The sequence below is a fragment of the Miscanthus floridulus genome, chromosome 13, assembly GCF_019320115.1.
Source record: "Miscanthus floridulus cultivar M001 chromosome 13, ASM1932011v1, whole genome shotgun sequence".
NCBI classification, from domain to species: Eukaryota; Viridiplantae; Streptophyta; class Magnoliopsida; order Poales; family Poaceae; genus Miscanthus; species Miscanthus floridulus.
Genome location: NC_089592.1, coordinates 87,011,615 through 87,083,703, shown reverse-complemented (window position 1 = coordinate 87,083,703; position 72,089 = coordinate 87,011,615). Strand labels below are relative to the sequence as shown.

At 45.5% G+C, this 72,089-nt stretch overlaps 1 protein-coding gene and 2 pseudogenes across 1 annotated transcript; all 3 read right to left on the bottom strand.

Annotated features, from left to right (window-relative positions):
- Positions 1–28,139: 28,139 nt before the first annotated feature.
- On the bottom strand, positions 28,140–29,696 carry LOC136500244 (wall-associated receptor kinase 5-like; annotated as a pseudogene).
- A 23,990-nt stretch (positions 29,697–53,686) lies between these two features.
- Positions 53,687–54,396, bottom strand: LOC136500242 (wall-associated receptor kinase-like 10). Its single transcript, XM_066495606.1, has 2 exons — positions 54,218–54,396; positions 53,687–54,167 (listed from the first exon to the last, which is right to left on the bottom strand). The coding sequence occupies exons 1-2, from the start codon at positions 54,394–54,396 to the stop codon at positions 53,687–53,689; spliced, it is 660 nt and encodes a 219-aa protein (XP_066351703.1).
- Positions 54,397–59,144: 4,748 nt separating this feature from the next.
- Positions 59,145–63,151, bottom strand: LOC136500241 (wall-associated receptor kinase 5-like; annotated as a pseudogene).
- Positions 63,152–72,089: the final 8,938 nt, after the last annotated feature.

Below are 72,089 nucleotides of genomic sequence, written 5' to 3'. Positions count from 1 at the left end.
TGATGCCATCCACCAGATGAGGCACATTCGCGTCTTCTTCATCGAGCGGGGTCGATCTACAGCTGTTGTGACCCCTCAACTGTGTGCTAAAGGCAGTAGGAGTAGGGTTTTGTGGTACTCCTGACCCGTTGGATAGCAAAATATGCTGGACTCGTGCTTCAATAGTCACCTCAATCCGTGCATCTATTCTGTCTTCCATCTCTTTTAGTCACCTCAAACACTTTGCCTCCTGTTCCGCTCTACCCCTCGAGCAGCTCTGGTAAGTGTGAGATTCTTCGGGGAATGCTAGTTTCCAAGGAACAACACCGGTTCCTCTAGTGTGACCAGGGTGCTCCTTGGTTCCAAGTGCTTGGGTGAGCACGTCTTTCTTCCTATTAGAAGTGCGAGTCCCTTGCCTCACCTCCTTAGTTACCTAGGAGATCCTCTAGATGAGTTCACTCATGGGTGGATTTGTGGAGCTAAAGCTCCTGTCCCCAGCATGGCATACGTTCCTCCCCATATAGTATATTACCGATCTTAGCTCCCAATGGGCGGTCTCAACCTGAACGCCTTCCTCAGCAAGGCAATCCATCTATTCAAGTTCTGATTTAAATTCTGGCATCTTTTTGGTGTAGCCACGAGAGCCGAGATGATGAGGATTTGTCGCTTTCTGTGAGTTCTCCTTATTCTTCCTGCTCAGTTCTAAGTACTCCTCGGATAACCTGTATTCCTTGAAATCCCACCAGAAGTCCTTCTGCTTGCTAAACTATCCACCATCAAAATATGGCTCTTTATTTTGGAGGACAAAATGCTTGTCCAATGTCCCCTTAAAATTCTTGAAGCATGTCCCAATGATTTCTTTTGCTTTTTTCTTGACTACCTCCTTGTCATACTCCATTGGAAAAGTAAAATACTCTGGGATCTTGATATCCTATAAGTAATCCTTCTCACTTTCGGGAACCCTGCATGGGTCATTATCTTTCCCAATCCACTTCCTGTACCTAATCGGGATGAAGTCCCTTACAAGTAACCCGAGGATAGTCTTGTATTTGGTCAAAGCTATAGACGGTGAGAGTGGATCCCTGAATTCATGAAACTCAGTGATGTGCCAGTGTGCATTCCTACCAATAGGAAGCTTTGATATGCCTCGCTTGAATCTGGCCTTCCTGCTACCCAAACCCTCTAGCTCCTTGGCTGGCGGAGGCTCCTACTAGAGACACCAAGTAAGCTTTGACCCTCTCATTTGATTAGCGTGTGTGGCTACATAGTCACATGATACCAAAGTTACCTAGCCATCTTGGTCATTTTGACCTAGCTCAAGCAGGCCGGACGGGGTCCATGGCTATTCGTTCTCACCGTCCTGATTGACACCGTCACCGTTTGTCGGATCATGCGGCTCTCTCATCCTAGCGATATCAGCCGCTTCTTGTTGCCGATATGTTCTTCGGCGATGTGGTAACAGGCGACGATGAGTTATGGCTGTGACACGATCGTGGTTAGTTTTGGCTGCGGACAACTACTAATAACATATGTTCATATTATATATATATATATATATATATATATATATATATATATATATATATATATATATATATATAATATGTTTAATGCAAAGTCTAATAATAAATCCACATACAACAAAGTCTAATAATATTCGATATGTTCACCTAGAACAAATTCATTGTTTGATTGACCACATACAACAAAGTTCACCTACTGTTCTATGAAACTAAGCCTATATCAACTTCCAAATAAGAAAAGCAATAACCATAGCCATAAATAAAAACATGACATCTTTCCAAGACCAAGGAGCAATTCTCCTAATCTTCACATCTCCGGCGGGTGGCTTCTCTTCAATCTCTAGTGCCGGCGGATGGCCATGGTTTGCATTCATTGGACCATAGTAGGCCAGATGACTATAGTAGGCCCTCAAAGCTTTAGCTTCTGTGTTGTATTTTTTGTGCAAATTACCAGGGTAGCGATTGACTTGAGCATAGCTATCTTCCCAGGTTTGATAAATCCTAGGCACGTGACCAACATGCACTACATACCATGCCATGGTTGCCTATACATTTAAGTAAATTAGGTTGTCATTCAAACATGATGTATCAGAATATTAAGTTCACATACAACTAATGAACAAATATTATCTAGATAAAGAGGCATGGAGCAAGCTACATTGTGAGAGGAGGTACTTGCAGCATCTAACAAATTAAATTGTTCTTCATGATTTTAGCATGAAAAAGTAGCAAGTATCAGTTATAGCCCATAGTATGGGTAAAGGTTATCACACATAGCACCATATAGCAACAATACTTGCAAAAATAAAGAGAACAGAAACTTAGCATCAAACACAACACACCAAAATGATGCAGCAATTCCAAAAATGAGATGGAACCTAGTTGGGGAAGCTACATAGAAAACTAACTCATTGCAAGTGGTCACCCAAGTCACAAAAAAGGTACAAAACCAGTTCCCATCCAGTCTTCTGATGACACCAACTAGGATACAACATCAACAAAACCATCACGAGATAACACACGCTGCTGTAAATTAATACATGTACTGCAATTTTACACCTTCTATATTATACCAAGCGGCTTTGATTTAACTGCCATACCCGAATTCCGGTGCATGTTAACTGGGCAACAAATTTTAACAAACTATTACTTCCAATTCACACCACGATATGAAAACACGCACAATTCATTCCACCACAATCTACTCTCGTATGCAATTGAAGCTCGTATGCAATTGAAGCTCGTATGCAAGAAGGAAGGGGGGGACAGAGCCCAGGTTGGCCCCAGCTAACCTAACAAGCATTTCATCAAACACATAGCGGGTAGTGAGCCACGCACTCACCGTGGGGGGTGGGGAAGCAGCTATTCGCGCACTCCTGAAGGCCTCGGTGGTGGGAGTGCAGGCATGGAGGAGGAGGGGCACGGGCGGCGTCGTGGACGAGGAACGAGGGCACGGACGGTGCAGTGCTCCGACGTGGGGCGGTGGACGGCATCGTGGGCGCTGGCGCAGGTTTAATGGGGATGCATCGAGGGGACACACGGGCGTCAGCGTCGAAGAAGAGGAGCATGGGGCTAGGAACGGTGGCGCCGAGGGCGATGGATGGGTGCGTGGGGGGCGGTGGTGCCTGTCGGCGTGGGGTGGTGCCCCGACGGCGTGGGGGGGGGGGGGGGGGGGTTGGCGCGGGGTTGAAATGACTTTGAAAAATTTCACCCCGTGCCTTGCTTTTATCCCAATGGCTCATCACTGCTGGTTGCAAGGTCTAAACCGACAGTGATGAGGCAACATCACTGCTAGGCCATGCCAGGACCCGATAGTGATGGGGGTGCAATGGTTATGGGTTAAGTAGCATATTCTTTCTCTTTCTTTCGAAATCCTCTGACTGGCGCAACGGCTAAGACCGCGCAATATAGCCCCCGAGACCCGTGTTCGAGTCCCAAACGGCCCAATTTTTTTGGTTTAATTTTATAAATTATTAAGTGCTCTAAAAGGGCAAAAAGAAAAAATAAAATAAGCCTTGACACACCTCCTATACTAGCGCAGCGGTTAAGACTCAGAACTCTGGTCTCCGAGACCCGAGCTCGAACCTTGGGGCTGGCACAATTTTTTTAATTTTTTTATAAATCACTGCCGGTTTTCAAAATGAACCGGCAGTGATAACCAACATCACTGTCTGTTTCGTCTCATCACTGTCGGTTTTTTGAAAAAAATTCCTTTTATATATTGAATAAATAGAAGCATGTGTATTCCTATGTCAAAATGGCTTAAATTTTTTTTGCAAGCATGTATACCCAAATTAAGACCCCACATAGGATCTTAGGTTTTTCTAATCAGTTTTTTTATTTATTATATTTTTCTGTGTGCTGAATGAGACAAAAGAGGGTGAATTTCATCTTGGACCCAATAGATTTTTTCATCGACCTCCACAAAATCCTTATCCCTAGGGCACTTGAGAGCCTGTGTAAAAGTTTGGCACCATTCTAGATCTTTTCGTGGGTAGACTCCGTTCAACCTATAATTAATCGGGGACGTCGCGTGGAAATTCAATTAAACCTCATAAAGTAGCAAACCATCTCCAGAAAATCCCAAACTTGGTGTTTCCTTCACCCATGGCATGTGCAAGCCTAAGAAAAAGTTTGAGACTAATACGACATCAGAATGCATATGAACCACAAAAACCTTAACAACCTATGTGTATAGTCATGGTTCGATGAAAGTGCTCATATACGTCTGTGAAGCATGTATACTCCGCCTATGTCGAAATGGCTTGAAATTTTTTTGGCAAGCATGTATACACAAATTAAGGCCCCACACAAGATCTTAGGTTTTTCTGATCATTTTTATTAATATATTTTTCTCTGTGCTGAATGAGACAAAAGAGGGTGAATTACATCTTGGACCCAATAGAATTTTTCATCGACCTCCATAAAATTCTTGTCCCTAGGGCACATGAGAGCCTGTGTAAAAGTTTGGCACCATTCCAGATCTTTTCGGGGGTAGACTTAGTTCAACCTATAATTACTCAGTGATGTCACGCATAAATTCAATTAAACCGCAAAAAGTAGCAAACCATCTACAGAAAACCCCAAACTTGGTGTTTCCTTCACCCGTGGCACGGGCAAGCCTAAGAAAAAAGTTTGAGACCAATGCGACACTGGAATGTAGATTTCTAGTTGCCCAACAAATGTTATACGAATTACATGCATGACAATAATTAAACACACAAGTCGTACAAATTAAAATTAGAACCCAATTAAACTACAACCTTGTAAACCTAGCTAAATAAACATTAATTACTATCGGAATCACTGTCGGAATCGATCGGGCCATGCACACTAACATGACTCTGTAGCCATATATGGTAATTGATATCACAGATTATGTATCTTCTTGTATCGATGAAGGTCAATGCCCGTATGAGTGCACTCTCTCGTGCCTCACAATACCGAAAGAATGGTCGGCCATAGATGGAACCTATTGAACGACCACTGCCCCTATTAGTAATCCTTATGCAGTACTGACGTCCTTCTATAGTGAGCTGGCCGAGGTTTCCATTACAGAAGTCCCTATCGTACCAGAGTTGCTTCGTAGCTTGGTCTAGAACAGCCCACAAGCCACATGCAGCATAGGTAAGGTCCTGGAGCACAATCTGCATGTGGAGAAAAAGAAAAAAAATAGAAAATGTTATTACAATAATAAACAACAAATAACCATGACTCAAGTATAAGTGACCAATTTACCACTTCAGCATGGTTGTAGCTCGCAAACCATTCGCTTGCTTGCGGAATGGGGATATCACCAGCATTCAAAGCAAGTGTCTTAAAGTGTGAGAAATCAGACATATCATAGCAAACACATCGAAGTGCCTCTAAACAGAAGCGCACAACACTGAATTGGGCGCTTATCACGTCTGGGCTCTGTCTTCCCGTCTCGTGGATAAGGTTTCGATGATTTGGACCCCTGAAAGGGATGGAAAAACTGAGTTCACACGTCCATAGCCGACCACTTGCATTAGATGTCGTGTTCTCGACAATGTCCGAGATAAAGAACCAGCTAAGTGCTATTCGCAACCAATCTATTGGGGATATAGTCTGCGACATATATATATGCAACAATGATATTAAACTAATTACACTTATTTGTTAGCATAAAAAAACAAAAGATGTTGGAAAATATTTCATACAATAGCTGGAACAGGGAATCGCGGAATGGCCACATTAGGAGCGAATGGCTCATCGCCAGGGTGGAAACCTGGTTCTTGTGGTGGGGGAGGTCCGTTGTTCATACCACCTGATCAATAAAATGCAAAAAATATCAACATAAAATATATGCACAAAAAATTCTTCCAAGTAAAATGTGGCAACATAATTAAATATAGATCGAATGCAAGGAATAAGAATATATATAAATGTAGAATGCAAAGAAACATGAATATAAATATAGATAAAATGAATATAGATAGAATATTGGAGAAGACAACATATCAATACTAATGAAAAATCCAGGAGCCATGACCAAATCACGTAGAGAGAGTGGATTTCTTGAGAAGTGAGAGTGAAACGTGATAAATGAGACTGTGAGAGTTCGTGGGTGGGTGGGATCGATGTATGTGGCCGGCGGTTTGTTTTATATAGGGGGGCATGGACATCACTGTCGGTTTTCTATTATAACCGACAGTGAAAGTGAATATCACTGCCAGTTTTTAAATAGAATCGATAGTGAAGGTGCATATATGTAAAGCACTGTGGGAAAGTTTTAACAATAACGATATATTTATTTTGATAGAGTACAAAAATACATCAAAAAATAATAAAAATATTAGAAATAAATTACATATACGATAACAAAGACCTTACACTCAAATTATATATACTATAACAAAGACCTATTTGCATACAGGTCAATGTTACAATCAATGCGTATCAACACATTATAATTTTACCACCTTAGTAGCATTCTCCTAGCACCAACTAGGGTCAACCAACAGCATCGAGGTGGTCTACGAGCTATACCGGTTGGAGATGCCAAGGTGGCATCGATGACTCCTTGCCTCTGCTATACATGGCCTTATTCTCGGTATAGTCCAGAGCACACCGGATTCAGCTCGGCACTGCACCGATGAACCAATGCTGCTCCAGGATAGGAAATTGCCTAGAGCACACCAGGTAGACCGAGCACAGAGGATGCCATGTCTCCCTGGATATACAGTCTAGAGCGCACCACAGCAGATGGCTCTATGAACCTCACGACGTCTCCAATCTTCAGCGTTGCTTTATCTTCAGTAGCATTCTTCTAGTACCTCTTGTGTGCACCATTTTGGTGGACTACGACGCATAACGATATCTGTACATGGAGGGCTTTCTCCCATAGAGAGGCCATGTATGTGGAAACTAGCAAGCAGAGAATGAACTGGAGAAATAAATAGCAAAGGTTGGTAAGCCCGGCTGGTGCTGGTTTGTTGTGAGAGGTAAACACTGTATCATGGCTGATAAGCCCTGGTTGAAACCAACAAGCAAATAGGCTGAGGTTGCAAAATAAACACAAGTACTAGCCGTGGAGAGGCTCCCTAGCAGGGCGCCATTTTATAGGCTAGCTGTCATGGTAGGTGGGAGCAGTCCTGCTGTAGTGATCACCGGGAGCATTGCTGGCCCGTAGATAGAATATTCTTAGCACTGTCGGTTTTGAAAAAAAACGATAGTGATAGGGGTCATTAGTGCCGGTTTTTAGAACCGGCAGTGATTCCATGTATCACTGTCGGTTTTTGCATAAAAACCGACAATGATAGGCCTAGCAAAGCAGCTGCCACTGCCACAGGCGCTCAGCTTTTATTTTTTAAAATCAGAGCCACTGCCGCGGGCTCTGGATAAAAAAATAAAAAAATTGTCCCGCCTGGGTTTCAAACTGAGGGAGTGAGAAAGAGGGATTAGTGGTTTAACCGTTGCGTTAAAGGAGGATTCACGTTAGGAAACATTTTGTTTTCATTTTTAGAGTTTAAGTTGAGGTTCATTTAATTCTGTAAAAATATAAAAAAAAAGTTTGCCGCACCTAGGATTCGAACCAAGGGCGCGGGCGTCATAGTAGCTGGCTTTTACTGCTGCGCTATAATAGGGAGTACGTCAAGGTATGTTTTCTTTTTTGTTTTATCCTCTGAACAGGAGTTAATTAATTCCATGTCCAGATTATAGGGCCTTAACCGCTGCGCTAGCATTAGGGATTATGTTAGTTTAGGTTATGTTTTTTCTTTTATCCATTTAGTGCATGTAAATACATATAATTTATTGTAAAATAATACAAATATTTGTGTCTTGATTATTTAATTCTATGATAATTAATTAAATGTCTATAATTATCAAACAATAGTGTTTCTGAATATCATCTCAATATTTGATTACATAGTCAATTATTTAATTTTAGAGAAGCGCACAAAATATAAATTACATTACATAGTTGGTGAACAACGTCCGAATAATGATTACATAGTTAACAATAATCTAACTATCTTTAGGTGCATCAATAATGAGGGCATCATTGTGATCAAGCTATACGTAAGCAGGTTCGTCACCCTCTTGAAGGATAGGTAGGGGTACGTTCGCCTGAATGGAGGCATTTCCTGATAGCCCCTGTAGTCTTCTTCGTCCATCACTCCATCGACACCGACAATCTTCCTTTTCCCTTCTAGGACTACTTTTAGCCTTCCTTTTGTCTTGTTGTCCCTTACATAGAAGACTTGCATAACATCTCTTGCAAGGTTGAAGGGGTTATCTCTGTATGCGGTCTTAGTGAGATCAACGGTAGTGAACCCTTCGCTGTCAGTGTTGATTTCCTCGAGTTGGACCCACTGGCAGCGAAAAAGAGCTGCCTTCAACGGACCGTGGGCTAGCTCCCATATCTCCTCTATAAAACCATAATATGTCGCCTGCACGTTCCTCTATTGAAGAAAGAAATAAGCGCATGCTTTTCTTCCTTCTTCAATGTCCATGACGCACCTGGAAGTTCGAACTGGCCATTCTCTAGCTCCACGGGATGCCGCTCCTTCCTGATTCCCAAGTATTGCATGTCCAGGCGTGTGGCTAGTGAATCCTTCGATGTCCCCCCGGTGTCCATCAAGGTGTTAAGCATGTTAGCGCACACATTTTTAGTGATGTGCTTGGGATCAAGACAGCGGTGTACACTCAGAAATGGCCAGTAAGGTAGTTTCTAGAAAACTGATGTTTTCTTCCAAACGCTCCCATCAGGCGCTGCTACTGCATTGTCCCCCTTCCCAAGGACAACCTCTAGTTGGTTGAGTTCTCAAAGTATCGCAGGCCTGTCTCGATATTTTGGAGCTAAGCGTTTCTCAATAGTACCATTCAAATCTTTTCTGTTCCTACGGTAAGGGTGATCCTTAGGTAGGAACCTATGGTGTCCCATATAAAGTATCTTTGAGTTATTTGGTATATTTACTGCATCGGCGTCGTCCAAGCACTCAACACATCCAGTATAGCCTTGTCTTCTCTCTGGACAACGAACCTCGACCTGGCAGGTCGGTGATTGTAGCAATAAGTACTCTCTTGATCATGACACGTTCCTTTTTGTACTCATTCCAAACATCCAACACACCCTTTTCAAACATCTCCACTAGTTCATCGATCACTGGTTCTAGAAACACATCGATGTCATTCCTAGGTTGTCTTTGGCCCTTAGATCAGTAGTGGCATCTGGATGGACGACCGTTTCATATAGACCCAAGGTGAAAGGTTGTATATACAGAGCATCACTAGCTAGGTGCTATGATTGCTTCTAACCTGGTCGAAAGGATTCATCCCATCTGTGCTCAAAGCAATCCAAAGGTGCCTTACCTCTGCACCGATGTCCTTATAGAACATAGTATTGACAGTCCTCCAGTCATGCCCATCGGCGGGGTGTATCTTTCTTACGCTCTTCGCAATGCCAGTGCAATAGCTTGGCTAACTTTGCACATGCAAATAGCCTATGCACCTAGGAAGCTATAGGGAAATACCAAACGACCTTTATGGGACCTCGTCTGGTCTAGGTACCCTCATCTGACGGCCCTTCCTTGTACCATGGAGCTTCACACTTGGGGCACTTGTCCAAGTCTTTGTATTTTTTCTTCATGCTACAATATGCAATCATTGGAACATGCGTGGATTTTTTCAACCTCGAGGCCGATGGGGCAGATCATTTGCATGGCCAAGTATGTCTTTTCTGGCATCTCATTTTTTTCTGGGAGCATTTTTCTTATTATACCTAACAACTGATCGAAGCCTTTATCGCTCAATCCGTTTGTCGATTTGAACTCTAACAGTATGATGTCAGCTTCTAGTTTGCTCATTGGACAATTCTTATACAATGGTGTTTTGCCATGTTGTCTCATTTTCTCTAGCTTTCTCAGATGTCTTTCACTAAGACATCCGGTCTCCACATTACGTAGTAGCTGAGAAATGCCATCGTTATCCTCGGTGTCGTCAGCTAGAGTGTTCCTAAACACATTATTAACTGTGGCCATAGGTTCCGTGTTGACACCGGGTTCCTCGTCAGCATCGTGGATGGCTACATCAGGCATGTCCACATCATCATCGTTTTCCTGCGGAACATTCACACCAACCTCGTCATGCATAGTCCATATCATATAGTCTGGCATGAACCCCCTGGTAATCAAGTGCGATCGTATAGACTCAATTTGATGAAAGTTCCTTTGATTCTTGCAATCTTTGCATTGGCAGAAGACAGGGTTCCCATTCCTAGCATGGGCTTTGGCATCGGTGATAAACTGGCTGATGTCATGCATGTACCGCTTGTCTGTTCAGGATAGATGCATCCACTCTCGATCCATCTCTACATAAAAAAATATGGAGACAGTAATTACAAATAATTAATAAGAAATCGAGCTTCATGAACAACAATTGTAGCTCGAAAGTACCATTTTTGGAAAACATTATTGTACACTAATTATTCAAAAATTAAAATTGGTAGCCCCAGCCCTATAAATTGAAAATCGTAGTAAAAAACAATTATTGCACAATAATGAAGAACAACTATTCTACTCCATGCCACATAAAAATGGAGACACTTATTTTAAAAAAAAGACTAAAATTGGAGACATGATCATGAGCAACAATGTAGCCCCAAACAATACCCACATAAATTGAAAAGCGCAGCCGCACAAAAAAAATTATTGCACAATAATGAAGGATAATTATTCTACTCCATGCCACATAAAAATAGAGACACTAATTTTAAAAAAAGTCTAAAATTAGAGACATGATCATGAACAACAATGTAGCTCCAAACAATGTGTTGTTATGTGACACATAGATTAATTTTCTCAACAAATTGTAAAAGAATCTACTCTACTTCTAAGAACTAATTATAGCATCACATACTAACAATGATGATCTTGACCACTATGGAATAATTAGCTAGGAATTTAAATGTGTTCATAGACACCAACCTTTTGGACGATGGATTCACCACAATTTGAGCCTTGCACAAATGTCCAATTGGAAAAGTGCTCTCTAGAATGGAGAAAGAACTAGAATGAGAATCAAGCAATGTAGCCATCAAAACAAAGCTAATTAAGCAACAAAATCAAAGGAGTGGATGTTTGTTACTAACCTTAAAGCAAAAAGATCAAGCCATTCTTTAAAATCCAAGCACTAGCTTTATGGTGAAGAGCAGCCGCAACAATGGAGAGAAGGGCCCAAACGCACGCCTCTGTTCTTGGGATAGAAGAGAGGAGGAAGAGGAGGACGGCTATAGCCTTTTTGTGCTGTAAGCTTATCACCGTCGGTTCTTGGCTAGAACCGACAGTGATAGAGCTCAATCACTGTCGGCTTTTGGCTTGAACGGGTAGTGATATGTGGCTGTCATGCCACTACCGGTAAGTGTCGGTGTTTCGTACAAGCACCGGCAAGTAAATTTATAGTAATGCGCGTTAGGCTCGGATGGTGCGCTAAAGGACACAAGATTTATACTGGTTCGGGCCGAATGTCCCTACGTCCAGTTTGTTGCTGCTCGTGTTATTAGCACCGAAAATGGTTCATAGTAGGGAGTACAAACGATCGAGAGAGGGACTGGTCCCAAGTCTTTGATGGAAGGGTTGAAAGGAGGCCAAGAGCTTGATCGCAGCATGACTGTGTGAGTGTTGTGTGCTATGCCATCCCAGATCTGTCCCTTTGGTGGAGGAAGCACATCCCCTTTTATAGATGAGGGGCTGGCTTTACAAGGGTGAGGGCTTTAGGATGCGTATTTTACCTAGTCTTGTGGCTCACGTCTACCCGGCCTTCATTCTGATGAGTGCGAAGGAGGATAAGCGCCTACAATACTATCGATGCCTCTGTAGAATGTCAGGTTGGTTATAGAATGCTGCCCTGCGCAGGGTATGGGCTGTAGTACAGTGGTTTTGACTTATGAGTCTCCCTCAGCCTTGCTCCGCACACCTTCTGGTTCCTATGAGTCTTCATCGGAGGGACGAAGGGTTGGGAAGCGGGCACAGCTCCCTTGGGGCCATAACGTGGTGACGGAATATCCGTCGTTCGTGGAGATAGCAAATCCTTTTCTGGAGCGTAGCGGTTGTCATATATCTTCGTCGGGTTTCGTGTCCCAGAGCTGAAGGCGGCACCTACAACTCTACAGGGCGAGGGCATGCACCTGAAATACCTTTCAGGCTCTACAGCGCCCGGAAGGGTCTAAAGCACCTGTCCCGTCGTTCCCTGGCAGTACTTTTCCTGCTAGGGCATAGGGTATGGTCCTTGGAGCCATGGTTGACCCAAACGTCTTGTCTTGCCCTGTACCCATCACCATGAGGGAACGGGGAGAAGTTGTCAGGTAAGATGAAATCAGTCTTTAGATACCGAGCAGGGCGAGGCTCGTTCCTAGCCGTCGGGTGAAGCGGAGGCCAGTCCTTATCTCTTGGTCGAGACCGAGCCCGCCCCTCTAGGGTTGGGCGAGGCAGAGTCTATCCCTTAGCCCTCGGGTGAAACCGAGCTTGCCCCAAAGGCATTGGGCGAGGCGGAGTCTATCCCTCAGCCCTCGGGTGAGACCGAGCTTGCCCCAAAGGTGTCGGGCGAGGTGGAACCAAACTCCTGTTATTCGAGCAAGAGACGTTATTGTGCCCTTACCCGTCCAGAAGTTTTTAACGCTCGGTGGTTATTGGTTCCACCTTCTGGGGTACCCTGGTATTAGGTCCCCGACAGTAGCCCCTGAGCCTCTAGGTGATTCGGATAGAACCGCCTAGAAGGTGTTTTTGATTTCATCGGAGTTATTTTGCTAGAGGGTGCGCGCGAGCGCACCCGATCGGTGTAGCCCCCAAGCCCCCAGGTGATTCGAGTAGGGTCGCCCAGGGGGTTGTAACGGACCCTTCGTGGGTAAGGCTGAAGGACTTAGTTTTCCGTCAACCGGATATTTTTTCGAGGGGGTCGTGGTATCCCGTTCACGGGGATCTCATTCAGGGCTGACCTAATTTGGGCTTGTCTGTGGACTAGGATCCCAGTAATTCTTGCACCCTTGATTTCGGATCGTTCGCAGACCCATCCTCAGTTGGGCCAGCCACCGAGCTTCTGGGCCCTAGGTGGGCCGAAATAGAAAAAATCTTTGTGACCTGCCTTCCCCAGGTGGGAAGAGAGTCCAGATTCGCCTGGGGAAGGTGAACCGTCCACCGTGATTTTCGGTGGGAAAGGATAGGGACTACGGGCGCATGTCCCGCGACGCGACGCGGCGGTGCGCGTGGTAGGCCTAGAGATCGAGGCGGACGGTTGCCCTTCTCGCGTCCGTCGCCCCTATAAAACCACGGGGTTCACCCCCAAGGTTCTGTATTTTGCCCCTTTGCCTTTGCGTCTAAAACATCCGCCGCCAATCGTCCCAGCCTCCTGTGCCCGCACCGCCACCGTCGACCGGCTTGCATCCGTGTTGGAGCCGCCGTTAAGCTTGCGCCTGCCTCTCTCCCCAATTGCTTTAATGGAGTTATGGGGCAGATCTAGCATCATCTCACGGTGTTTGGAGGGCCTCGTCCGCCGTGGCCTTCTCCGCCCGCTGTCCGTCGTCTAGGAGTGGCTGCTACCTAGCGACGAGGGTGAGCCGGTGCCGCCCAAAGGGTATGTCATTTCTTTCGCCATCTTCCATGAGCGGGGATTTGTGGTACCCGCGCATAGATTCCTTCGGGGGTTGCTGGATTATTATGAGGTGGAGCTGCAGCATCTAACTCCCAACGGGGTTCAACATATGGTGGCGTTTGTTGCCCTGTGCGAGGGTTTCCTGGGGATCGATCCCCATTTTGATCTGTGGCGGTATTTCTTTACCATTAGTTTGTCGAAGAGGAAGATTGGGGGGAAATATGTGAACGCGCCGATGGGATGTGCCAGCATTCATCTACGCCATACCCAGTCGAGGGGTTACCCATACATGCGTCTGGCAACATCCAACAAGGGATGGCACTCGCAGTGGTTTTATGTTAGGGATGATGTGAGTGCCACCCTACCGAGGTACACTGGACGCCTTATTGAAGAGGCTCCGGAGTCGTGGGGCTGGGGCATCCAGTCCAAAGACAAGAAACACCTCTCCGACCTTCTTTCCGCCCTCCAAGCCCTGAAGGATTGGGGCGTAAAGGGGACAGGGATTGTCGGCGCCTATCACGCGAGGAGGGTGGGGCCGCTGATGGCGCGCGTGCTTCCCCTGCATCGAATGATGCTCGGAATGTCGTTCGAGGGGACGGTGCTTGTTGACGAGGCGCTCCCTTTTTCAGAAGTGGCGCAGCGCATTAAGGAGGCGACGGACATCCCCCAATGCGGCCGGAACCTGGGTTCTTCGAATTCGTAAGCCCTCTTCTCCCGTGCTCTTTCTTTTTCCTGAATCTCCATTTTTTTGTACTTGCTTTTGCGACGTTGGGACCAACCGAGGGGGCTTGTCTCCAAAGATAGTCCGGTTCCGCTGCCGAAGGACAAGGCCGTGGCGGCGGCGAATCGACTCACGGCCGAGCAGGACAAGAAAGCAAGGGAGCAGATGAATAAGGCGAAATGACTGAAGCAGGAGGCACGGGATCGGGGAGAGGACGTGAGCAATGATGACGACGACGATGATGATGATGATGACGACGAGGTAGTCATCGACGTGGATTGGGGCGTCCTGGACGATGAGGACACGCTAACAAGTGCCCACCCATCCGTGCAGGGACCCTTCCTGTTCCATGCGGAGGGAAGTGAGTCGGTGGAGGCCAGAGAGTCCGCCGCTTCGCATGGAGTGCCGGCCAAGGATCGGTGGATGGGGGAAGGTGGGCTTGCCACCGCCGACCCCGAGGCGATGGTGGAGGGGAGTGGCTCTAGTGCCACGCCCCATGAGACGATGGAGGGGAGCGGCTCTAGTGCCATGCCCCATGAGACGATGGAGGGGAGCGGCTCTGGTGCCGCGCCCCATGACGAGGTGAGGGAGACGAGCCCCACTGCCTCGGAGCAGGGGGTAGGCTCAAAACGGTCCCGCCCAGATGAGTCAGGGCAGGGATCTAGGGATCCGTCCCCAAAACGCTTCCGCCGGCCGAGGGCGTCAGCGTAAGCTGCTGATTCCCCTGTTTTCATCCTTTTTCCATTTCTATTTTGACCTAATGGCTATTACCTTTGTGTAGGTTCTTGCGGACGGGTCACCCCCTGGGGCTAGCGCCCAAGAAGAGCCTCGCCATTCAAGTGGGATGGATGGCATCGCCTGGCGTCACCCCTGTTTCATGCAGGAGCGGTGCCGACGTTGGAGCCGCGTTGGCCGACCCGACGGCGTCTGTGGTGGCGCCCACGCTCGCGGAGGTTACCGAGCAGGCGGCTTCCTCCATGGCGGACGTGGTACAGTCGGCCAAGGGCCGCATACCACCGGTGGAGGTGGTCGTGACCGCGCCAAGCCAGGATCAGCCGGGCACAACTGTGGTGGCGCTCGAGGGCGTAGTGCAATCCGCGCCACTAGGGGCCCAGGTGGATCCGCCCATGGTGCTCGAAGCGGCCCAGATGGAGGAGGGTCCAGTCGGAGGGTCCTCGAGCGCGGCGGTGGTGTCGCATAGGGTCAGGAGGGAGCCGCCCCCGGCCCCTTTGTCGGGAGGAAGCCGCTCCCTCGTGCGGGGGGAGCCGCCGCTCCAGTGGATGGCCGCCCAGGATCCGACGTCGGCTCTTTTCTCGCTCGATGATCATGCCAAGAGCATGGAGCGGGAGGGTCTTGACATCGGAATCTCGACCATGCTGGATGCCCTACGTGAAATCGTTGTTCCTACTACCCAGGTATTCGCTTGGTTTTCTTCTTTCTTCGCATGTTTTTGTGTTTTCGCATTTCTGATACCAGTCTTCTTCCTCTTTAGATTCTTGTTGCTCGTAGCCGGAATAAATCCCGATTCCTCCATGAGCAGAAGGCGAATTGGGATCGCCTTTCCAAGGAGGCCTGGCTACGAGCAGACATGGCTGCACAGCTTGCTGCCGCCCAGGAGCGGGAGGCCCAGGCACGTCAGGACATGGAGGAGGCCCATGGGATGTTTGAGGATTTGTCGGCGAGGTCAAAGCTGGATGGGGAGGAGATCGCTAGGCTCTGAAAGGAGCGAGACGTGCTGCTGTAGAGGAATGCCGTGGCTAATGAGAAGGCCGGCGAGGTCCTGATGGAGCTGGAGATGGAGCGGGACCTCCAGCGGAAGGCCGAGAGTAGGGCCACAGCCCTTCAGCAGAAGGTGGACGAGTACGTCGAGCTGGTCCGTTCTCTCTGGGCGGATCTCGGTGACGCGGTGAGCCGAAGGTTGAGCGCTAAAAACGTCTCTATCAAGCTGGAAAAGGAGCTTGCCCATATATGAAGGACCCTTCAGACTGAGAGCGACGAGCACGATCTTCTGCAAGCTACGGTCGGGGTGGTCCTTGATGCCCTAAAGGTGGTGGAGCCGGTGGAGACCAGCCCACTCGCGGCTCGTGCCGCGGGTATCACGGCTCGGGTGGGCCAGCTTGTGGAGAGTGCTTTTCACGCCAGGATCACCCAGGCCTTCACCGTCGCCCATGCTCATTACGAGAAGGAAATGAACCTAAAGGTGATGAGCGAAGGTTTCCTGTCCACCTATGAGGATGATGAGCTGGAGGCAATGGAGAAGATGGTTGCTCCCCTTGCGAAAAACCTGGCGGATAATCTGAAAGAGATGGTTCTCCCTTTGCGGGAGTAGTTAGTCGAATAATTTTGAGAACAACTTATATGTAATATGTGAACAAGTGTTGGTATTTTCGAGTCTGGACGTAGTTTCGTGATTTTGCTTCGTAATTTTGTTTTGTTTGATTTTTTGCGATCTTACCAATATGTTCCCTGAATCTTGCCGCTGGTCTTGATGCGAGGAGATTGTTTCGAAAGAAGAAGAAGGGAGGTAGCCGTACCTTAACCAGCCCCCGAGTAAGGTTCGACCCCCTGCATTTGCTGGGGTCGGGGGTTACTGGAGACCGAAACGTTCAGACGGAATCCCGTTCCGTGGTTTTGGTGACAGGGTCGGCGAAGTCCTTGGATGGCATTGCAATATTCCCCGCCCTGTCTTCCAACAGAATTCCCCAAACGGGGACTCTATGGGCTCGGCAAGGGAGGGCCTTCGAACCTGTGTCCCTGTATTGATCAGCTCGAGCCCCCGGGCCTTGTCAGGGTCTGATAGGGGTCGGCCGTAATTAGCGTGTTACCCCATCCTAGATTTTTGCAATCGAAGGGGCTGAGTAAACAACACTTGCCTCGATGGCTCGAGTATCGCGCTCAACGAGCTCGCTAACGGGTACGTTCGTGTGGAATCCGGGTCCATCATTTGCTGATGGGGTCGGCAGAGCCCTCTGGTGGCACTCCATAACTTCTTAACCCGCCTCCTGGCAGATGCCTGAGCCGTTCGATAGGCTCAGGCGGCCCAATGGCCTCTCCTCGATGGAGATTCTGTGGGTTTGGCTCGGGGTTAGAATCGAACGAGAAAAGATTGAGACATCCCTGTCCGCTTCTGAGCGGGGTCGGGTAGGGCCGCTGGGGCTTGTCTCAGTTATTTCTCCCTGGCTCTGTTCGACACGAGGCGGCCTCGAGCCCTTCGTGGGCCGGCCTTTGAACCTTGGCCTGCTGCCACCTATATCGAATGAGGCGACGGCCGTTTTGTGATGCGACACGAAGCGTTGGGATGTAATGTTTTGCATATGTAATGCTTGAATGTATAATTTAATCAAAATAAAGGCGGGGTCGGTGACGTTACCTTGGTGGCATGAGTGACAGAAAAGCTCCTACCAGATGTGTCTGTGCGGGGTTCGGGCCCTGATGTTTGCGATGAGGTTGGAGTAACCTGCATAAGAATCGCTATTCTTTGTTTTTCATACCTCGATGGCGGTCCGAGCCATTTAATTAACTTGGGCAACCTAATAGTTTCTCCTTTGGGGGAGATTCTGTAGGCGGACCCCTCCAAACCCTTCTTGAGAAGGCAGACATCGAAGCTAGAGACGCGAGGGGCGTTGAGTATGATTTTTTTGGTGAACAGAAACACCGTAGCTACCGAGGCGTAGGGTCTGCTAGTTCATCCAGTTTTACTCAAAGTTCTATGCCCGTATTCTGCACCCCTGGTTTCAAGCGTACGGAGGGGTCGGGTGAAGAGGATGTCTAGACTGGTAGACATCCTCGGCAGCCCCCGAGTGATGTTCGTGTCCCCGCCGTTTGACGGGGGTCGGAAGTTTGATAATAAATCTTTAACGCGTAAAGTAAGAAGGCAGAGATGCTTATCTTTCTTTGGACGTTCGTTCGTCGTCTCTCCTGGGCCACATGGTCGACCCAGGAGAGCCGTTGGGCTCCCCTTTATAGAGGTCCTATCGTCGGATCGTTCCGTGGTCCTGCATGGGGAGGCGGAGGGTCGTCTGCCCATGTGGGTGCCTTAATTGCCGCGTCCAGAGTGGGTCAGTGGCGGGCCCTACCCAGGCAGTGTCCAGTTTGACTGGGGGGGACGCCTCATCGACCGGGGCATGTCCCATCAGTTCCGGCGCGTCCCCTCAGGTGTCTATCAGCATTGATTCCATATTTAAGGAGGGGAAGGGAGAGGGTTTTTCGTCCAACCTTTCGCCTTTCCTTAGCTGCAGTGTCTCCTCTTTAAATAGGGAGGGGAGGGGAGTTCTCATCCCACCTCTTCTTCTGCCTCTGAGCCACTACCTCTCCTTCTCCCTTTCCGCCGAATGCGTCCGTGCGTCGCGGCGGTCCCTGAGTGAGGAAGAGTAATGCCAGAGAGATAGAAAGCTCACAAATCCGCTCGTGAATCTAGAGCCTGATGTCGAGCCAGAGGTCATCCAACATAGATGAGATGGTGCGTGCCGCCCTTGCTGAGGAGTCGCTGCTGCCGAAGGAGAAGGAGCGCTGGCGGGCACCATATGTTGTCGACTTCGCCGTCATTTGCTGTGTTCCTTCCTTGGCGGGAGGCGTTTCTTGCTCTGACGTTGTTGTCAGGGTTGTGGCTGGAGGCGATGGCGTAGTCCCCGGATGCCCTGGCGGAGGCGTCACTGTTGGGGTTGCGGCTGACGATGATGGCGTAGTCCCCGGATGCCCCGGCGGAGGCGTTGCAGATGATGGCGTCTTCGAGGATTCTGCGAAGCGGTGGGATGTCGCCGATGGAGAGTGTGGCGTGGTGGCCGCAGTAGATGAGCTGGCCTATGTACACGCCCTGGGCGTCGTCGATGGAGAGCGTGGCGCGACGGCCGCAGTAGATGAGCTGGCCCGTGTACATGCCCTGGGCGTCGCCGATGGAGAGCGTGGCGCGGCGGCCGTAGTAGACGAGCTGGCCCATGTACATGCCCTAGGCGTCGCCGATGGAGAGCGTGGCATGGTGGCCGCAGTAGACGAGCTGGCCTGTGTACACGCCCCGGGCGTCGCCGATGGAGAGCGTGGCGCGGCGGCCGCAGTAACACTTTAGTAAAGCTAAGCAAAGACTGTAATTGAATAATGTTGTGGGGAAGCCCCCGAGTAAACAGTCCTCTGAATTTATAAGTATATTAGTCCTTTTTGTAATGAAATCACTTTGTAAGTGGCGAATTTGTGCCAAAAATGAACAAATTTTCATCTTTTGCCTATGGCAAGCAATCTTTTTATCTTTCCCTTTTTTGTAGAAACGGTTTTAGTGCCTCCGACCCTTCTCATGGTCTAAGTCATAAGAAACTAGGAACGTGGGCGAACTAATTCTGATTGAGCTGGTGAGCAAAGAGGTTGCAGCCACCGGGGCATGGGTCTCCCGTAGTCCTACCAGTTGTATTCAGAATTTGTTCCCCAAAATCTTAGCCCTTATGACTTGTTTATGAGAAGAATGGAAAACTTAGCGAATGTTTGCAAATATATAACACATGAGGTTTTTGCAAGCGTAATATTTGTATTACTCATTTCAGCCCCCGAGTGAGGTCTGACCCCTCGCGATTTGCAGGGGTCGGAAGTCACTAAGGATCGAGGTTTTGTAATGACAAAAACTGATAAGGAAGAGTATATGCTTATTTTAAGGGTAAAAGCGACGTAGCTGCTCAATGTTCCAGGCGTTGGTGAAGACCTTGCCGTTGATGGTTTTCAACCTATAGGCGCCTGGGCGAAGTACTTCCGCGACAATGTAGGGCCCTTCCCAGGGCAGGGAGAGTTTGTGGCAATCCTTGTTGCTCTGCACAAGGCGGAGGACGAGGTCCCCGACGTTGAAGGCTCGACCCCGTACCCATCGGCTGTGGTACTATCACAATGCCTGCTGGTACTTAGCTGAACGGAGGAGAGCGATGTCGCGGGCTTCATCTAGCTGGTCCATGGCGTCTTGGTGAGATGCTTCGGCCCCTTGTTCGTCGTACGCTCTGATTCTTGGTGCTCCATAGTCGAGGTCTGTTGGGAGAACGGCCTCAGAACCATAGACCATGAAGAAAGGTGTGTAGCCAGTGGCCCGGCTAGGAGTTGTCCTTAGGCTCCAGAGCACGGCCGGGAGCTCAGCGAGCCAGCGCGCGCCGAGCTTGTTCAACCGATTGAAAATTCTGGGTTTGAGGCCTTGGAGGAGCATGCCGTTTGAGCGCTCGACCTGCCTGTTCGTCCGAGGGTGTGCGATGGCTACCCAATCGATCCGGATGTGTTGTTCATCACACAATCGAACGAATTTCCTACCGGTGAACTGCGTGCCGTTGTCTGTGATGATGGAGTTCAGTACTCCAAAGCGATGGATGATGTTGAGGAAGAATAGCACAGCCTGCTCGGATTTGATCGTGGATATTGGTCGAGCTTCAATCCATTTTGTAAACTTGTCTATGGTGACAAGCAGGTGGGTGAAGCCCCCGGGCGCCTTTTTGAGTGGCCCAACCAGGTCGAGCCCCCAGACCATGAAGGGCCACGTGATGGGGATCATCTGGAGTGCCTAGGCCAGGAGGTGTGTTTGCCGAGCGTAGTACTGACACCCTTTGCAGGTGCGTACAATTTGCTCGGCATCGGCTACCGCGGTGGGCCAATAAAAGCCTTGTCGGAATGCATTTCCAACCAAGGTTCTTGGTGCGGCATGATGACCGTAGATTCCACCGTGGATGTCACCCAGCAGGAGCTTCCCCTGTTCGCCAGGGATACAGAGTTGCAAAATACCAACGTGACTCCGCTTGTAGAGTTCGCCTTCTACAAGAACGAAGGACTTGGCGCGTCACGCGAGCCGTTGAGCTTCCGTCTTGTCTGCCGGTAGTATGTCATGGAGGAGGTAGTCGAGATAAAGCATTCTCCAGTCATCAGGAGGGTCGAACTCCGCTGTTGGGTCCTCTTCAAGCTCCATAACCTCGGGGTCGGGCGGAGCAGTTGGCGGATCGGCCCCTGGGGTCGGACTAGATGGGCCATCATCGGCTTGTTCCGACCCCGTGTAGTGTACCGAGGGTTTGTGTTGATCGCTGGCAAAGACGCCTGTCGGGACTGGCTCTCGGCCGGACGCTGCTTTCGCGAGCGTGTCGGCTGCTTCATTGAGGCACCTTGGGATGTGATTGAGTTCGAGGCCGTTGAATCTGTCCTCCAATCGTCGAACTTCTTGACAGTATGCCTCCATCTTGGTGTCGAGGCAGCTTGACTCCTTCATGACCTGGTTGACGACCAGCTGAGAGTCGCCCCTGACGTCGAGGCGTCGAATGCCCAGCTCGATGGTGATTCGTAGGCCGTTGATGAGTGCTTCGTATTCTGCAGTATTGTTTGATGAGGGGAAATGGAGCCGAACCATGTACCTCATGTGGACCCCGAGGAGGGATACAAAAACTAGTCCTGCTCCGGCGCCCTTCTTCGTTAGCGATCCATCGAAGTACATTGTCTAGTACTCTTGATCGACGACTGCTGGTGGCCTCTGGACCTCGGTCCACTCCACGATGAAGTTAGCCAGTACCTGAGATTTGATCGCTGTTCGGGGGGCATAAGAAATGCCCTGATCCATCAGCTCGAGCGCCCACTTTGCGGTTCTTCCCGTAGCGTCATGGCTACGGACGACCTCGCCGAGGGGGAACGATGTCACTACTATTATAGGGTGTGATTCGAAGTAGTGGCATAGCTTCCTCTTGGTGATGAGGATGGTGTAGAGGAGTTTCTGGATTTGGGAGTAGCGGGCTTTGGAGTCGGATAACACCTCGCTAATGAAATACACAGGGCGCTGCACCTTGAAGGCATGCCCCTCTTCCTCTCGCTCTACCACCAAGGCGGAGCTGACCACTTGGGTGGTGGCCGATATATACAGTAGGAGGGATTCTCCGTTGCATGGAGGAACTAGGACGGGAGGTTTAGTTAAAAATTGCTTAACCATGTCAAGCGCCTCCTGAGCCTCGGCTGTCCACTCGAAGCGGTCAGATTTCTTCAGGAGTAGATAAAGGGGAGGCCTCGTTCGCCGAGGCGCGAAATGAATCGGCTGAGGGCGGCTAGGCACCCTGTGATCCGCTGAACCCCCTTTATGCTTTGGATCGGGCCCATCCTTGTGATGGCTGATATGTTCTCTGGGTTGGCTTCGATGCCACGCTCGGAGATGATGAAGCCGAGAAGCATGCCCCTCGGGACCCCAAAAATGCATTTTTCGGGATTGAGTTTGATGCCGTTTGCCCGGAGTTTTGTAAAGGTTTGTTCAAGGTCGGCGACAAGGTGGTCAGCTCGCTTGGACTTGACTACGATGTCATCGACATAGGCTTCAACGGTTCGCCCGATGAGGTCTCCGAAGCAATTGAGCATACAACGCTGGTAAGTCGCCCTAGCATTCTTTAGACCGAACGGCATTGAAATGCAGCAAAACGATCCGAAGGGGGTGATAAAAGATGTCGCGAGCTGGTCAGACTCTTTCATCGCGATTTGGTTGTAGCCGGAGTATGTGTCAAGGAAGCAGAGGGTTTCGCACCCTGAGGTGGAATCGACTATTTGGTCTATTCATGGCAAAGGAAACGGATCCTTTGGACACGCTTTGTTGAGGCCGGTGTAATCGACACACATTCTCCATTTCCCGCTCTTTTTTCGCAAAAGAACAGGATTTGCTATCCACTCTGGGTGGTATACTTCCTTAATGAATCCTGCGGCCAGCAGTTTGGCTATCTACTCACCGATGGCCCTGGGTTTCTCCTCATCGAAGCAGCGCAGGCGTTGCTTCACCGGCTTGGAGCCCGGGTGAATTTTTAAGGTATGCTCGGTGACCTCCCTCGGGATGCCCAGCATATCCGAGGGTTTCCACGCAAAGATGTCTTTGTTATCGCGGAGGAAGTCGATGAGCGCGCTTTCCTATTCGGAGGAGAGCGTGGTCCCAATACGGACTTTTTTGCCCTCGGAGTTGCTGGGGTCCAAGAGGACCTCCTTGGGTCCTTCTGCCGATTCGAACAACCCAGACGACCTCTTCGCGTCGGGTGCCCCTTCAACGACCTCCTCCCTGAGGGTGATGAGCTATTCAAAGGCGATGACTACGGATGCGTGTCCGCAGCATTCGACTTCGCACTCGTAAGCGCGTTGGAAGGAGGTGCCGATGGTGATGACCCCGCGGGGGCCCGGCATCTTTAGCTTAAGGTACGTGTAATTGGAGACGGCCATGAACTTCGCGTAGCATGGTCATCCTAGGATGGCGTGGAAAGTCCCCGGGAACCCACTACGTCGAAGGTGAGGGTCTCAGTCCAGTAATTGGACCGATCCCCGAAAGTGACGGGCAGATCGATCTGCCCCAGTGGCACGGCTTGCCTACCAGGCACGACGCCATGGAAAGGCGCTCGGATGGGACGGAGGTTCGTTCGGTCGACGCCCATCTCGTCGAGCGTCTTGGCGTACATGATGTTGAGGCCGCTGCCTCCGTCCATCAGTACTTTCGTGAGTCGCTTTGGACCGATGATCGGATCGACGACAAGCGGGTACCTTCCCGGATGTGGGACAACATCCGAATGGTCGGTCCGGTCGAAGGTTATGGCGGATTTCGACCACCGGAGGAAGGCTGGCGTGGCTGGTCCGGCTGTATAGACCTCGCGGTGCGCGACCTTCTGGCGGCGCTTGGAGTCGTAGGCCATTGATCCTCCGAAGATCATGAGGGCACCGGTCGGCGTTGGGAAGGCGTCGTCCTTCTCCTCTGCGTCGTTTGTGGCGGGAACAGGCTCCTTCCCCTGCTCCCCTTTGTTAAGGCCCCCAGACAAGTATTTGCGCATGAGGCCGCAATCCTTGTATAGATGCTTGGCCGGGAAGGCGTGGTTTGGGCATGGCCCCTCGAGCATTTTCTCAAAGTGGTTCGGAGTGCCCTCCGCGAGCTTCCGGCCACCTTTGCGGTTAGGAGCGGCCACGAGCGAGTTGTCGCGCCGTTGCTTCTTATTTTTCTTTTTGGCGGGACGGTTGGAGGCGCCTTCGCCAGCGTCCTCGTCCTGCCTCGTCCTTCCGTCGGAGCGATCAAAGATGGCTCCGACCGCCTCCTCTCTAGAGGCGTGACTGGTGGCGATGTCTAGGAGTTCCTTGGTAGTCCGCGAGCCCCTGCGTCCTAGCTTGTGGACCAGGGATTCGCAGGTTGTCCCGGATAAGAAGGCTCCTATCACATCGGCGTCGGCGACGTTAGGGAGCTCGTTGCACTACCGAGAGAAGCGCCGGATGTATCCACGGAGGGTTTCATCGGCCTTCTGGCGACAGTTCTTGAGGTCCCATGGGTTTCCAGGGCGTTTGTACATGCCCTGGAAGTTGCCCACGAAGATCTCCGTTAGATCCGCCCAACTTTGAATGGCGTTGGACGGTAAGTGCTCCAGCCATGCTCGCGCCGAATCGGCCAAGAACAGCGGGAGATTGCGAATAATGAAATCATCATCACTCGCTCCACCGGCCTGACATGCAAGCTGATAGTCTTCGAGCCAAAGCCCGGGATTTGTTTCGCCAGAATATTTAGGGATGTTGGTAGGCGGTCGATACCTTAGGGGGAACACAGCGTTGAGGATGTGCCGACCGAAGGCCTGAGGACCTGGCTGGCCAGGGCTCGGGCTTCGGTCCTTGCTGCTGTCGTAGCGTCCGCCACGTCGGGGATGGTAGCCGCGGCGTGCTGCTTCTCCATCGTCGCCATGGGCGCGTTTCTGAGCGTCGATGATGCTGCGTACGTCGTGGCCATGGCCGAGGCGTTGATGTACTAGGATGGCAGAGGGCTGCCTACCGCCTGGCGGTGTTTGGTGAACGGACGCGTCCCTGGTGGGATGCACTGAGGGCGTGCGCTGGCTGGTGTCGGGTTCGCGTCGTCGAGACAACGAACTTTCCGCTTGCTGCGCCGCCGCACGCTCAAGCAATGTGCGAATCTCCCTATGGGCCCGGCGATCCTCAGACGTCGCGGCCTTTGGGAGGCCGTGAAGCAAGGCCATCGCGGCGGCGATGTTCTGGCTTGTCCAAGTGAAGTGAGGGAGAGTCCCATCATCGGTGAGGATCCTCTGATGCACATCACGGGCTGAGGCGCGTGCGTGCCCACCGTCTCCGCGACGCTTGATCTCCTCCTCGATGTTTCGGTACTCCCGGACAAGCTGTTGTCTAGCGTCATCGATCTCCAGCTTTCGTGCTCTTAGTTGCTCCATCCTTACGTGAGATGGAGCCGCCATCTCCGCCTCGATCCTGGCGTCGGGGTTGCCAGTTGGGGTTGTCTTCTCTCTAGCGACGCTTTTGACGTGCCCCTCGGGGGTTTGCATCATGAAGCATTCCTGGGAAGGGTGATGGCTCCCCTTGCTAGAGTCAGAGTTGGAGGACGACTCTGGTTCCTCCGCGAGGAGCCCGTAGAGTGTCTCCGGATCATGTTCGATTACCCCCACGAACTCGCTGTCCGTAGGCGGCTGAACCATGCGTAGAGCCAGAAGGTGGCCAGCGGTCGCCGTGGCGTTGCGGAGACCGAACGGAAACGCTGTCGGGGCGCTTTGTACGGGACCTTCCAGAAAAAGGGGGATGCTACGTGGGGGCTCCCTGGATAACTAGGGTCCAAGGGAGTCGCCCTGCGGGCCCTCAAGCCTCAGACGGCTGAGGTTGATGGAAGGGAGAGACTGTGCGGCCGTGTGGGTCCGCGCCAGTTCTCCTCCTAGTGTGACGATAAAATCTAGGTCGCCAAAACGCACGTGTGCGCCCGAGGCCCAGCTGATTGCGTGGGTGGCCATCCGAGGCCTGATCTGGAACGCGCAAGGTCCCCTACCTAGCGCGCCAACTGTCGGTGTTTCGTACAAGCACCGGCAAGTAAATTTATAGTAATGTGCGTTAGGCTCGGATGGTGCACTAAAGGACACAAGATTTATACTGGTTCGAGCCGAATGTCCCTACGTCCAGTTTGTTGCTGCTCGTGTTATTAGCACCGAAAATGGTTCGTAGTAGGGGGTACAAACGATCAAGAGAGGGACTGGTCCCAAGTCTCTGATGGAAGGGTTGAAAGGAGGCCAAGAGCTTGATCGCAGCTTGACTGTGTGAGTGTTGTGTGCTATGCCGTCCTAGATCCGTCCCTTTGGTGGAGGAAGCGCATCCCCTTTTATAGATGAGGGGGCTGGCTTTACAAGGGTGAGGGCTTTAGGATGCGTATTTTACCTAGTCTTGTGGCTCACGTCTACCCGGCCTTCATTCTGATGAGTGCGAAGGAGGATAAGCGCCTACAATACTATCGATGCCTCTATAGAATGTTAGGTTGGTTACAGAATGCTGCCCTGCGCAGGGTATGGGCTCCAGTACAGTGGTTTTGACTTATGAGTCTCCCTCAGCCTTGCTCCGCACGCCTTCTGGTTCCTATGAGTCTTCGTCGGAGGGACGAGGGGTCGGGAAGCGGGCACAGCTCCCTTGGGGCCATAACGTGGTGACGGAATATCCGTCGTTCGTGGAGATAGCAAATCCTTTTCTGGAGCGTAGCGGTTGTCGTATATCTTCGTCGGGTTTCGTGTCCCAGAGCTGAAGGCGGCGCCTACAACTCTACAGGGCGAGGGGCACGCACCTGAAATACCTTTCGGGCTCTACGGTGCCCGGAAGGGTCTAAAGCACCTGTCCCGTCGTTCCCTGGCAGTACTTTTCCTGCCAGGGCGCAGGGTATGGTCCTTGGAGCCATGGTTGACCCGAACGTCTTGTCTTGCCCTGTACCCATCACCATGAGGGAACGGGGAGAAGTTGTCAGGTAAGATGAAATCAGTCTTTAGATACCGAGCAGGGCGAGGCTCGTTCCTGGCCGTCGGGTGAAGCGGAGGCCAGTCCTTATCTCTTGGTCGAGACCGAGCCCGCCCCTCCGGGGTCGGGCGAGGCGGAGTCTGTCCCTCAGCCCTCGGGTGAAACCGAGCTTGCCCCAAAGGCGTCGGGCGAGGCGGAGTCTATCCCTCAGCCTCGGGCGAGACCGAGCTTGCCCCAAAGGCGTCGGGCGAGGCGGAACCAAACTCATGTCATTCGAGCAAGAGACGTTATTGCGCCCTTATCCGTCCAGAAGTTTTTAACGCTCGGTGGTTACTGGTTCCACCTTCTGGGGTACCCCGGTATTAGGTCCCCGAAAGTAAGAGACACAAACCAGCAGTGATAGTTGTCATCACTGCCGGTTTGGTCACATCCCAAATCAATTTCTGGTATTTAGAGCCAAGAACTGACAGTGAAGGGTCAACACTGTTGGTTCTCCTAATTCCGGCAGTGATGAGGCTAGCAGTGAAGTGCTATTCTATAGTAGTGAATAATTGAATACAATAATCTTTGTTTTTTTATATATATTGTGTCTATACATTTATACGGATAAATGTTAGTTTTTCTGCCTCTTTTCAAAAAACTAGATGTAACACACATATAAACATCTTACATGTTGCATATATATATAGATACGTACATGGAGGGGAAATTTCACGTAAACTTATCGGACCTCGGTTTCCAAATATAAGGAGCTGCAGTACCAAAATGGTATGGAACTACACCACTTGTGAGATTATTGTGCTTAAGAATTAGCATGGAATTAAAATTTTGGTCACATCTTGCCAGGAAGGTTGCAAGTGAGGGCAGCATGTCTGCATATGCGTGAGAAACATGAAAATTGCACATGCATGTTGAAGCTGCTTACTCAATCCAATTACATGATTAATTAGAAGATAATGTTAACACAGAACTGCCCTGCAAAAGTGAGGGCCGTTTGCGGGTGGAGCACCAGGAACGGCCTGACTACAGAAAGATTTGATGAACTCAACAATCGAAAGTAGAAACCAACATATATGAAGCACTAGTCAACACTGACGAGATCACCGGGGATAACTCGATGACATCAATATCTCTTCCTCCATGGTGTATTGTCTTCTTGCTTCTTGAGTAGCCCGTTCAATTGACATGTAATGAGCCACGGTTCCATCATCGTCGTATCTCCTTCGTGTTGTATTGCATGGAACATGCTTCCTTTTAGCCAGTAAGTTTTCAAGTGTCGTCTCCACATGCCTCATTGTAGGCCTATCTCCACCTTTCATTTTAGTACACAATACAGCTAGTGCAGCTACTTCTTCAACTTCTCCAATTTCCTCCTCCATAACTTGATGATACATAATGTCAATGAAGTTCCCTTCAGTGAGTAATGTGGTGAAATGTGAAACAAGACCACCACAATATTCGGGCATATAGACAAATGGTTTCTTTCTTGTAAGCAGTTCTATAAGAAGAACATCAAAACTGAACACACCACTCTTGTCAGTAAGCCGTCCAGTGATATAGTACATGGGATCTAAGTAACTAATTGTTCCTTGAACAGCTGTAGTCACCCCTGTTTGATGAATGGGGATATACCTAGAGGCTCCAAAGCCTGATACCTGTGCAGTTAAACTATTATCAAGAAGTATGTTGGATCATTTAACATCTCTATGACATATTGGCATTGAAGCGGCCGAGTGTAGATAGGACAGTGCTTTAGCAACTTCAAGTGTGATCCTCAGTCGGTCATTCCATTAGATTGATATTGGTCCTTCAACATGAAGATGGTGATAAAGGGTTCCATTTGAAATGAACTCATAAACTAGTAGTGGAACTTCTGTCTCAAGGCAACAACCTAAGAACTTGACAACATTTCTATGATTCACTTGAGATAGAATTACAACTTCATTTATGAATTCATCAATTTCTCTTTGTACTACAATCTTCGATTTCTTGATTGCCACTACACGTAGATCTAGATTCCCTTTAAATACGACGCCATGCCCTCCACCACCAACCACACAATCTCTATTAAAATTATCTGTAGCTAGCTCTAGCTCTCTCAAGGTAATAATCATCATTTCACTAATGTTTGCATTTCGTGATATCAACTTTTGTAATAATAACCCATGATTCTGCTCGAAAAACTTCATTTTCATTTTTTGTCGTTTAATTTTACGCATTATGAAGGGTCCACATAGTGCTAGAAGCAAAAGAGTTGTGCCACCACCAACTCTTACTCCGATGATTAAACCTAAAAAATAGTAATGGCAAGGCACATTCATGAGTTTGGAGCAAACATACATATTTGAGAGAGGAAAAAAGACAACCAAAAATTAAATTTATACCTAAGGGTTACATATAAATTGGCGAGGAAAATAAATAAAATTCATAATAATTGTGGTAGGGGCTTGTTACCTATGAGGGAAATCTTCGTTGTAGTGCATCCTCCTTTACACCCTGAGAATTCAACTTCAAAATCAATTGTACTCAAAACTATTTTCAAAATCTGTTTTGAAAACTAACTATCATTTGATATATTTTAATCTCATTCAAACATAAATCCTATCTCTATCTCAACTTGCTACCACTGTTATTAGCTTCTCATTTTTCCTCTCCATCATACCGATGATGCCACAGCAGCATGTGGCACACGTTCATATATACATAAACCCCCTTGCCAACCGCTGCTACTCGCACACTGTCTGGCCCCACCTCTCCACCTTGCCATGCATGCTACGGACCCTAACTCCCTCTCCCTCCCTTGATCTCTCTAGTTCCTACATGTGCACACACAACACATGGAGCTAGCCAGGGGCGGATCCAGCGCAGGGGTGAAAGGGGCTCGAGCCCCCTACTGCCACCGATCTCACACTACTACAGGATGGACTTGTTGTCCCGGGCCGTAACGGCCTTTAGTCCCGGTTACCGCGCCGGGACAACGATCCCGGGACTAAAGGTGGAACCTTCAGTCCCGGGTCATCGAGCCGGAACTAAAGAGGGACCTTTAGTCCTGGTTGGTGTTACCAACCAGGACTAAAGGCCCTCCAGCCGAGCAAACGTGGCCGCACCCTTTAGTCCTGGTTGGTAACCCCAACCGGGACTAAAGGTTTCTTTTCTTTTTCTTTTTTTTGTTTAATTTGTTTTCAGTTCAGTTACACATATTTGTTTAATATATAATATGTTTTTATGTACGTATTCTATGCTGCTAATATAAATACACGCACGCATATAATTACATCTAATTCTCATCTCGAGCATTATTATATTCGAATAAAGTATGAAACTATATATATTATAGATATATATATGTATATATACAACACTTTCATAATCTTGTTCTCGAAAATAACGATATCAATAAACATTTAATTTACATCATTTATTCTTTAGGATCAAAGTAGAACTCATCGTTGGGATTTATCACTTTTTCTAGAAGAAATCCTGCTATTGACTCTTGAACTGCTTTCAGATGGTCTTTTTGCATGACCCTTTGTTTCAACCATTCAGTCTTGCATTTGAAATAAAAGGAAAAGTATTAATACATATATATATATATATATATTCATTTAAAAATAAAAAAATTGATATATACGTACTCTGAGGACATCTTCAGGAGTTCTTATGTGTGCAGTGATAAATTCACAAACGTAGTATCCACACAAGTTATTACCTGGTTGCTGCTGCAAACACCACTGTACGAGAAGAAGATTATTCTCATCATCTCACACGTAAATTGAAGTACGATACAGTAATTAAACACATGGGGAAGTATATATAGTACAACTTACTGGTATTTCAACTACATTAAGTGGTGCCTTGCAATCCTTACGGTGTTGCCGAATAAACTTTTTCCAAACCCTGTGCGACCAATAATGTACAATCGTTAATAAATTATGGGAAAGTCTATTCAATAATAGTTGTGCGCGAGAGATCGAAATTACCCCTAGATAATGTCTATCATATCTTGGTATAGTGCCCGCTCTTTTCTCAACGAGTCCAAGATTACTAACCGACTTGAGTTTAACTCAATGACAATGAGTATCTAGTGAAACCTGCATTGGTTTATACACACACGTACATGCACATAAGTTGTATTGATATTACATAGAATGTGTAGACTACATTATTATTAACACTTACTCAAAGTTGTACGGGAAAAATATTATTGTCTTTTCGTGCTGCTTCACGAAGAACCTTATGATATTCTTATGTGCTTCAAATACCCACCGCTCCTTGATAATAATATCGGTTTTGAATACGATATAAGGATCAATGAAGCCAACACTGGTGTCTTGTATTCTTTGGAGCTCTAACATCTAGAATCTGTATATAAATATAAGTTACATGTGAGGATAATTATATACACGTACGCATGGAAGTGAGTTTATTAAATAAAAGTAAGAATCACTTACAAACAAAAGGAGCTAATGATTGATTTGTCCAGAGCGTCCATGTGGTATAGTTGATGCAATTCTTCGAAACTAATATGTAAGATGTCATCGCCATGGAAGTAATGATGGTCTCTAAATCTGACAAAGATCCACTCCTCACCCCTGCCACACGCCTGCATGTACCACTTGTTGAGCAAGTACATTTGCGTACCCAATTCATTCAGAGCCGCAGGGTTGTACAGACTTTTGCCAAATTTATAAGTCTTCCAGGTATCAACTTCCAGGTTCTGGATTGGAGCTTTGCTCGTCAATTGATCCAAGGTTAAACAAGTTAGTTCAAAAAAAGCATTAAGGTCTTGAACCGACACTTCTTCAGAGTTGTCTGGTCGATAGACTTCTATGTTAGAACCATATTTATTAGCAATAACAAAATTTTGCATTGGTTGCTTCTGTTGTCCGAGCTGTGGGACATCCTTCCCTGATGCTCTTTTCCTTTTCTTATGTGCATCATGTGACTTCATGAGGGAGCAGTCATAGTCTGATAGTGGCGGAGGCTTACGAACTTCAAGCATCTTTTTCTTGTGAGCTTCGACCTTCTGCCTCAGCAGATCTCGTGGTATGTAAAAGTACGGCTTCTCCTTAAGCTTCGCTTGTCTCTGCTTTTGGATATCTATAAAAAAATCTTTCACTTTTTTGTCTTCTTCAGCTGCTATTTGTTCATCAGTCTTTTCAGGAAGTATTTCTTGAGAAATAACTCTTTTTTTCGGGGTCTTCTTTGCCGCCGGGACCTTAGACGTCTCTGTAGTGTGTCGCTGTAGAGGGGGTGGGGGCGGTGTTGGAGACCGGCGTGGAGGCAATGAGGCCGGTGTTGGAGTCCGGCATGGAGGCATTGGAGATCGTTGTGGAGGCGGTGGGGCCGGTGTAGGAGTTGCAGATCGTTGTGGAGGCGATGGGGCCGGTGTAGGAGTTGGAGATCGCCGTGGGGATGAAGTCGTCTCGCCCCCCGCGATGCTATGATGAGATGGGGAATGAATGATTGGGCTAGGCTGGGGGAAGACCCTGCTACAAAAACAAGTTGTGGGTCAATTATTTTTGAAGCCAATATAAAATTAATGGAAAATAATATTTCATTCACTTTCATTCGTACCTAGGGTGAGGTAGGGAAAGCAGCGGCGCCCCAGGAATGATGATGAAGCGTTTGCGCCATTGAATAAATGTCTTCTCTGCTTCTCCTAGTGTCTTCTCCCCATCACCACCTTCAATGTCAAGAGGAACATTGCTGTAACCTTTGAGCACTCTATCGACCGAGATGCTAGCATATCTAGGTTGAATAACTGACCCATGGATTCTTGGTGTCTTCGTTCGGTCTATTGGAGATACAACCCCGACAGCCACCATGATTGATGCATTATTACCATCTGGAATGTGCAGCTCACATGTTGTTAGAGGCTCGGTAATGTCATCAACAGAGAAGCGCAACCCAGCGTCATCTTGAATACCTGGCAGCTCCGTGGAAGCACAACTACTTTTCATCTGACCAATGGGGCTAATGGTGACTCCCGGTGTTGATTGCAATTGTATTTGACTCATTGCTAGCTGCACTTGCTGCTTGATCTCCTCCTGCATTCTTGCCTCAAGAGATTTTTCTCGTTCACGTGATCGTGACTCATTAACAAATTGCTCCAATACACGGATTCGGTCTGCCTCCTCATCCTTCTTTCTCTGGCGGCTTCTGTAGGTATCCTTGTCTGCTAGGAATGCTTGTAGCCACGGAACCGTCCCATAGCCTCTTGTTCAACCACCGTATTCGGGATTCTCTAGGGCATATGTCAATTCATCCTTCTCTCTGTTGGGCTTGAAAACACCACTATCAGCTTCTTCCCTAGTACGAGCTAGTCTCTGTGTTGCTCTCTCAATTTTTTGGCCAAAAATTAGCTTGCCAGTGTCTGGGTCTAGGCTTCCCCCATGAGCGTAGAACCAATTCTTCACGCGTTGAGGCCAATTCTTCTCTATTGTTTCAGGTATGATTCCCTTAGCAGTAATCTCTGCTTTTAGGTTCTGCCACTTGGGAATAGCACTCCTATAACCACCTGATCCCATGCGATGATAGTATTGCTTCTGTCGGGCATTCTGCTGATTCCTCATCACACGTTCCTCACTCTCTTGAGATGTCTTGTATTGTACGAAGTCATCCCAATGGGACTCCAACTTGACAAACGCCTTAGCATTGAAATCCGGCGTTTTATTCTTCAAGATAAACTTTTTATACAATGTCTTCTACCAACTCTAGAACAATGTTGCCATCTTCTTTATTGTCCAATCCCTCACTAGCTCCTTCAAAGCATCATCTGCTTGTAATGTGAAATGCTAAGTGATATCTCTCCAAGCTAGGTTCTTGTCATGATCAGATACAAAACTAACATTAGGAGCGGATATCTTCTGCTTCCATTCACGAGCACTAACTAGGATCCTATCCCTTACAATGAACCCACATTGATTGACATATGTCTGAGCATGTGGTCCCAATGGTTTGCCAGTGTCGGTGTCGAATTATGATATTATGAAACGACCCTTTAATGGCTTTTTTGGCCCTCGGACCTTCCTACTCTTGTCGGTGGTTGATGTAGATCCAGAGATCGGCTACATGAGTAGAAACACAACGATTAACAACAAATATACATACACATGCATCTATAAGAGATGATAGATAATCGAATATACCTCGCCAGTATTTTCTTGCGCGACAATTTGTTGATCTTCAACCACCGGGATATTCAGGATATCCTCATAATCAGTAAAGTACTGACTCGTGTCATCTACATCCGTATTAGTGCCGGCGTTGATAATATCCGCCATTATGTCATCATTCAAGTTATCATCCAGAGCAGCCATTTGTATCTTCAAGATAACACATAGATAGAATTACTATGGCACATAACATAAGTACATGTGATAACACATATAGAATTACTAAATCCAATTAAATATAATAACACATAATAAGGATAAACAATAATAAGGTATAGGCTTTGGAATCGAATCAAAAACACTTTCGATCCAAAAACATGGAAATAAGTACATGTATATATACACATAGAATGATACAATTTTCTCTCTCTCTCTCAACACATAGAAATAAGTGCATATGTATATATCTCTACATATGCATGTGATAACACATAGAATGTCTCTCTAGATACAATTTTCTCTCTCTCTCAACACATGGAAATAATTAAGTACATGTATATATACACATAGAAATAATTAAGTACATATATATGTATACATATAGAATCTCTCTCTAGATACATGTGATATAGATAGAATTACTAATAAAATATCCAAGTGATATATAGATAGAATTACTAAAATAAAATATGCATGTGATATAGAGATAGAATTACTAATAAAATATGCATGTGTCAATTACTAAAACAAAATTAAATTTAACATATATATATATAAAGAGAGAGAGAGATAGAATATAATTACTAAATCTAATTAAATAAAATAACACACATATATCTAGATAGAATTAATTACTAAATCTAATTAAACCTATCATATATACATAGATAGAATTACTAAATCAAAATTAAATCTAACACATATATAGAGAGAGATAGAATAATAATTACTAAATATATCAAAAACTATAATAAAAAACTATCTAAAAAACTATCTAAAGAAAGTCATAATTAAATTTTAATACATTTAAATCTAATTAACATATATCAAAACTATCTAAAAACTAACTAAAAAACTAAGAATAAACTACTAATTAAATTTTAATACATTTTAATCTAACATATATATCAAAAACTATCTAAAAATTATCTAAAAAATATGGCCGAGCCAGCTAGCAGGCTAGGGGCGGATGGCGGGCGTGCTGGCCGGCCACAGGGCCGAGCTGAGCACCTCATGCGAGGACGACGTACGGCGGAGACAAGCTCGACGGCCACCGGGCGGGGCTCGATGACAAGGCCGGGCGGGGGTAGATCGACGACGACGGCGGCGCGGTAGAGCTCGACGCGGCCGAGCGTGGCAGAGACGAGATCGACGTGTAGATCGAAAAGTAGAAGATGAACAGAGTAACCGTTCGATATATATAGGCCGGGACCCTTTAATCCCGGCTGGTAACACCAACCGGGACTAAAGCTCCTTTAGTCTCGGCTGGTAAGCCGAATCGGGACTAAAGGTCTAACCCTTTAGTCCCGGCTCGGCTTACCAGCCAGGACTAAAGGAGCTTTAGTCCCGGTTGGTGTTACCAGCCGGGACTAAAGGTATTTTTAGGCGGGCAATTCCGCCCACCCTTTAGTCCCGGTTCCTGGCCTAGGCCGGGACTGAAGGCCTGAAAATTTTGGCAGCCCGCCAGAGTAATTGGAAAGGCCTGAGATTTTGATTTTGTTCTCCTTGTTTAATACTAATTAATTCTATAGCAACTTCAATACTTTGCAATATTTATTTTAAAAAATACTATTGACTAACTAATTATTTATTGTAAATAGGAAAATTTTGTAACCTAAAGTTTTTAATTTCTTTTATGAATATAGAATATAAATGTTACTAATACTAAGTATTTTGTTAATGCAAAAATATATTTGTAACTTAAAATTAATAAAACTAATATTATTTGATAGGAAATTTATTATCACACTATTGTAACGTCAATGTTTCAATTTTTTCTCGGTTTTCTGACCAAAATGACAGGAAATTTTTGTTGAACCTATAAAAATAAAGAAAATATAGTATTTTTGTTCTACAAATTTTTCAAATGAAAAAATGGCCTATATAAGGATTGTAGATCTTGATGAGTTGAACAAACTTAATATTCAAAACTTTTCAATTTGAGACAATCTAGGGTTCCGAAAACTAGTTTGTAGGCATTGAAATTTAAAAATCACAAATTTGAACTGTCCAAACTATCTTAAATGGAAAGTTGACCAAAACAATAATTGTATATCTTGATGAGTTTAACAAACTTGGTATTCAAAACTTTTCAATTTGAAGTCATTTAGAGTCTATAATACTAGAGTCAAAGTGTTGTTTTTTCATTTGACCAAATTTGACTTGGTCAAACTTGCTCAAATGAGACACTAAATGATCTCAGATGAAAAATCTCTGAATACCAAGTTTGATCATCTCAGCAAGATCTACAATTGTTACATAGCTCATTTTCCCATTTGAGAAAATTTTATCAAACACTAGTCATAAATTCTTGAATCTCATATAGACTTTCTAAAACTATGTCACACACTTATGAAATTTGAACTACATTTTATTCAAACTTTCTCAAATGAAAAATGGCCTATATAAGGATTGTAGATTTTGATGAGCTGAACAAACTTGGTATTCAAAACTTTTCAATTTGAGACAATCTAGGGTTCCGAAAACTAGTTTGTAGGCATCAAAATTTAAAAATCACAAATTTGAACCGTCCAAACTTTCTCAAATGGAAAGTTGACCAAAACAACAATTGTATATCTTGATGAGTTTAACAAACTTGGTATTCAAAACTTTTCAATTTGAAGTCATTTAGAGTTCATAATACTAGAGTCAAAGTGTTGTTTTTTCATTTGACCAAATTTGACTTGGTCAAACTTGCTCAAATGAGACACTAAATGACCTCAGATGAAAAAATTATGAATACCAAGTTTGATCATCTCAGCAAGATCTACAATTGTTACATAGCTCATTTTCTCATTTGAGAAAGTTTTATCAAACACTAGTCATAAATTCTTGAATCTCATATAGACTTTCTAAAACTATGTCACACACTTGTGAAATTTGAAACATATATTAAACATATTACAATGTGAAGTCATAACATATTACATAATATCCGTCTCTAAAACATAATATATTAAACATGCATCGTTGTATCATGCGGGCACAACAGTGAATTTCTTCTTAACGTATGACCCTTGGTTATGATCTTGTCGTAACTATGGAGTGTCTTCATCATTTAACATGATGCTTGGATCTTTCTTCACTATGAAGGGTGGAATTCGGACATTTCTTTCATAATCTTCTGACATGTCTAACTTGTCTTCAATTCCCACTATATTTATTTTCCCAGAAAGAACTATGTGGCGCTTTGGCTCATTGATCATTGAGTTGATGTCTTCGTTTTTTCCTCTCTTTGATTTTGTAGACATGTCTTTCACATAGAACATCTGACTCACATCGGCAGCAAGGACGAATGGTTCGTCTTTGTACCCAATATTGTTGAGGTCCACTGTTGTCATTCCATACTCTTTGTCGACTGTTACCCCTCCTCCGGTCAGCTTCACCCATTGGCATCGGAACAAAGGGACTTTAAAATTAGGTGCGTAGTATAGTTCACATATCTCTTCTATGCGGCCATAATATGTTTGTATATTCCCATTTGGATCTGTGCCATCTATGCGACCACCACTATTTTGATTGGTGCTCCTTTTATCTTGGGCAACTGTGTAAAATGTATTCCCATTTATCTCGTACCCTTGGTACGTGAGGATATGCCACGATGGTTGCCTAGCCAACAAATACAGTTGCTCATCAATATTGTCATCGCCTTGACATTCTTTTCGCAACCAACCACTAAAACTTTCCATGTGCTGACGCCTAATCCAAGCTTCAGTCTTCCCTAGAAACTTGGATCGTAAGAACTCCTTATGTATCTCGATGTACGGATGCACCAATGATGAGTTCTGAAGAACTGTGTAGTGTGCTTTATTGAAATAATTGTCTTCCATGCCAATATATGTTTTCTTCCCTAAAGTTCCTTTACCACTGAGTCTCCCCTTGTGTCGTGATTCAGGAATGCCAATCGGGGAAAGGTCAGGAATAAAGTCAACATAGAACTCAATGACCTCCTCTGTTCTATAGCCTTGGGTGATGCTTCCTTCAGGCTTAGAACGGACTTTCACATATTTCTTCAAGACTCCCATAAACCTCTCGAAGGGGAACATGTTATGTAAGAACACAGGTCCAAGAATACTAATCTCCTTCACCAAATGAACTAGGAGGTGTGTCATGATATTAAAGAAGGATGGAGGGAACACTAACTCAAAGCTAACAAGACATTGAACCACGTCATTCTATAGAGTAGCTAGTTCCACTGGATTAATTGCCTTCTGAGAAATTGCATTGAGGAATGCACATAGCTTCATGATGGCTAAACGTACATGTGGAGGTAGAATTCCTCTTAAAGCAACTGAAAGCAATTACGTCATAAGCACATGGCAGTCGTGGGACTTTAAGTTTAGGAATTTCTTCTCTGGCACATTTATTATAACCTTTATATTGGAGGAGAATCCTGATGGGACCTTGATGCTGCTTAGACATTCGAACATGCTGTCCCTCTCTTCTTTGCTAAGCGTGTAGCTAGCAGGACTTAAGTAATGACGTCCATCATCTGTCTTCTCTAGATGAAGGTTGTCTCATTCTTTCATGCCCTGTAAGTCCTGGCGTGCTTCAAGTGAATCCTTTGGCTTCCCGTACACACCCATGAATCCTAACAGGTTCACACAAAGATTCTTTGTCAGGTGCATCACGTCGATTGCATTGCGGACCTCTAGGACTTGCCAATAGGGTAGCTCCCAAAAGATGGACTTCTTCTTCTACATGGGTGCGTGTCCCTTAGCATCTTTGGGAATAGATTCACTGCCTTGTCCCTTTCCAAATACTACTTTCACATCCTTGACCATTGCGAGTACATCTTCCCTGGTTCGGTTATGAGGCTTCTTCCGGTGGTCTGGCTTACCTTTAAAATGCATACCTTTCTTTCTTACTTGGTGATTCAAAGGAAGGAATCGACGATGTCCAAGGTACACGACCTTTCGACATCTTTTCAAATATATACTGTCAAGGTCATCAAAACAATGTGTGCATGCATTATATCCTTTGTTTGTCTGACCTGAAAGATTACTTAAAGCAGGCCAATCATTGATTGTTATGAACAACATTACTCGTAGGTCAAAGTGTTCTTATTTGTACTCATCCCAGACACGTACACCTAGTTTGTTCCATAAAACTAGAAGTTCTTCAACTAATGGCTTTAGATAGACATCAATGTCGTTGCCAGGTTGCCTCGGACCTTGGATGAGGATCGGCATCATAATGAACTTCCGCTTCATGCATAACCATGGAGGAAGGTTGTAGATACATAGAGTAACTGGCCAAGTGCTATGACTAGTGCTCTGCTCTCCAAAAGGATTCATACCATCTGTACTTAAGGCGAACCTTAAGTTTCTAGCCTCATTTGCAAACTCTGGAAATTCCCTGTCTATCGCTCTCCACTGGGACCCATCAGTTGGGTGTCTCAGCATATTGTCTACCTTACGGTCTGCTTTATGCCACAGCAACAACTTTGCATGGTCTTTATTTATGAACAAATGTTTTAAGCGTGGTATTATAGGAGCATACCACATAACCTTGGCAGGGATTTTCTTTCTAGGACGTTGTTCACCCTCGACGTCACCAGGATCATCGCGCCTGATCTTATACCGCGCTGCTTTACATACCGGGCATTCATCCAAATTCTCGTATTCATTGTCATGGTAGAGGATGCAGTCATTAGGACATGCATGTATCTTCTAGATTTTTAATCCCAAAGGGCAGACAACCTTTTTTGCTTCGTACGTAGTGGTGGGTAATTCATTTGGCTTCGGAAGCATCTTCTTTATGAGGTTCAATAAATTCCCAAATGCCTTGTTGGATACACCATTCTTTGCCTTCCACTGTAGCAATTCTAGTGTTGTACCCAACTTTTTTTGCCCCTCTTTGGCCGTCGGGTATAGCAACTTCCTATGATCCTCAAGCATGCGCTCGAACTTAACTTTCTCTTCTTCACTTTCGCATTCTTGTTGTGCATCACGAATGGCATCGCCAAGAGCATCACTGAGATCATCTTCTGCCGCTACCTCTTCTTCATCTCCCCCCATTGTAGTATCATCAAAGGCACCATACTGAGCAATAATGTCATCAATGTCCAAATCTTCTCCTTCACCTTCTTCCATCATGACCCTGCTTTCTCCATGCTTAGTCCAACATATATAGTTTGACATGAAACCTGACTTAAGCAAATGTGAATGAAGACTCATTGAGCTTGAATATTCCTTTAAATTCTTACATATGGCACATGGACAGCACATGAAACCATCCCTCTTATTTGCCTCGGCCACACCTAAGAAATAGTGCACACCCTCAATAAAGTCTTAGGAGCGGCGATCGGCATTGTACATCCAATGGCGTGACATAATCTGCATTACACGACAAATTATGAAAACCTTGAACATAATTAAGTATTTTATTACACAACATAGATGATACACACACGGTTGATTAATTAACTAAGCCTGGCTACAACGTAAGCAATCCCAACTATCACTAAACAAACTAAAACTACAATGCACTTTAGTAACATAATTATTTCGTGACCGTACGCAACTAAAACAGACAAATCATTCGTCTGTTGAATATCAATAAGCTTCTCCTGCTGGCTCACTGCCTCATCATCAGCAGCCGCTACCTCAAGCGCACCCGAATTCTGCACGTGTGTAGCATAATCTTCCTCCCAGTACCAACCATCGCATCCATTGCCCTCCCACTGAAATTAAAGCCAAAAAATATTTAGTCAAAAATATTCAAGAAAAGCAGGTCAATTAGCCATAATAATCAAATGCGTAAGAAACTCACATCGCAATCCGGGCACTTGTAGAAAACACGACCCTTGTTGGGTCCCTGTCTCTTGACTCGGTACTCCATCACAATCTTCTGCTTACACTTGCCGCAGATAATGAGAGGGAGTTCTGGCCTCAGTCGTTTCGCAATCGAACGAGAGGCCGAGGATCCAGTACCAGTTGTCATCTACTTTCTATACTTATTTTTGCAAACAAGTATAAATTTCACATTTTCTAAAATAATACATTTAAACAAAACTAAAATTATTTATTTATCTAACTAAACCATGAAATATGTACTATGTATAATAGTAAAATACCAAACTATCAAGTGATTTTACTATTGTAAATCATCATGTGATTTTGAGCTAAAAATGACATAGAAATCACATAGCTCAAAAACATGTTTCAACAAATAACCATCCGTACTAGTTGACCTTGCTTACGTGATCATCTCGGCGAGCATTTCTCTACCGAACGGCACCGTACTTGGCCAAGGAAGAGCTCCGATTCTACGAGGAAGGGAACACGGTCTTCCATGACCGTTGCCGCTCTCCCTCGTAGAATCAAAGCTCCTCCTTAACGTTCGTTACCGCTCGGCAGAGAACATGCTCGCCGAGATGAACATGGTCCGCAAGTTCAACTAGTACGGATTTTCTATAATTTTCTAACTATTTTCTAAGTTTTTCATTTCATGGAAAATTTAATTCTAAAAAATAAAAGGCATCATTTCATGGCGCGTGCTCCAGCGAGGACGAGCGAGGCGTGATTTTGATGAACTAATTTAACTTTTGTTTATCCAAACATATATGCAAATCATCATGTGATTTTGAGCTAATTAAAAATGACATAAAATCATAATAAAGTCCAACATATAAAGTTACACATGCATCTACATCGCAAAATAAGATAAGCTACTGATAAAACATAAGAGGATTAAGTTTGTTACCTCCAAAATCGAAGAGCAACACCAATGGAGGGGGAGAGAGCAAGAACAACAGCAAGCTGAAGAACAGAGGCGACAGTGAGTTTGAATGGAATGGCTCAGGCACTGGGAGGAAGAAATAAGCTGGTCTATAGGCCGGGATAATTAGTCCCGGTTAGGGGGTCAAATTGACTGGCACATCTCGAGAGGAGTGCGCAGGATCGACCATCCCTGCGCTGAAGCTAGGCGGTTCTCCAGCTCCATCGAGCTGACCCTTCCAGCTTTCTCGGGACGAAATTCCGTGTCGACATCTTCCTGCACATTCCATATGTCAACACTTGCTCTGAAATTCTTCTGTAGCTTTGCTGATGACACCCTTATCTCCATCAGACAGATCTTCATAATGTACCATAAGGATATCGTTGTTGTCGTGAACCGCCATGACGATTGTGGGGTCCCACCGGGCGTGCCAAAAACGTGTGTCGACATGAAATTTCATCCCGTGCCGAGGGCACACGAGCAAGCCGAAAGGGTCCGCTCGATGGAGCTGGAGATCCGCCTAGCTTTAGCGTAGGGATGGTCGATCCTGCGCACTCCTCCCGAGACGTGCCAGATCATTTGACCATGCATTTGACAAAGAGAGAAAGTTTATCAGTAATTAAGCGCGGAACGTGCCGGTGTTGCTAGACAGTCCCGAATGTGTAGCTCTGAGAGCCGATATGAAAGGAGATCGACTAAATAGTCGATTCCAGCATATTCATAAGAATGAATCGGTTAAAGCTCATAGGGTTGTGTAAGAAGAATCGGTTATTGTTCAGGATGAATATTATTTTTTAGACAAATGTTGGTCAATGGCAATAAGATATCAACAATAATTAGTTTATACTGATCCAATGACTGCAAATAACCGAACCCCTTTATAAAAGAAATAGTTCATCATCATTCAACCATTTAATAGAGATAAATCTAATGAACATATTAGATCTCATCTATCGCTATGATCAGTGGGGCATGAGGCAGAATCATGCAGGCCGTAGAAACAACAATAGACTCGACGGCCCTAACTTATTACTAATATCAGTGGGGTATGAGGCAGAATCATGCAGGCCGTAATACAATAATAAGATCATGGGGCTAACACATCTTTAAATCTATCGCTACTTCAACGGTCTCGTGACGTGAACTGTTCGTGAAAGCACTCGATATCGGCTAAAATAGCCGACTCAGGCATAGCGCACAGTTAAGATCATGCCCTCTCAGAAACAGATCTACCAAATAACGATCCCCACTCCACGGTGCTAACAGTGGGGTGTGAGGCAGAATCACACAAGCCGTGATAACAGGCCATGGAACGGTTTTCGCTAGCCAATAGACCTACTCAAGATCGGACACATCTTAACCGCACGCTATGCACGATTAAGATTGATATAAAATAGTCGATAAAACATAACTCATCGTTTAAAGTGCAGATTAGATCAATTTAGATTAACAAACGATGGGTTTAAAAAGATATAAGGCCGATCTAGATCGATCCCAATCGGGCGAAGTGATATTGCTGTAATTAAATAAATAATGGAAGCAACAAGCAATATCGGTAATTTAATGATTCTATCCGAAGAAATGCCACCCTTAGATAGAGTCGATAACTTGACCTTAATCTAGTTCGAGCAATGGAGGTCGATCGGATCGATGTAGCCTTACTTGAACTAGACAAGAGTCGATAACTAACTTATACCAGAGTCACAGGGGAGGTCGATCGGATCGATGCAGCCGTACGAACAAAGGTATAAGCCATGACGGTACTTATAGACAAGCAGTGAAGGTCTACCGGATCGATGCAGCCGTACTTGCTGAAGAACTCACTGAGATCTACTCTACTCCTACTCCTAAGGGGTGGCCGGAGCCAAAAAAGTAAGTAACTTGTATATGATTGATTGTGTGTCCTTTACAATAGCCAGGGTTTGATATTTATACCCGGGACCTATGCATGACTCCTATCTAAGCATGACTCATCATAATCTTTGGCCCTAAGAGAAAACATTCCTAATTTAAGATAACTTGGACTCTAATCTTTCCCTTTTTCGTAGAGTCCAACATGCTTTGTCCCGGCGCCGATCATAGCCTTTGTCGTTATCTACTGGCGCTACCCGAAGAAGGCCGATTCTAGTGCTGCATTTGAATCAGCTGGTTCCGATCTGCATGCAATGGATTCCTTGATGACATAATCTTGGGAGCTTTCGAGTTCCTGCGACTCTTCTCCCAAATTTCGATGTAAACACATGCCCCCCAATTTTGGGATAAAAGTAATTTTATTCCAAAATTATCACGTCTGTACCCCCGATAAGTCCGCAATCACGGGTAGAGAATCTTGATCTACGGTCTACTGTTTGTTGCCGCCTGTGTCAGCTCATGAGCCCATGCTTTAAAACTTTTACGAGAGCATCATTGCTTCACGGGCGATTGGATTCATCTTTCCAGGCCGGCTATATAATGTCTATCCGACCCTGACGAGTGCAACTCACAATTCAGCCATGCTTCTCTTCTATCTGCCTCTTCGAGTGCTTCTAACTCCACCGAACCCTCCATGGTCTATCTTTTTGTTATGAAGATCTTGAGCAGTTAGAAGAATTCTTGTGCATAGGGTGATTGTGTCGCTCATCTTACCACCTTGTCAGTAAGAGAATCAGCTACTACGGTTAGAAGAATCCTTGTGATATCACCTGGGTCTTCTCTCCATACTCGTAGAGCTATTCTAGTGTTTGCATGGGCTAAAATGTGTGGACACCTTCCCCTTGTTTGCTCAATAAAATGCCCATTGGGAAAGCCACAAGCTTCTTTCCAGCGGTTTCCCAGTCACCGAGAAATTAGCTGGGTATCTATTGGGCAGGTGGCTTTTCCCTTTCTCCATCATAATTTTATTAATGGGCCGATGTGACTCATTTTATGATAACTTTCGGCCCTGTGGGGATTTGAACTCCCTTCAATCCAAAGAAACCTAGGTGGGCTGATTGCTGGTCAATGTAAATCTTTTGTATCCATCCCACGATATTCTGTAACTTAGGGAAGCAATAAGTCCAAATCTGTTATCTCCTCATTATCTGTCCCCTGAATTTTTGGAGCGTTGATCCGTTTCTATATCTGATTTTAATTTTACATCCCCGGCGAAGTCTATCTCCTTGCCTTCCTAGGCTACATATACGGGCCACGGCTGGGGATCGAAAAACAACTCGCTTCGTCTCAAACCTTCCACATCCTTAGTATCAGTTCCCGCTTCTCTGTAGGTTTGAGATCATGAAGAATAGCAAGAGGTTTGCTAAGGAGGCCCTCAATGGACCTGCATCATCGCGTCAGCGCCTTCATCGTCAGGAGGGTACAACTCGTGATGCCCCCACTGCCTCGGGGAATAGGGCCGATTCTGTTCGGCCTTTAGGGTCCTCTTTGTTAACAGCTCATCGCCAACCCCTTGTTATCAAAGGAAGCAGATTGACAATGACGATCTACTTGCCTTCATTGATCGACATGGCTAGGGTCTCGCTGAATGTCTCTCCCTTGCAGAATCAGCTCTGGCCATGGTTTGATGTCGATCACCTCCCGAGGCTGATTCAGTGGAGGATAGGTTGGCCAAGGCTGAGGCCAGAATCACGGGTGAGATATCTGACATAACCTTCGCTTCCTTTTAATTTCATCCTCAAGATTATGATCATCTCCCCTTTGAATCTTTTTAGATTTGTTTGCCCAACTGGACAGCCTTCGATTGGCTGCGGAGCACGTGGTGGGATTCGTCAACGCTAGAGGCGCCGTCCCGGTGGTTCGCCTGCACGACATCTCGAATCGTGTCAAGGAGGTCGCTTTGCATGGCGTCCACCATGGTGCCACCATGGCGTTGGCTTCTGCGCAAGCCCATTCTGGCCACGAACTTCGGTTCCTTCCCCATGGTTTTCTAGCCGCGGCGCACCCTGGGGATTGTGAACGCCTGATTGAGGATTTCTTCATTGCTGCTAACACCGTAGCCTTTGTCTCCTAGGCTGATGATATAGTAGCCAAAGTGTTTTCTGGCCTGTAGTTTGTAATAGGTGATATTAGCAAACAATTTCTCCGTCTTAAGTGTTTTTTCTTTTGTTTCGTACTATATACTATATGCATCACTTTGTCCGTGTTTGCTTTTGCTTTAGCAGGCGATACACATTGTACCGGCTTTTACCCCTTTGGGTTTATTTTCGCACTAGAAGCGATACCCTTCTGGTATCGGCTATTAGAGCCGACAACCGAGCAAATTGGTTGCCAAGTGTTAATCCAAACGTTAGGGTAATATTCCTCCAAATATTCCCCATTTGATTGCTCTGCTGAATTCTTCTTCCTCTCTCAGCATTTCCAAAATATAAGCATTACCAGGCGCACAACGTTTGATCCGATAAGGTCCTTCCCAGTTAGGTGACCATTTGCCGAATTTACTGCCTTTTGACCCGATCGGCAATTTCACTTTCCAGACCAAGTCTCCTTCAAAGAATTGCTTAATCTTGACCTTTTTATTGTAATATTTTACAACCCTCAGTTTATTGGCTTCAATGTTTTTCAAGAGCACGCAGCCAAAGGCAACTCAAGTCTTCTAAGTCATCGATCACAAGATTCTGGTAGACTTCGGCTGATAAATCACTCTGCAACATAACACGCCTTGATCCAGTTTGAACTTCCCAAGGAAAGACTGCATCATGTCTATGCACAAGTTCATAAGGCGATCACATCAGCTCTTTTGCTCTTGGTCATCAAGGTCAATCCATCCCCAACCCTCCCCAGAGTCTTGTCTCCCTTTTCCATTTTTGAAGATCAGGTCCTGAAGGTGAAACAGGCTTAGAGGAGTTTGTTTGATCGTGAAACTCTTTTGGCCAAGGGGAACTCGGACAGGCAAGAGGCTAAAGAACCGTCATAGTCGATTGATCACCTTTGTTTCGGCTAAAGCGCCAATTTTGAAAATAGCCAATTCCAGACTCTCGATCTTAATCCCACTTAGGTCTGAAAACATGGCCTTTATTAAGAGAGCCCTTCGATCTTCTATCCTCAGTCTTTTGGCGCCGCATTCTCTTTGGTACTAGCGAAGTGACGCTTCACCTTCTATTAATGGCGGTTGCCTTTTGCACAACCCGAGGCGTCCACCCCTTCGTTCCGTGGCTTCAAATACCAACCGAGAGCTCCGGCTTTGAACACACCCGCACTTGCAACCGTTCTTGTTCCTTTGCTTTTCTCCACCTTCGTAGAACTCTGCAGCGGCCTTTCTCTCTTCCTGTAGGTCTGATAAACTTCATGGTCGACGAGGAGAACCACGGCAAGCACACGGTGGGGGAGGTCCCAAAGGAGGACATGCTGATGAACCAGCGCCCCCGACACATGAGGTGCGATCAACATCTTCTGCTTGTGACGACAAACTGTTCTGATTTGTCTACAGATTCATTTTGAATGACAGTTTCCGTCTCCTTCCTAGGGCCAATAAACCCTCTGACGCTGTATCTTCCGCACTGGCTTTGTCGTTGGGTTCTTCCAATTCATACGACGGCGACGATGCCCGGTGCTTCTTCTGAGAATGGAGGGCGGTCGAGGACCGCTATTCCGAGGTGATTCAAAAAAACGGCCAGCTTGAGATCCGTCTAGGGGTCTTCCAAGCGGCCCTTAATGTGGCTGAGGAAGAGGCCAGTGCCATCTGAGCATGGCTGGCTGAGTCTGATGCCGTGGTGGCAGGTAAGATGAGTCCCATGAATGCTTCTATTCTAATTTCCACCATCTTTATTTCGATAATCTTCTATGATCGCTAGCCCTGACTGTGCAGTCGGAGTCCCTCCAACTTGTGGCGAATGCGACCGTAGATGTTGTCAACGCTCAGGGTTCCCTCATCATCGCTCGCCTCCAAGATATCCTGGCCCGCGCTCAGGAGATCGCCCTCCACGGTGTTCGTCACGGCGCGTCGGTGGCGCTAACCGCGGCGCAAGTCCATACCGGGTATGACCTTCATGCCATGGAGGTTGGCTTCCCGATTGGCGACGTCACTGAGGGACATGAGAACCTTCTCGAAGAATTCATCGTTGCCACGGAGGCCATTGTAGACATCACATCCACTCAGGATGTAGTGAACAAGGTCTTCGATTAGTCTATACTTAGGGTAATCCGATGAACAAAGACTCCTGTTCTTTCATGAATGTGTCTCAGTGCAATGCCCCTATACATGTCATGAATGTTCTTGTTTTATTCTTTGCTCTGGAGGCGATACATATCGTATCGGCTTTCATGTCTTTTAAGTTTCTTTATTTTTTGAACTAGAGGTGATACCTTCTCTGTTACCGGCTATTAAAGCCGATGACTAAACGAATCGGCTATCAAATAATGATCAAATGCTAGGATAACACCCCTTTGAATATTTTTCGTCGATCACCATTGATAGGTTGCACCAGAACTCTTCAAACCAAAGGTTAATGATAGATCGATTTAGAGCAAGCATCTCATCAAGTGCAACAAAACTTTGTTTAAGAAATCCATCAATTCCGACCCACACTTAGGATTCCATTTAGCATTCATACATCAGCCTAAACCCATATTCAGAACCAATGCTTATCTTCCCTTATTCCAACGGCCGACGCGAAGCCATAACTACTATCTAAAACAAACTCTTAGAGCCGATTGCTTGCATTGGCTGTTGGCTTTCATTGCTGATCTTAATGAAGCCTCCTTCCCATAACTTGCCAGAAAAGCACTCAAAGTCTCCTAGTTCCCAGAAGACTGGATCGGCTGTTGCGATGCTTACAGACTCATCAGCGCGAACCAGTTTGACATCACCTCCATGCCATTGGATCAAACACTGATGCATGGTTGATGGTATACAACAGTTTGCATGAATCCAATCATGACCAAGGAGTAAACTGTACGACCCTTTTCCATCGATGATGAAGAATGTGATGAGCAGAGTCTTGCTCTCGATTGTTAGTTCGACGTTTACTGCCCGCCGGGTCTTAGATGCATTACCTCCAAAATCCTTAAGCATCATGCCAGTTTCCATCAGATCTCCTAGTCCCTTGCCAAGTTTACAAAAAAGTGGTATAAGGCATAAGATTGACAGAAGCACCTCCGTCCACTAACATCTTGTTCATCGGCTTCCCATCAACAAAACCTTACATATATAAAGCCTTTAAGTGCCGATGCTTGACTGGTTTGTCAAATATTGCTTGTTGTACAACTGTCAACTTGGCAACTATCTCCTCATACTCCGATTCATCGAAATCTGAATAAATTTCTTGATCTGCCAGAGCTTTGAATTATGATGACAACAGAAAAGCCATTTGGATATTAGCCGATGGTTGTTTTCTATCGGCTGTTTGCTTAGTACGCCATACTTGAGGTTTACCGGATGCCTAAGCCTGTTCCAACTCTCTATTCCTTAGGCGTTGCACCCTTCTCTTCTGGCTTCTTATCAAACCTCCTGGGCACCATTGGCCTTCTTGCCAAACATATTGTTTCTCATTGCCTTCTTCATAATCAACCCAGTCTTGATCAACAACTCATTTTCCACCCGATCATGAACACTTTCATTTTTAAGCGCCGATCCATGTTATTATGGTGATATGTATCTTGAGCATGGATAGACCGGCGGTTGGTTTGAGATTGCCTAAACTCCCAATATTGATTGCTGCATTCTGTATAGTCATGTCTGCTAGGCAATTTCAAACCTTCATTCCAGCAATGTCTGAAGAAAGGACAATTCCAATGTGATTCGGTTTGTTTCCTTTCATACCTCTCCTTTTCCAATTGATGCTGGTATTCTTGATCCTTTAACCAACGCTGATAATCCTTTTCCTTCTGCCGCTGCCACTTATTCAACAGAATCCGAGATATAACTCGCGGCCTTGTCGCCCCTACTTTTGACGTTTCTCCCCGCTCATATCGGCTCTTTTGCTTATCGCGACGTCTCTTAATTTCCCTATACTCGTCAGCCGATATTTGCATCTCGGGGTCAACTGCTCCAGCTTCTCTTGATTTGGTCGATGTTAGGACCTTAGTTTTTCCTTTGATCAGTCTAGCATCAACCGTGTTTTGATCTCTCGGGAAAGGATTATCATCAACTTTCATTTTTCGAGACGTGTCAAATTTTAGCCTTCCTTGCTGAATAGCCCTCTGTATATGTTGCTGGAAGATTCTGCATTTATTAGTGGAATGAGAGGTAGCATTATGGAACTTGCAGAACTTCTTATTCTTCAACTGATCAGGGGGCAACATAACATGACCATTGGGCAACCTAATCTGCCCCTTCTCAAGTAAGAAATCAAAGAGCTTGTCTGATTTAGTGACATCAAAGTCATAGCTTTCCTCAACTCCTCTTTCCCAAGGATTTGGCACCATTACTATTTTCTTGCCCCAATTCCATTCAGCCACAACAACCTCTTCTTCATCTTCATAGCCGTCATCGACTGAGTATGGATTATAAGCTTCGGCCACTATGGTACTCTTCTGAAATCGGATATCTCTGCGCATACTCTGGAATTGGCTGTTAAGTGCTGCCACTCGTTGAGCCAATTGACCCAAGTTATTAAATTCTTGTCCCAGCACCTTTTCCTTCCACATTGGCAGCATCCCTTGAACGGCTAAAGTGGCTAGTTGATCATCAACCAAGTTTAATGAGAAGCACAAATTCCTAGTTTCTCGGAACCTATGAAGAAACTCAGTGCCCGATTCATTAGTCTTCTGCCTTGTAGTTGTTAAATTGGTTAGCTTCTTTTCCCCAGTCCCAGTATAAAAATATGTATAAAACTTCTTCTCTAGGTCAACCCAATTGGCAATGGAATTTACTAGTAGTGATGAAAACCAAGTGAAGGCTGGCCCTGATAGGGACAAGGAGAAGAAATGAACTCGATGGGCATCCTCAACTGATGCTTCGCCCAATTATGTAAGATACCGACTGACATGTTCTATCGTGCTTGTACTACCTTGGCCAGTAAACTTAGCAAACTCTGGAAGCCTGTAATTTGCAGGGAGAGCGACCAAATCATACTATTCTAGATATGGGCATTTGTACGAATAGGTCAGCCCTTTTGGCTTCAGACCGAACTGATTCTTCATCATCTCGGTCATCTTCAGCAGCAACTCGTCAGCTTGCAGATTTGGATTTCTCTACACCTGCTGATCCATCTGTGGATTGAAATCACGTGTGCCTTCGGAATCATGTGAAGGGTGTTATAATCTATTCCATAGTGATACCCCTGTGGAATCTCTATCTGTTGGGTCCTTTGCTAGCTTGTTGCTTGAAGTCTCTGATTGTAGACATGAGGATCTATATCTCTACGGATCCTTTGAATCGATGGTGCTATTTTTTGAGCCGACGACGGTATGTGGCCTGTTGTGCCAAAGTTGATCACCTGGCTCTGACCTTGCCCCGCCGGCTGTTGCACATGCTGTACTGGTGGTCTAGGATTATACTATATTTGATTCATAGTAGTACCCTGAGCTTGTTCAGATGAACCCTGAACTGCCTGGACATCACCATTACCAGCTAGTGCTGCTTCTTGACGGCTGGTACCGACTTGATTAGTCCCTTGGGTCGACGGATCTGGAATGTTGTAATAAGCCAGCCCACCTTGATCAACTGGAAACCCATGAATCGCTTGTTTCATGGCGTTGTGGAATGTGTCCAAGAAGGCTTCATTATGGCTTGATATGGCATCACGAACAGATTTGTCTACAACTTCCGTAAAGAAACGCCTCTCTTCAGCTTCAGTTGTATCTGACTGCCCGTGTAATAGAACTCTTGGTAGTGGAAATTTCTGAACAATTGTGTTGTCACGTGTTTTGGTGTAGGACAACAAACACTTGCTCTAAAATTCTTCTGTAGCTTTGCTGATGACACCCTTATCTCCATCAGGCAGATCTTCATAATGTACCATAAGGATATCGTTGTTGTCGTGAACCGCCATGACGATTGTGGGGTCCCACCGGGCGTGCCAAAAACGTGTGTCGACATGAAATTTCATCCCATGCCGAGGGCACACGAGCAAGCCGAAAGGGTCCGCTCGATGGAGCTGGAGATCCGCCTAGCTTTAGCGTAGGGATGGTCGATCCTGCGCACTCCTCCCGAGACGTGCCAGATCATTTGACCATGCATTTGACAAAGAGAGAAAGTTTATCAGTAATTAAGCGCGGAACGTGCCGGTGTTGCTAGACAGTCCCGAATGTGTAGCTCTGAGAGCCGATATGAAAGGAGATCGACTAAATAGTCGATTCCAGCATATTCATAAGAATGAATCGGTTAAAGCTCATAGGGTTGTGTAAGAAGAATCGGTTATTGTTCAGGATGAATATTATTTTTTAGACAAATGTTGGTCAATGGCAATAAGATATCAACAATAATTAGTTTATACTGATCCAATGACTGCAAATAACCGAACCCCTTTATAAAAGAAATAGTTCATCATCATTCAACCATTTAATAGAGATAAATCTAATGAACATATTAGATCTCATCTATCGCTATGATCAGTGGGGCATGAGGCAGAATCATGCAGGCCGTAGAAACAACAATAGACTCGACGGCCCTAACTTATTACTAATATCAGTGGGGTATGAGGCAGAATCATGCAGGCCGTAATACAATAATAAGATCATGGGGCTAACACATCTTTAAATCTATCGCTACTTCAACGGTCTCGTGACGTGAACTGTTCGTGAAAGCACTCGATATCGGCTAAAATAGCCGACTCAGGCATAGCGCACAGTTAAGATCATGCCCTCTCAGAAACAGATCTACCAAATAACGATCCCCACTCCACGGTGCTAACAGTGGGGTGTGAGGCAGAATCACACAAGCCGTGATAACAGGCCATGGAACGGTTTTCGCTAGCCAATAGACCTACTCAAGATCGGACACATCTTAACCGCACGCTATGCACGATTAAGATTGATATAAAATAGTCGATAAAACATAACTTATCGTTTAAAGTGCAGATTAGATCAATTTAGATTAACAAACGATGGGTTTAAAAAGATATAAGGCCGATCTAGATCGATCCCAATCGGGCGAAGTGATATTGCTGTAATTAAATAAATAATGGAAGCAACAAGCAATATCGGTAACTTAATGAATCTATCCAAAGGAACGCCACTCTTAGATAGAGCCGATAACTTGACCTTAATCTAGTTCAAGCAGTGGAGGTTGGCCGGATCGATGTAGCCTTAGTTGAACTAGATAAGAGTCGATAACTAATTTATACTAGAGTCGCAGTGGAGGACGACCGGATCGATGCAGACGAACAGAGGTATAAGCTATGACGGTACTTACAGACAAGCAGTGGACGTCGACCGGATCGATGCAGCCATACTTGCTAAAGAACTCGTCGAGATCTAGTCTACTCCTACTCGTAAGGGTGGTCGGAGCCGAAAAAATAAGTAACTTGTATTTGATTGATTGTGTGTCCTTGACAATAGCCGGGGTTTGATATTTATACCCGAAACCTACGCATGACTCCTATCTAAGTACGACTCATCACAATCTTTGGCCCTAAGAGAAAACATTCCTAATTTAAGATAACTTGGACTCTAATCTTTCCCTTTTTCGTAGAGTCCAACATGCTTTGTCCCAGCGCCGATCGTAGTATTTGTCGCTATCTGCTGGCGCTACCCGAAGAAAGCCGATTCCAGTACTGCATTTGAATCCGCTGGTTCTGATATGCATGCAATTGATTTGTTGATGACATGATCTTAGGAGCTTTCGAGTCCCTACGACTCTTCTCACAAATTTCGGTGTAAACAGAAGAGTAGCCTAGAACGATGCTGGCCTGACAGCTACCAATGCCAGTGCAGCTGCTGCCATTTCCTAGCTTCGTTATCGTTGTCATGCCACCATCTCCGGGCCAAACAACTGCTGGGCAGATAGGAGTGCAAGAACTGACCATGGCATGATTCGGTTCCCTTAGGATGCTGACCTGGGTGTCACACCCTATCACTTCGAGCATGCTAGCTGACTCCGACGGGAAGTAAGGTCCGCCTTCTGGGAGCCCGTGGCCCGTGGCCCCATGCCCGGAGCCAGTGTGGCTACTGCCATCATCCACAAACCGCGCGACGGTGCTGTTGATGCGCACCGTGCTGTGTTCAACAGAGATGAGCCAGTGTGGCTACTGCCATCATCCACAAACCGCGGCTGATAAGAGTGGTTGCAGGTGAGGTTGAATCCGGTGGCGTGGTAGCAGCCGGGCTCGTTGCCGAACGGGTAGAAGATGCTGATGTTGCCGCAGATCCTGGTGCAGCTATTACTGACCAGCCCGGTGACTGGTGTCGTGGCAGCTGGTGCCGCGCCGCCGCCGGGCGGTACCATCAGCAGCGTCGTCGCGACGACAGCAGCAAATGCTCATACAGCGGCTTTTTCACTTGCTACTACCTTCTTCATGTCCTCACTATATGGAAGTAAACAAATGGCTCTTTGATTTGTTTGGCTATGCATGAAAGCACTACTCATGCATGTCCTCACTATAAATAGCCCATGATATGATACACTGGTTATTCAGTGAAAGTAGTAGCTCAAAGCCAATGACCAAGACGAAAAATTGATTGCTGTCTAGCTGTGAGAGACTATAGCTGGAGGTAGGCTAGAAGAAGGCTTGGAGGAAAGAAGAGTACGTAGGAAGCGAGATTCAGTTCCACTGATGAATGATTAGGAGTAATAATATCTTCATACATCCATTCAAAGTTGTTTTTCCCTTTCTGCCTACTCTCTATCATAGGTCTCGTACACGGGCTCATGCCCCTCAGTCTCAGTGCGTGCAAGCACTTAGCGACTTACAGCCACTCCGGCCCGGCGACTTTCATATTGGGCTTCTTAGGCCTGCTGCTGGTGCGCGTTCTACTCGTGGTGTTGCCTTGAGTCCACACCTGAAGCAGGCTGCTTAACACCTGTATAGTGGCTACTGATCTTTGCTATAGCTGTTCTTGGACCTGTTTGATACTATGAGCTAACAACTACTCCCTCCTTCCTGGAATATAAGAGATTCAAGTGATTTTCAGATAAATAAAATAAAGAGCCTGGCAAAACACCGCATTGCCCCTCGGCCCTCGCTAATTAGGATAAAGGAAATAGTTCAATTGTTATTTTAATTCCTTAATTAATATTGGTAATTTTGGATGACGCTAAGTTCAAAATGAATCTCAATATTTCTACCAAAAAGGGCATGAGAGAGAGGGTTGAGGACCTAGAACACAATTGGCTGAATCCGGGATTCCTCCGTAAATGGTAAAACCGTGCATTCACACTCCTTCAACTAACAACATCGTGCAAGTTACCTCTCTGGCCCTGTGTGTCTCTACAAATAGATTTTCAAAGACAGGCATTTTAAGATGCCCATCTCTAAAACTAGCTATTAGAAAGGCAGGCATTCTGAGCGCCTGTCTCTAAAATCCATTTTTAGAGGTATGCATCTTAAGATGCCCATCTCTATATAAATAGTTGCATCCAAAAATAATTCATAAATTTTACATATGAACTCGACTGAAGAAAAACTCTTTATCAAAATTGTAGCCTTGTTCAAAAGTTTTTATTTAAATCTATTTAGAGTCCCAAAATATTACTTTAAGTTCACGTATTTCGAAATTTAAAATTTTAAAACAACCTGGGATGTTGATATGGTCTATACCAAAGTTTTTTATTTGAAGTTGTTTGAAGTCTGAAATACTTGTTGTAAGTTTATAGATTTTGAAATTTAAAATTTAATTATTTGTAAATGACCTTGAATGTTCACACAGTTAATATTAATGTTGTAGCGGACGACCAGATCTATATTTTTTCAATTTATAATTTTTATTTGAAGCTGTTTAGTGTACCAAATATTTGTTTTAATTGGGATTCAAAATTTTGAATTTTTCAAATAATCTCCGATGAAGACACATCATATACCAAAGTTGTAGTGTTTGACAAGATTTAAAACTTTATAGATGAAACTTTTCTCATTTGAGTTCGTTTAGTAGTGAAAATATTCAATACGAGATTACGAAATATGTGTTAAAAAAGATTTAACACATTTTTGTGTGGTGCGGTAGTAAGTCCAAGGTAGAACATACTCCCTTCGGTTCAAAATAGCAGTGGGAGTCATTTTCGTCTTGATTAGTCGTATCGCTAATGATGGTGTTTTCAGCTAGGTCCGAAACCACAAAAGTTAGCACTGGCCGGATACAGTGACTTGACCTCAACGACACTGCTATTATTGGTACATGGTAGGGCAATGCCGCAATGGAGAATGGAGGTCGTGCGCCATGCTCTGGCGCAGTGCTGTGATCACTACGATCCAACTCATGGTCATGGCCAACGCGGTTGCCTCCTACAGTCCTACACCTAGTGCTGGTCGCCGCCGTCGACCTAGCTTGGTGGAGAGACCGGCAAACTGTCCCGGCGGCCGCGTGTATGCTGTACCAAGATTCAGTTGCATTGTTTGAAGGACAACAACAATTGCAGTACCCAGCAAACCGTGGATTACAAGCAAGGGTTGCAAGCTCTCCAGATTCAGTTAACATGCTGCACGAATAATATGCAAGGCCGACTCTCTTTATCTTTTTATTTCTCACCATTGTACATATGAATTTGTATGGAACCAACTTGGCCAACCAAACATGCAATTCAAAGGTTGACAGAATCATTTATCAGGACACAACAAAAACTGCATTTCCCTAGCCTTCCCTTCCGGTCAAGAAAAAAAAACGGAAGGATAAATATTTGTTCTCTTTGACAAGAAAAAGGTTGACATCACAGAATCATTTAAAGCAGAACAAAAACAGCATTCACCTCCCCCTCAAGAAAAAGGAAGGAGCGATATTTGTTCTTTCCTTTGGCCAGGCATACATCAGAAATAATGTCCCCATATAACCGTTCACAAGGATATAGAGCAAAACATCTCGACCTGTGGGGGTATGATAGGTCCCGGGCACTGCATAAATAAGATCTTTTTATGTAGGTAGAAAACAGCGGCACCGTAGCCCATGTAAGAACAGCCACCGAGCATATATCTTGCTGACAGCAAGATTTCCTCCTCCATGTTGTACCGTCTACTTACTCCAATCACCAGCCCCTCGAACTGGCATGTAATGAGTTGCAATTTCGTGCCCATCATATACCCCTAATGATAGCAAATTATGTGGACTAGCAGGCTTCTTCCTAACTCGCAAGTTTTCAAGTGCCATCTCCACTTCTCCCATTGTAGGCCGGCCATCCCCATTCGGTTCGTTGCATGTTGCTGCTAGCGTAGCTACTTCTTGGACTTCACCATCTCCCTCTTCCATGACTTTGAGGATCTAGTATATCAACCAAGTCACCTTCTATGAGTAGCAAGACAAAATGTGAAACAAGACTGTCACCGCTGTCGGAGTTGTAGAGGGATGGTTTCTTTCTAATGAGCAGTTCGACAAGGAGAACACCAAACCTAAAAACATCACTCTTGCTTCATTCACGCCTCAATTATTTCTACTCAGAAGTCAGAACCGTATGTACGCTGTCTACTTGTTTAATTTGGTTCCAGCATGCACCTGCTTCTGCCCTGGCGTTGTGGCTTTGAACGAGTACTCCGGACGTGCTAAGAGCAACTCCAGCACCCAAATCACGACCCATGTTTCTGATTTGGGTGCTCGATCACCCCTACTTTTGTTGGCTCTTTATTTTGAATCTTCTCGAGCAGGAGCCCCCAAACCAAAGCCCCAAAATCCTTTTAACAGACATTGACAATTGGGACCCACTCGTCATCCTTCTCAACGCAAAAGATGAAAAGGAGGCCTCGCTCGTCCGAGCCGCCGATGGGATCCGCCATACCGGTTGAGCATGTCTTGACCACAGGAGTCGACGCGGCAAGGAGATCTGCCGGCGCCCTCCACCACAGCCATCTCCTATCCTCTTCTTCCTCACACTATCGCCAGGGGAAGGAGTCAAGGAGATCCACCGGCACCTCAAAGCTCCACCGGAGTCGCCCGTCCTCTTCTTCATCACGCTCTCGCCAAGGGAGGGAGCCGCGCCGCGGATCCACCCGCCGCCAAGCCCTCTAGAGGTTGCTGCCACGCATCTAGCCGTGAAAAGGAGGAAGCTGCGTCGCTGCCTGTTTGAGCTTGCTGCCGCACGGAGGAGTGGCCTCACGACCTACACGCTGTGTCCTCTGGAGGGAGGGGAAGCTCCGTGCGCGAGGAGGCGGAGGATGCGGGTGGCACGTCTACGGGGAGGAAGCGGCGGCGCGCGCGGCTTCGTCGCGAGCGGGAAGAAAGCCCGCGCGAGGATGTCAACCAAAACACTTTTGGGGGCTTGGCCTAGAGCCCCCAAGAATGGGTGCCGGAGGGGGATTTGGGTGCCCACCCAAATTTGGGTGCTTTAACAGGGGTCTTGCTATAGCTGTATTTTTTGTTTGGGCACCTATATTTAGCTATGGGGGCTTAAGTCAGGACCCTGCTGGAATTGCTGTAACATAGTAATTTTGACGAGAACAAAGGAAGTGATAGTTTTTCACTATCTTGCTACGCTTAGTGGCATATTATAAATGAGTATATCAAGTGCACGTGTTCATAACATATAGTAACAAAAGTTCACCAGGGATAGCTCGCTGATAACCAAATTTCCTCTTGCATGGTATATTGCCTACTAGCTTCCTTGGAATCTTGACCGGTTGCCAGGTAATGAGATGCAACTTCATCCCCACTACTCCTCATATGTGTTCCATTATATTGAACTTGCCTCTTCTTAACTAGCAAGCATTCAAGGGCCATCTCCACTTCCCTCATTGTAGGCCTATCTTCTCTCTTCAATTTTGTGCACATTGCTGCTAGTGTGGCTACTTCTTCGATTTCTCCACCTTCCTCCTCTATAACTTGAGGATCAATTATGTCAACTAGTTTGCCTTCCGCAAGCAGTGAGACAAAATGTGAAACAAGGCCATTATTGGCGACTGGCCTGTAGACATATGGTTATTTTTTCGAGTAAGCAATTCTACAAGAAGAACACCAAAACTGAAACCATCACTCTTATCTGTTAACCGGCCTATGTAATAATACATTGGATACAAATAACCCATTATTCCTTGAACTACCGTAGTCACTCTTGTCTGATTAATTAATTGGTATATATCTAGAAGCTCCAAAGTCTGAAACCTTTGTAGTTAAAGCATCATCAAGAAGTATGTTTGCAGACATAATACCTCTATGAAATATTGGCATTGAAGCAGCCGAATGCAGATAGGATAGAGCTTTGGCAACTTCAGTTGCTATCCTCATTCGATCATCCCATGGTAGTGATATGGGGCCATCAATGTGAAGGTGATGACAAAGGGTTCCATTTGAAATGAACTCATAAACTAGCAATGGGACTTCTGTCTCAAGGCAACATCCTAAGAGCTTCACCACATTTCTATGGTTTACTTGAGAAAGGACTGCAACTTCATTTATGAACTCATTGATTTCTCTTTGTACTACTATCTTTGATTTTTTGACTGCCACAACTTGCAGATCTAGAATTCCCTTAAACACGACACCATGCCCTCCGCCACCAATGATGTGAGCTCCGTCAAAATTATTTGTTGCCTTTTCTATAATGCTTAGGGTAATTATCATCCTGTCACTAATATTAGTATTGTGTGATATTAACTGTTGTAAAAGTAGCCCATGATTTTGCTTGAAGAACCTTTGTTTCTTCTTCTTCACCCGTTGAAGCTTGATTTTACGCATTATGTAGTGTCAACCAAGGGCTAGAAGCAGAAAACATGTTCCACCACCGACTCCTAGCCCAATGCTTAAACCTAAGAAAAACAATAATGAAACACATTCATTATTTCAAAGTAAAATAATATATCATTCTATGAATTTATTTGTTTTGCGAGTGAGGCGAGAAAGGTTTAGTCTGTGAGACAATATATATGTTGCACATAGTGACGACTTATGACCTGCGAAGGAATTTTTGATTGTAGTGCACCCCTGTTTTATAGAAGAATTTCCATAGCTTCCTTCAGGACATTGACAGTGAAAAATTCCCAGGAAATTTTTGCATGTCCCATAGCACGAGTATGCTTCCTTGTGCTTGCACTCGTCAATGTCTAGGAAATTTAGAGCAGATGGAGTATGTTTTAAGGTCTTGTTATAGTGTCCAGTATGTATATAGCGAGCCTTGTAATAACTCTAGAGCAAGTAGTCGTAAGTTATAACCAAATGTATTCAGGATTTCCATCTTATTATACCTGTGCATCCATTTGGGATGGAAGCATTGCCTGTATAGCCAGTGTTGTATTGGCAAATAAAACTTCCAGGCGTATTCTTGCAAACACCATAGCAACCATATTGGTCCGGGTACTTGCACTCGTCGATATCTATAGCAAAACAAGGGGATTTGTTATTAGGGGCACCAAATAACATGTTTTGTGTAGACAGGCTGTGTAACAATATAATTAAAAAAAAAAGATTGATTCATTAGTCACCACGTACTGTACCTTGGCATCCACCGTAAACATAAGGATTACCCTGATAACCATCTGCGCATTTACACGTATACCCACCATGGCCCGAGGAAGAGGAGTTTCGGCAATAGCTGTGGGTACTGACACACTCGGGGGGGCGGCAGGGGCGAAGCCCAGCAGTGGCACTTGGATGCGGATGCACCCCCCAAAAAATCGAAAACAAGTTATTACCATCAGATTTCAGCCCTATATGCACCCCCGTTGGCCCAATATGCTGCACCCCCCACAGCCCAGCTCAGAGCACCAGCCCAGTTAACTTGAGTCCATCGCAGGAAGCCAGGAAGATGAAACGTGCAGCGCCTCAGCGCGTCTACCCCCCTGCTTTCCCTCCAGGCTCGCATCCGTCGCGACGGTCTTTCTTCCCGTCCGTGCCTCCGTGGGCATTGCGACTGAAATTCTGAATCGCTGATCAGCAATCGCCAATTGCCATTGGCCGTCGCCGAGCCCAGGCTTTGTAGTAAAGATGAGCATGCAGCCCGCAGCCCAGTAGCCCGGCCTGAAGCAAGGTTTTTTGGCCCGACCCAAGCACGGCACGGCCCGGTGTTGTGCGTGCCCAGGCCGGCACGGCCCGATGCACCGTGCCGTGCTTGGGCCGCTACTCAAGCACGGCACGACCCGGTATTTACCAGAGGCCCGGAGAAGGCCCGCTCCATTTATAACCCTAACTAATTTCACCCTAGTCTCGCATCCTGCCCCCAGACGCAGCGCCTCTCGTAAGCGCGTGAGCGCGTCCCCGCAAGGTTGCACCCCGCCCCCACCCCCAGTCGCTCTCGGCTTTCGTCTCTCCGCCCCGCGTTCCCTCACGACCGCACCCAGCCCCTAGCCACCGCACGTGTCTCCCCGTCTGTCGTCTCCCACACTCGCGCTGCCATCCCCCGCGGGAGGCCGCCGGGAAGGCTAAGCAACTGGCGGTGCCAGCGGAGAAGCTTCAGCGGTGGGCAACGACGCTCCCCATCGAGATCTCGGCGACAGCTCCTCCCCAATGGCGTCGAGCGCGGTGGCCGGTTGCTCTCATCGTACTACTTTACCATCATCTCTCACATCAAATATGTAGAGGCCACTACTGGGCTTCGCCCCTGACAAGCACGAACCGTCAGATTGCGTTCATAAGACACGCGTCCAAAATCCAGCATCGACGGTAGGTACCACACCCCAGTGGGCAGCTACCATCCGTTGCAGAAAATTCACTACGTAGATTATTGCTTGGTTATATATATAGATAATGTCAATACATATTTACGATAGTTGGGTTACTATAACATATGGGGATATTTACCATAACGTTATAGTAAACCTCTTAGTACAGAGTTACTATAATCAAGTAAATTAACATAGTAATTATCGTAACTCAAAGTGGCTATAGAATAAGTTATTTTGTTGCCCGCTACAGGGTAATATATATATATATATATATATATATATATATATATATATATATATATATATATATATATATATATATATATATATATATATATATATATATATATATATTATATAACCAAGCAATAATCTGTGTACTAGCAGTGGCATAATACTTTCTCCTTCCAAAATAAATCTTCTATAGTTGTCTAAGTTTGACCAACTTTATAGATAGGAGAGCACACTAACCTCTACAATACCAATAATATAAAAAGTACAATATGGATTAGTATAGTTCAGAGTATATCTAATCTAACGGTATTAATATGGTGTGATATAAATATTGGTGAATTTTATATATCTTACATCCAATAAAATTAATATGGTTTGACTTATTTATTTTGGGACGGTGTAAGCAATGTTAGACCATCAGTCTAGTTAGTTTGTATTTTTTTGGTAGATATAGTACCTTGGCATCCATTTGGAACAGAAGCATTTCCATAATAGCCATGAGGGCAGAGGCAAATAAAATCCCCTGGGATATTCTTGCAGTAGCCATAACATGGGTAGATGTCCGGAGAAGTACATTCGTCGATATCTAAGATAGAACAAAATTAAAGTCACTGATTAAGTACAGATCGAACAGCCTGTGCAGATGCATGAATAATGAATAAATAGATACTAAGTAGTCCCTCCGTTTTAAACTATAATTTTTTTTTAGTTTTTCTAGATATATAGCTTTCATTATGTATCTAAACATAATCTATGTATAATATATGTATAGAAAAAAAAATATATCTAGAAAAATCAAAACAGTTTACAACTTGGAACGAGCTAGAAAGTAGAGTAGAGTAGAGTAGATGATATACCTTGGCATCCATCCGGGAAGTAAGGGTTGCCTTGATAACCAACATCGCAGCCGCACCGACTCCCACGATCAGCAACATTGTAAGGTCCTCCTAGGCAAACACTGTGGTTGCCGACGAAGCATTCGCTAGAGCTGGGGCTGTCGTAAGGGTTTAAATTTCTATACGGAGCGGGGCACGTGTAGTTACTGGTCACCCACCCTAGCGTGGCCGGGAGCGACTCAGGGAAGTGGCTGTAAACTGCACTCATGTCCTCCGTGTGTCTGAAACCCAGGCCAACGAAGTACACAGAGGCTGGAAGAGCATACACCAACCCGTTGAGCTTGTGGATCTGGATGCTGTAGAAATTGTAGCACAGGACGATGTTGGCCTTATTAGACATAATCTGCTGCTCCTATTCTCTCCTTGGTGAGAGACTGGTCGTCTTGGCCGACCACTCCCTGTTGGGAGTTAGGGACTGATCAGCTCTGCCGACCAGTTTCTGTAGCTGTAGCAGTATTATAATAGGCCACCTTTAGTATATTAGTTGGTAGCTATTACATTAGCCATGACTTGGTAGTGGACTGAGGTAAGCTTTGTACTGCTAGGAGTAGTTGGTATACTCTGTACCTTAGGAGTAGATAGTTGGTGTACCCTATACCTTAGGAGTAGGTAGTTGGTGTACTTTTGTACTCAGGAGTAGGTAGTTGGCCAATAACTATGTACCTAGAAAAGGTATATATTTCATCCAAAGGGCAATGAAATACTCAGTTCAGTTGCCACAAACCAAAGGACAGGGCTTCGCCCAATGCTGGTGCTTGTGCTGAGTGTGTGTGTGCGTTGTTCTCAATATCTTCTTCTACCTCTAGCCATAGTTGTTTACACCAAAATTTAGAAAGAAGAATGAGGGAACTCAAAACTTCCAAGATTGTGCCATCAAGGAATCGATTGCATAAGGGTCGATATCAGCTGATTCAGATGCGGCACTGGAATCGGCTCTCTTCAGATGACGTCAGCAGATAACGATAATAAATTACGGTTGGCGTTGGGAAAGATATGTCAGACTCTATAAAAAGGGAAAGATTAGGGTCCAAGTTATCTTAAATTAGGAATATTTTATCTTATACCAAATATTGCAATGAGTCATAATTGAGTAGGATTCATGCTTAGGTTCCGAGTATAAATACTAGACCTTAGCTATTGTAAAGCACATCCAATCAATCAATACAAGTTACTTTTTTTTGGCTTCGTGCCAACCCTTAGGAGTAGGAGTAGTGTAAATCTCAGCGAGTTCTTCAATAAGTAGGGCTGCATCGGTCCGACCGACCTCCGGCTTGTCTGTAGGTATCGTCATGGCTTATACTTTGGTTTGTACAGCTGTATCGGTTAAGTTCGACCTCCACTGCGAGCTCTAATATAAGCTAGTTATCGATTCTTGTTTAGTTCAAGTACGGCTGCATCGGTTAAGTTCGACCTCCACTGCTCGAATTAGATTAAGGTCAAGTTATCGGCTCTACCTAAGGGTGGCATCCTTCGGGTAGATTCATTAAGTTACCGATCTTGCTGATGTTCTTACTGTCATTAGTTTTTTCAGCAACATCAACCTGCCCGATCATAATCGAACTAGATCGGCCTCACATCATTTTAGTCCCTCGTTTATTTTACCACATTACGATTGACCCTTATTTTAAACGACGGATTACGTTTCATCAGCTGTTCTGCTTCGATCTCGATCGTGCATAGTACACGGTTAAGGCATGTCTGATCTTGAGAAGGTTTACCAGCTAGTTGAATCTGGTTTAAAGCTCGCTATTATGGATGTATCGATCTAGTCGACCCCCACTGTTAGTACTTTAGATCGGAGGATGCTAGCTGGTAGATTTACTTTTGACCAGGCATGACCTTGGCTATTTACTATGCCTGCATCGGCTAAATAGCTGATCGCCTGCACTTTAACGCTCACATTGTGTTTTTATGATCCTATTAAATATGAGTAGATCTGTTTTGTTTAAAGATTTAATCTGTTATCTTTATTATGGCTGTCATCGATCTGGTCGAACCCCACTGTTAAAGATGATAGGCTAGATTTGAGGAGTTGATAGGTCTGCTCGTATTGAATAGTCGAGTGTTCACATGCTATGATCCTTTTTCTACCTGAATCGGCTCTTTTAGCCGATTCGCCCGCGCTTTCACAGATATGACACGCTTTCAAGAATCTGTTGAAGTATGGTCGGTTCTATGGGTTTTCTGGTTCTAGACTATCATCATCATCATAGCAGCATCAATCCGGTCGAACCTCACTGTTGACGGTAATGGATTAGATCTAGACGGTTCATGGGTCCGTCTGTATCAAACAGTCGATTGTGTGCGTGGCATATCCTTTTTACTAAATTCATTGGCTCTACACTATGTATTTATCAAATCTGATTTAGCCAGTGATGTTAATAGCTTAAGAGAAAGAATCATTAAAAAATTAGGTACATCGCAGTCGTCATTATAAAATCAATCACAACCCGCGAGTGTTACAGTCCTTAACAGTCGATTTTCTTCTCGTATCGGCTATTCGATCGATTTTCCCGTCTACCTGTTAGCCCACTAGATCACCGGCATGGGTGAGTCGATCACTCACTAGCGTTGCTGACCACGACTAATGTTGCCCGATCACACACTATAACTAGAGATAGGACAACGATAGTTCGTGGTCGGCATCACTAGTGAGTGCTCAGCAATATTAGTGAGTGGTCGGCTATTTCCATGCCAGAGATCCAGCGGGCCAACACTGGCTGCTCCCAAAGCGACACACTTGAAACGGTCTAGGCAAGACCGGTATGTTCCACCTTAAATTATTGATAAACTTTCTCTCCTTGTCAATTGCAGGTCAAATTCACTGGCACGTCCTCGGAAGGAATTCGCAGGGTCGACTAGTACAGTGTTGAAGCCAAGCGGATCTCCAGCCTTGCTCTGTCAAGCAGATCCTTCTGGCTTGCTGTGTGTCAGGCGCATTGACATGTTTTTGCGCCGACACATGTTCTGGCACGCCCGGTGGGACCCCACAATCGTCATGGCAACTTACAACAACAGTGACATTCTTATGGTACCTTATAAAGACCTACCTGATGAGGATATAGATGTCATTGGCAAATCTATAGAAGAATTTCAGAACAACTGTTTACTGTCCTACACCAAGACATGTGACAAATAAAGTTGTTCAGAAATATCCACTACCAAGAGTTTTGTTGCATGGACAGTTAGATATAGATAAAGCCGAGGATAAGCGTTTCTTCGTAGAGGCCGTAAACAAATCTATTCATGATGCCATATTGAACCATAATACAGTTTTCTTGAATACCTTCCACAACACCATGAAAGAGGTGTTCCATGGATATTCAATTGATCAGGTTGGACCGGTTTAATACAATATTCCACAACCGTCAACTCTGGTCACTAATCAAGCCGGTACTAGCCATCAAGAAGCAGCACTGACTGGTAACGATGATGTCCAGGCAGTCCAGAGCTCATCTGAGTAAGTTCAAGGTATTACTACTAACCAGATGTAATACAATCCTAGACCATCAGTACAACACGTGCAATAGCCGATGAGGCAAGCTCAGAATCAAGTGGTTAATTTTGGCGCATCAGGCCAAATACCATCATCGGCTCAAAAAATAGCGCCATCTGTCTAGAGGATTCATAGAGATATAGATCCTGACATCTACAACCAGAGACTTCAAGCAGCAAACCAGCAAAGGACCCAACAGATAGAAATTCCATAAGGATATCATTATGGCATAGATTACAATACCCTTCATATGATTCCAAATCTAGGGTATCAAGGTACCCGAAATTTTAATCCACAGATGGGTCAACAATTGCAAGGAAATCCAGGGTCAAGTGCTGATGAGTTGTTGCTCAGAGTGACCGAGATGATGAAGAATCTATTCAGTTTGAAGCCAAAAGGGCAGACTTTTTCATACAAACGTCCATATCTAGAGTGGTATGACTTGGTCGCTCTTCCTACAAATTACAAGCTTCCAGAGTTCGCTAAGTTCACTTGCTAAGATAGCACAAGCACAATAGAACACGTCAGTCAGTATCTTACACAGTTGGGCGAAGCATCCATTGAAGAGGCACATCGAGTTTGATTCTTCTCCTTGTCTCTATTAGGACCAGCCTTCACTTGGTTTTCATCACTGCCAGTTAATTCCATTGCCAATTGGGCTGACCTAGAGAAGAAGTTTCATATATATTTTTATGGACGGCAATGCAGGATATAACCAAATTTTTATGGATGAGGAAGACATAGCAAAAACTGCTTTTAGATGCCCTGGCGCAATCGGTTTATTTGAATGGGTTGTGATGACCTTTGATTTGAAGAATGCCGATGCAACTTATCAGAGGGTAATGAATTATATTTTTCATAAGTTGATCGGTAGGATTGTTGAAATCTACATTGACGATGTGATGGTAAAATCTAAGGGATACAAGGAACATCTAGCTGATTTACGGGAGACTCTAGAGTGCATAAGAAAATATGGTCTAAAGATGAATCATAATAAGTGTGCCTTTAGAGTATCAGCTGGACAATTTTTGGGTTTCATGATCCACGAGAGAGGAATCGAAATTGGTCAAAAAAGTATGAAAGCAATTGATGAGGCAGTGCCCCCGACTACCAAAACAGAATTACAATCTTTGGTTGGTAAGATTAATTTTATCAGGAGGTTTATTTTAAATTTGTCAGAAAGTGTTCTGCCGTTTTCTCCCTTGTTGAAGTCAAAAAATGATCAAGAATTTAAGTGGGATGACGTAGAACAAAAGGCGTTTGAGGAGATAAAAGAATACATGAAATGTCCACCTGTGCTGGTCCCTCCTCAGCAAGGTAAACCATTTAAGTTATACGTATCGGTCGATGACCAAACAATTGGATCAGTCTTGATGCAAGAGTTTGAAGGAAAAGAATGAGTTGTTTTCTATCTAAGTAGAAGGCTTTTGGATCCAGAAATAAGATATTCTCCCATCGAAAAGTTATGCTTGTGCTTATATTTCTCTTGCACTAAGTTGCGACATTACTTGTTATCGGCTGAGTGTACAGTTATTTTCAAGGCTGATGTGATCAAGCACATGCTATCAATGCCAATATTGAATGGAAGAATGGGGAAGTGGATTCTTGCGTTGTCGGAATTTGACTTGAGGTACGAATCGGCTAAAGCAGTCAAAGGGCAAGTAATAGCCGATTTTGTCACCCAACATCATAAGCCAAGTATTGGTTATGTAGAGCCGGCACCTTGGACGTTATTCTTTGATTGATCATCATGCAAGCAAGGTGGTGGCATTGGTATTGTTATTATTTCACCTCGGGGGATAAATTTTGAGTTTGTTTTTCCAACTGAACCAATGAGTACCAACAACCAAGCAAAATATGAAGCTATTCTCAAGGGGCTTCAACTTCTTCATGAAGTAAAGGCCGAGGCAATTGAAGTATTTGGACATTCACAATTAATTATTAATCAGTTGATCGGCCTATATGAATGTAAAGAAGATACTCTGAGGGGGTACTATGATGAGTGTCAAAGGCTACTCAAGGAATTTCCTCATGTTTCTCTTCAGCATATTCCGAGAGCATAGAATCAAGAGGCTAATCGCTTAGCTCAAAGTGTGTCGGGTTATCAAGTGTTTCAAGAGGTCTTAAGTAGTGAAACCTTGAATAATGATTGAAGAGTTGAAATAGCCGATTACCTTAAGAATCCATCACAGAAGGTTACCAGAAAGTTAAGGTATAAATCGACTAAGTTTGTTTTGCTAGATGATCAGCTTTATTACAAAACAGTCGATGGGGTGTTGCTTAAATGCTCAAATCAAGAAGAAGCTAAGGCGTTGATGAGTGAAATACATGAAGGGATATGTGGAACTCATCAATTGGCTTATAAGATGAAATGGATTATTCGCGGGACTAGATATTTCTGGCCAACAATACTGGAAGACTGTTTTGAATATTATAAGGGGTGCCAGGATTGTCAATGTTTTGGTAATGTTCAGAAATCGCCCTCATCGGCTATGAATCCAATAATCAAACCATGGCCATTTCGAGGATGGGGAATTGATCTAATTGGATAGATTTTTCTGCCTTCAAGTAAAGGACATAAGTTTATATTGGTAGCGATGGATTATTTCACTAAGTGGGTTGAGACAATTCCTTTGAAGACGGTAACCTCAAAGAACATGGTTGATTTTGTCAAGGAGCTTGTTGTGTATCGGTTTAGGATTCCTCAAACTATCACTACTGATTAAGGGACAATGTTCACATCAGACCAGTTCTGAAATTTTATTGCTAGCATGGGAATAAAGTTATTAAATTCTTCTCCTTACTACGCTCAGGCTAATGGCCAGACAGAGGCATCCAATCAAATTATGATTAAGCTGATCAAGAAAAAGATCAAAGAACCGCCAAGGAAGTGGCATTCGACGCTTAACGAGGCGTTATGGGCATATAGGATGGCCTTTCATGGATCGATTAATGCATCACCTTATGAACTCTTGTATGGTCATAATGCGGTCCTTCCCTAGGAAGTTCAAACTGGATCGAGGCATGTCACGTTGCAAAATGATTTGTCCGCCGAAGTTTACAAGCATCTTATGATGGATGACTTAGAAGACTTAAGTTGCCATCGACTGCGTGCTCTTGAAAATATCAAAGCCAATAAACTAAGGATTGCGAAGTATTACAATAAGAAGGTTAAGAGCAAGCAATTTTCTGAAGGGGACTTGGTCTGGAAGGTGAAATTACATATCAGATCAAGAGACAACAAGTTTGGCAAGTGTTCACCTAATTGGGAAGGACCTAATCGGATCAAACGTTGTGCGCCTAGCAATGCTTATATTTTGGAAACACTAGGAGGAGAATAGGAGTTTGATAGAGCAATCAATGAAAAATATCTAAAGAAATATTATCCTAGCGTTTGGATTAATACTTGATAGCCGATTTGTTCGGTCATCGGCTCTAATAGCCGGTACCAAAAGGGTATCGCCTCTAGTTCAAAAATAAACCCGAAGGGGTAAAAGCCGGTACGATATGTTTCGCCTATAGAGCAAGAACGAACACAGATTGGTACATGGAATATGAGTACAGGGCAAAAGAAAAACCACTTAAAACGAAGAGATTGTTTGCTAGCTTCTCCTATTACAAGCTAAAGGCCAGGAAACACTTTATTCACTATGTCTTCAGCCTGGGAAGCAAGGGCTACAGAGTTGGCGGCGTTGAAGAAATCCTTGACCAGGCACTCATGATCCTTAGGGTGTTCGGTGGCTGGAAAACCATGGGGAAGAAGTCAAAGCTCGTGGCCAGAGCGAGCTTGCGCAACAGCCAATGCCATGGCAGCACCATGACAAACACCATGAAGGGTAACCTCTCTAACACGGTTTGGGACATCGTACAAGCGAACCACTGGCATGGCACTCTTAGCGTTGATGAATCCTGTTGCGTACTCTGTAGGTGATCGAAGGCTTTCTAATTGGGCCGATAGATCTAGAAAGATTCGAGGAAGGGATAATCAGGATCTTGAAGACAAAACTAAGAAGAAACAGAAAATTATGGTAGGCATCACACCCATGATTCTGGCCTCGGCCTTGGCCAACCTCTCCTCCACCTGGTCGGTGGATTTGCCCCTTAGGGCATCTTGATGGATGGTGGCCGCAACCCCTAGAGTTTCCTGATCGGCCTCCGAGAGATTGGAATCGGAGGGTGGTCGGCGCTGAACCAAAGTGGTTAGAGCCAATTCAGCGATGGAAAGGCAGTCGGCGAGCTTCTGGCCAGCCCGATCGATGGACGCAATTAGATCGTCATTGTCGATCTGCTTCCTCGGGTAGCAGGGGAGCAAGCGGCGAATTGTTGATGAAGGCGACCTCGGAAGTTGAGTGGAGTTAGCCCTACGTTCCTAGACGATGGGAGCATCCCAGGTTGCACCCTCCTAATGACAAAGACAGTGGCGTGGTGATACAGACACGTCAAAGGCCTCCTCAGCAGATCTCTTGCTGTTCTCCATGCCTTCGAACCTATGGGAAAGCAAAATCACACCAAAGACGCGGAAGGTTTGGGACAAAGCAGGTTGTTTTTTGATCCACAGCCATGGCCTGTATATATAGCCCGACAGGTGAGAAGATAGGCTTCGTCGGAGTTATGGAATTAAAGTCGGTTATGGAAACGGATCGACACTCCAGAAATTCAAGGGACAGATCACGAAGAGACAACAGATTCAGACTTATTGCTTCCCATAATTGTCGATGCGGGACCCACAGGATACCCCGCAAGAGAGAGAGAAGATCTAGTTCAACTAGGATTCTTCCCATGTAATCTTAGTAGCAGAACTATTGAGTAATCCTACTAGGAAATCTCATTGTAAACCGACTAGGACTCTGGCCTCCTGACTATATAAAGGAGGGCAGGGCTCCTGAGAGGAAGACAGATATACAATATAGCATATCACAATCAATCCAACGCAAAGGCTAAAGGCCGACTGGACGTAAGGTTATTACTCGATCTATGATCGAGGGCCTAAACCAGGATAAATCGGCTGTCTCTTGTGTTAACCGTCGAGTTCAGCATACGCCGAAGCCTGAACATACTGCCCCGGGTACCCCCGTGGCAGGCTATCGGTGGTGAAACATCGACAGCTGGCGCGCCAGGTAGGGACTTTCAGTGACTTTGCATCCGAGAGCTCGATGGACCTCGACAACATAATCTTCCCGACGGGATCAACTTTCATCTTCGGCTCATGGATCTGTGAGGCAGACAACAACGGCAAGCTTCAGGGCCATCTCCTCAAAGATCCAGATCATCATAAAGAATTTCCTATTTCAACAACTGTAATGGATCAGCTCACCAGAAGATTCGCGCAGCTCATAGTATCCGATTCAAGTCAGATTTCATGACCACTCGTATCCGATTCGAATTCAAGCTCCAAGGCGAAGTTTTATCCGAGTGCTTTCAAGAAACCGAGTTCTTTTTTGGCAAGATTCCAGAGCACAACCCAAAACAACTCGGATTACCCTCAGAGTTCTCTCAAGAAGTCGAGTTCTTTTCCATTTTGGCTCGACAACATGGCAAAATCCTATCAGGGACAGTTCGAAAGATCTTTCAATCCAAGATTCGGGATACCACTGACAGGAGCTCACGAGGGTCTCGTGCTAACGATAACATCGCAAGACTGTATCATCCACTGGCCAGGTTCTGTTCCTGAAGGTAGTGGAACCCAACTAGTCGGCACAACAACAATAGCTATTCTACCTTACCAAGAAGGAGACTCGATCTACGACACTAAGGCATCTACTAAAGTTATCAGCGACTCCGA

Bases quoted from the DNA above. Each gene is read 5' to 3' on its own strand.
- LOC136500242 (XM_066495606.1), bottom strand. From the start codon at position 54,396: ATGGTACCGCCCGGCGGCGGCGCGGCACCAGCTGCCACGACACCAGTC. The intron at 54,168-54,217 runs GTTTGTGGATGA...TGTTGAACACAG, and splicing joins AACCACTCTTATCAGCCGCG to CACGGTGCGCATCAACAGCA.